This window comes from Antennarius striatus, chromosome 18 (genome assembly GCF_040054535.1).
Source record: "Antennarius striatus isolate MH-2024 chromosome 18, ASM4005453v1, whole genome shotgun sequence".
NCBI classification, from domain to species: Eukaryota; Metazoa; Chordata; class Actinopteri; order Lophiiformes; family Antennariidae; genus Antennarius; species Antennarius striatus.
Genome location: NC_090793.1, coordinates 9779869 through 9850096, shown reverse-complemented (window position 1 = coordinate 9850096; position 70228 = coordinate 9779869). Strand labels below are relative to the sequence as shown.

At 39.8% G+C, this 70228-nt stretch overlaps 8 protein-coding genes across 12 annotated transcripts in view; 4 read left to right on the top strand and 4 right to left on the bottom strand.

Annotated features, from left to right (window-relative positions):
- samd7 (sterile alpha motif domain containing 7) overlaps positions 1 to 1382 on the bottom strand; it is an 8297-nt gene extending 6915 nt beyond the window's left edge. Inside the window, exon 1 of the mRNA XM_068341263.1 lies at positions 1089 to 1382. The gene's annotated coding sequence lies outside the window, so the exon portion shown is untranslated. The remainder of the gene's footprint in view (positions 1 to 1088) is intronic.
- Positions 1383 to 7133: 5751 nt separating this feature from the next.
- LOC137612469 (apolipoprotein D-like) lies at positions 7134 to 8195 on the bottom strand. Its single transcript, XM_068341008.1, has 4 exons — positions 8076 to 8195; positions 7808 to 7929; positions 7514 to 7602; positions 7134 to 7375 (listed from the first exon to the last, which is right to left on the bottom strand). Exons 1-4 carry the CDS (start codon positions 8193 to 8195, stop codon positions 7134 to 7136), a joined length of 573 nt encoding a protein of 190 aa, XP_068197109.1.
- Positions 8196 to 15384: 7189 nt separating this feature from the next.
- LOC137612598 (apolipoprotein D-like) lies at positions 15385 to 17289 on the bottom strand. Its single transcript, XM_068341209.1, has 5 exons — positions 17184 to 17289; positions 16949 to 17082; positions 16739 to 16860; positions 15875 to 15963; positions 15385 to 15771 (listed from the first exon to the last, which is right to left on the bottom strand). Exons 2-5 carry the CDS (start codon positions 17066 to 17068, stop codon positions 15527 to 15529), a joined length of 576 nt encoding a protein of 191 aa, XP_068197310.1. The 5' UTR covers positions 17069 to 17082; positions 17184 to 17289; the 3' UTR covers positions 15385 to 15526.
- Positions 17290 to 27336: 10047 nt separating this feature from the next.
- On the top strand, positions 27337 to 30198 carry apoda.1 (apolipoprotein Da, duplicate 1). Its single transcript, XM_068340818.1, has 5 exons — positions 27337 to 27427; positions 27592 to 27730; positions 28996 to 29117; positions 29228 to 29313; positions 29456 to 30198. The coding sequence occupies exons 2-5, from the start codon at positions 27614 to 27616 to the stop codon at positions 29689 to 29691; spliced, it is 561 nt and encodes a 186-aa protein (XP_068196919.1). The 5' UTR covers positions 27337 to 27427; positions 27592 to 27613; the 3' UTR covers positions 29692 to 30198.
- A 1755-nt stretch (positions 30199 to 31953) lies between these two features.
- On the top strand, positions 31954 to 40206 carry LOC137612222 (COP9 signalosome complex subunit 9). Its single transcript, XM_068340640.1, has 3 exons — positions 31954 to 32144; positions 32399 to 32471; positions 36102 to 40206. Exons 1-3 carry the CDS (start codon positions 32049 to 32051, stop codon positions 36137 to 36139), a joined length of 207 nt encoding a protein of 68 aa, XP_068196741.1. The 5' UTR covers positions 31954 to 32048; the 3' UTR covers positions 36140 to 40206.
- A 700-nt stretch (positions 40207 to 40906) lies between these two features.
- and2 (actinodin2) lies at positions 40907 to 48668 on the top strand. The gene is made up of 6 exons (XM_068341415.1): positions 40907 to 41026; positions 41529 to 41615; positions 42943 to 42987; positions 46459 to 46622; positions 46848 to 47762; positions 47944 to 48668. Exons 2-6 carry the CDS (start codon positions 41549 to 41551, stop codon positions 48340 to 48342), a joined length of 1590 nt encoding a protein of 529 aa, XP_068197516.1. The 5' UTR covers positions 40907 to 41026; positions 41529 to 41548; the 3' UTR covers positions 48343 to 48668.
- Positions 48669 to 50534: 1866 nt separating this feature from the next.
- On the top strand, positions 50535 to 66185 carry lrrcc1 (leucine rich repeat and coiled-coil centrosomal protein 1). Of its 5 annotated transcripts, none has more exons than XR_011038829.1 (18): positions 50535 to 50917; positions 52358 to 52563; positions 52670 to 52735; positions 52813 to 52980; positions 54205 to 54365; positions 54659 to 54858; positions 55533 to 55701; positions 56769 to 56917; positions 57624 to 57828; positions 58073 to 58212; positions 59194 to 59356; positions 60626 to 60811; positions 62592 to 62766; positions 63221 to 63384; positions 63549 to 63757; positions 64368 to 64425; positions 65303 to 65438; positions 65975 to 66114. XR_011038829.1 is itself a non-coding variant. In XM_068340597.1 (18 exons), the coding sequence occupies exons 1-18, from the start codon at positions 50874 to 50876 to the stop codon at positions 66083 to 66085; spliced, it is 2781 nt and encodes a 926-aa protein (XP_068196698.1). In that variant the 5' UTR covers positions 50535 to 50873; the 3' UTR covers positions 66086 to 66185. The 5 variants fall into 5 exon arrangements, 4 of the variants coding, with proteins under 4 accessions (XP_068196698.1, XP_068196697.1, XP_068196699.1 ...); XM_068340597.1 differs by having other exon boundaries at positions 54659 to 54849; positions 64368 to 64505; positions 65975 to 66185; XM_068340596.1 differs by having other exon boundaries at positions 64368 to 64505; positions 65975 to 66184.
- A 2945-nt stretch (positions 66186 to 69130) lies between these two features.
- dnai4 (dynein axonemal intermediate chain 4) overlaps positions 69131 to 70228 on the bottom strand; it is a 9255-nt gene continuing 8157 nt past the window's right edge. Inside the window, exons 15-17 of the mRNA XM_068341476.1 lie at positions 70069 to 70228; positions 69808 to 69961; positions 69131 to 69274 (exon numbers count right to left, since the gene is read on the bottom strand). The exon at positions 70069 to 70228 is cut by the window's right edge and continues 67 nt beyond it. Of these exons, the coding sequence (XP_068197577.1) occupies positions 69224 to 69274; positions 69808 to 69961; positions 70069 to 70228 (365 nt within the window). The 3' untranslated portion in view covers positions 69131 to 69223. The remainder of the gene's footprint in view (positions 69275 to 69807; positions 69962 to 70068) is intronic.

Genomic DNA, 70228 nt, shown 5'->3' with positions numbered 1-70228 from the left:
CTGAGCTACTTGAAGGAATCCCTTGTAAGGCCTGCTTGGTCACAGATAACTTTGATTATAAGTCTCTTAAGTTAAGTTTTAAGCTGTGTCAACTTCTGCACTACAAGTTCAAGCCTAATATTTTACAAATTTACAGAATCTGAAACTTCAAGTGATTTTGGTATTTTTCAGTGAAACTGTTGTTACAGACGAACCAAAATGTTGTATTTCCTTGGAAAGCAGGGGCAACACTGTAGCTGCCAAATCCGAGGATTGTACTCCCTGGATTTGCAGTTGCCTAGTTAATCTTATTACAAGAATGAATTAAAGAGAAAAATTGCTGACAACTTAGATCGAGCTCTGAGGAGGTCATATCAGACAAGATAGAATTATTGTCTAGTCTGTCCTAATCCTCTTCCACACAACAAACACATGCTAAGGCATGAAGTTCTGTAAGTTACGTGAAGCAGATCAGTCATACATGACACATGAGCTGCAGCATTGATTTAAGAATTAAATTTTGTATGTTAAAAATTAACAAAAATAAAGAAATCTAAGGATCATTTTGAATTCCAAAAAATAAACATGACTTTATACATAGAAATTACAGATACACCTATGTAATCATAGCAGCTGATAAGCAAGAAAACCACATTCATGCATTCCTGCTTTATTTTCATGTCCTTACAGATTCTCTACCAATCAATAGGTTAATTATGTATCTTTCAAGGTTGCTCCTCTAATCACATTTCCCTTTGGATTAATCACTTATTTAGAGATCAGCAGCCTTTTCTATAGCTTGCAGCCTGCAAGACTTACAATTTGAATATTTTGGGTTTTCACCCAAATGTTATGCAAAATTCAGCTGCATGCGATAATTTTAAAGTTCTTTTTTCACAATATAATCCCATAGTGAGGCACCACATAGATCATATGAAAGAATCTATCACAAATTCCTCATGTTTTCCAGTTTTAAAAGAAAAAATGAATTATAAATATGACTTACAATGATTCAAATAAAATTTAAAGAAGAGAAAAGACAAGCAAGGGACATATCTGTATGAGGTGAGAGTGCAGGCTTTAAGAAAGGGAAGTTTGATGGGTCTTACCTTCAATGTCTGTGCAATGAGCAGAGCTCGAAACTGATTTAGTTCCAATTCAGGTGGAAAAAGAAGCCAAAAATGGAAAAAAAATTTTTTATTTTGATCAGCTCACAGAACGTCTCTAACTACCGTTTGTCTCACTCCTAACTAAATGACCTCCCACTAACCAACAAACTGGCTGGTTGCCAGCTAACTGCCTAAACCTAAAAAAGACCTTTTAAATACTGATTCTTTTCATCTCCATTAGATGGCCTTATCTTTTGCGTTAAGCCCTCCCTGTCCTGACAGCCCTGTGATCTCCCATCTAACAGGTTGCTGTACCTTGCAACTGATGTGTAATTACTGAAGCAATGCTGGTCCTAAGCTTGGAGTGCTAAACCTCTTTCAGCGTTTACCTCACTAATCCCTTGTTAGCACTTTAGACCATGGTTAAGACACCTAAATACTTAGCTTCCTTTTAGGCCACCCCACCTAAATTGTCCCCGCCATGTGGCCACATGCAGAGGCGTTACATGATGCCAATTGTAGACTGTAATAATCCAAAAGATCAGTATTGTTGTTTTTCTTCACATGGCAAGTTTGGGTGTCAGGAGTATTGCTCTCTTTTGAGTGCTAACGGTTTGACTCAAACGTACTTTGTAGTAATTTGGCAGAGAATCTGCCTAAATGTTAGTTGGATAATCCTCTCAGACATCTTAATCTGACAGTTTGTATGCACTATCTGCAATCTGCATGGGCCTTAACTTTTTTGATGATATGTTTTAATGCCTCTTGGCTCAACTGCAGGCTAAGTGGCAATGGAGGTAAACAGCAGGCATACAGTAGGTGGGGTGGGGAGAGGGGACAGGATAGCAAAGATCTGGACAGTTGAGTGAACCTGCAAGTCAGTCGAATTAAAGTATGTGCTATTTTGATTAAACTTTTTGATTAGTTTTGATTTGCTGAATATTCATTTGCTTAACAGTTTTGTTTTAACTATTTAAAGTACATATATTTATTGTCTGGTTGGTCCATATGAGGTCCAAATGACTTCATTGTGTTACGAAAGTGTTGCTATCATGATGCTGAACCAGAGTTGACATTTTAACTTATTCATTATAGGTAATAGTATTGTATCTGTGTGTGCTTGTGTTATTTATGGTGCACATTATGTACAGTACAGTATATGAACTGAGGCACACTACTAAATGTTTTAAATATATTATTTTAGAATGATTTATGATATCTTGTTTTAATGATTGCTTTATAAATTTGACAAATTCCTTCAACTGCCTTCAACATGACCACATTGGGCATGTTCTGCTTTGTAGATGGTGTCCATTTATATTTGTATTTGTATGTAAAATTAATTTTGAATTACAGTGCGCCCTCGTTACTCGCACTTAATGCGTTCCAGGAACCACACGTGAATAATTAATTCCGCGGTATAGTAACGAAGTATTTATCTTATTATTTACAGTAAACATTATAAATCCTCCTCATAGTGATATTAAACTACCTTCTATCTGTATAACTGTTTAAAGCACTTTTATGCCTCACGGAAGTCCGTGACTCACAGAACATAGCACACTTCCGGATGCCATCAGCCAATAGAATGCATGTACGGTATCAAGTGACTGCCTACCAAAAATCCACGATGAGGTGAAGTCACAACCTTTGATTTAATTTTTTAAAATAATTTTTAATTTTATACACTTATTATAATCCCCAAAGGGAAATTTAGATGGCATACTCTAGTAACTTTGTTAATTAAATGCATGGACAGTGTAGCTAGACAGCATGGACTGATGGTGTGTATGAAACTGGTGGTGGGGAATAAGATTAATAAAAAGACAGGAGTGGCAGAGATGTTTTATATATATATATATATATATATATATATATATATACACACACACACACACACACACACACACACACACACACACACACACACACACACACACACACACACACACACACACACACACATATATATACTGTGTATGTATGTATGTGTATATATATATATATATACTATATAGACGTCACACAACTATGTCACAGAGCAAAACCGGCAGTGCCATTTACACACTGAAATGACAATCATTTATGACACCACAGCCGCAGAAACAAAACACAGAAATACACTTACACACCAGTAGATGTTGCGTCACCTCAGTCGTGTATAACAAGGGTTATTTTCCTGCAGTGATAGCATTATAATGAAACAAGTTTCTTTGTGTATTTCCACGACAATCACACAGCTGCGCATGTGTGCCACATTATTTACCCACATTGCAGAAGAGCAAGAATTTTTTTCATTTTAAGTACAATTGTCATTTTATTTCGTTATAATTGATTTGATATGAACGAAAAAAATTATACGAATATTAAATATGAAAAATTAAATAAATAAAATGCTTGTACTTAACAATACAGCTGTTCAAATGGCTTATTTAAACACAAAATCAACTGTTCTTCCTTTCCACAAGAAAACTTTGTTAGCTAGAACAGGGTAGCTAGTTCAGGGATCATATGACCTTGTCTCACAAGAGCTAGCTTCTCTTCAAATGAGTGTCAGCATAGCCCCTGCATAACGCCTGCATAGCGTCTGCATAGCGTCCGCATAGTATCTGCATAGCGCTGCCTTCTCAGCAGTGATTATCCAATCAAAGGACACATAAATGTCAGGTCAATTGCAAACTCAGTCGCCAATTGTGATCTGATTGGCTATCACATCTGTATATTAACTACATGTGCCAGTTCACTTAGTGCCCAGACGCAAGCATTGTTTATTTTGAAGGCCTCAGACAGACTTCATACAACCGGCCAAGATAAACCTGACAACACAAGCTAGCTTAATTCTGATTGGATAAAACCTCTCTAACCTAAAAATAGAACATTGACCCAGTGATGACCCATGTCATACTATATCCCATACACACACACACGAACACACACACACACAAGCACACACACACACACACATATGCACACACGCAAGCACGCGAATGCATGCACAAACACACACACACACACACACACACACACACACACACACACACACACACACACACACACACACACACACACACAAACATATCTATAGCAGCTGGACAGTACAGTGGTCAACTGACCAGTCAACCTACATCAGATATGACCGAGCACAAGAATGATAGAGTCATACATGCCGGTCGTCGCCTGGGTCAACAAGGTCCGTGTCTTTGCTAGGGAACCAGGGCAATCTGATGAGAAATGGATTACTGGAACAAGACACACATGGACAAGGGCGGAGAATATGGAGTTGTTGGAATACTACTATACGAGAAATCCCAGAGAGAGGGGATGTATGGGGCGGATGTGGGATGGATGTTTCAAAACCCCCAAGGCTAACAAAGAAACCTCTGTTAGCCCAGTGCTCAAACATCTGTAACTGAAAACTGATATCAAAACTAGAGATCGATGAAATACTAGAACAAAGGTACATCAAGGACTCAATGGAAATGTGGAAAACAACCCTAGAGGCCAAGTCCAAGCCAATTGCCCAAGTTAACATCAAGTGTGGCATATACCAAGGGGATGCACTATCACCACTGGTGTTCTGCAAAGGCCTGAAGCCCCGCAGTCAGATCATCACAAAGAGTGATTACGGGTACCGATTCCAAAGTGAGGCAACAATCAAGCTGGCATCAAGGATGGCATCAAGCTTAATGCCAGGAATGAGCGAGAAGTCAACTCACCGATACACACCACCAGGATCTACAGCGACAACATAGGGATGTCATTCGGATTAGACAAATCAATCAATCGATCGATCAACTTTATTTATATAGCGCTTAATCACATCTGCAATTATTCCAAAGAGCAAGCATAAGCCACGGTGGCGGGGAAAAGCTCCTTCATTGAGGATGGAACTCCAGGCAGGACCCAGGCTCTGGAGGGCGGTCATCCGTCTTGACGTTTTGTGGGGAAAAAGAAATATATTGGGAATAGAGACAAGGAAAATAGAGAGAAAAAATTGAGAGATTGTGGCAGATAGGCCAGATTGAATTTTCATGTCCATATTGAGCTGTTGTTACTTAAGTGGGGGGTGGATTTCCAGGCCTTTTGATTTCCTGTCTTCCATGCGTGTTCCTCACTTGTCTAACAGAAGCACAAAGATAGCACAAAAAGTGTGATTTAACATTAGTAGTAAATTATAAAAGCAGAGAAATATAAAGTAAGACAAGTGATTGAAGCTCCAGAGTATCCCCCTTTAATGGGAGAGACGGAGAAAAATACCCTCAGCAGCCTATGCATATAGCAGCTTATCTAATAGAATCTGTGTCATTTCTAATTGTAGAAATGACATAATGAAATAATTGTAAATAAATAATTATATTAAAAACTCAATGAAAGAGACTGCACTGATGAGATTTATTTTGAAATATAGCGACTTACAATCAGTGCATTCAACATAGGAGAAATACTGATCATTTCCAATAAAAGTGTGAACAAGTCAATCAAATATTAATAATTATAATAATGAGAATTAGTGGTTGGGGACCGCTGATCTAGGGATAATGGGGGAGAATGACAGGTGGTGGGTTTAGCAGAGAAAATTAAGGAATTTAAATCAGATGTGAGCTGGATTTAAATTAGGATGTGAGCTGAAGGAGAAGGAGAAATTCAAAGTAGTAGTAGGCGAGAGTGTTGCCAAACAGCATAGGATGGTGGTGTGTAAGAAGACTGATGGTGGTGAGGAAGATTAAGCGGACAAAGACTGAGAAAAGGACGAAATGATGGAAGCTATACAGGAGTGTACAGGAGTTTCTCTGTATACAGGAGTGTATACAGAGAAAGAGGTTAGCTAAGATGAAGTGGGACCCTGAGAGGACTGTGGAGAGTAGACAGGAGTACAGGGAGATGTAGCGTAAGGCCAAACAAGGCCTAACAACGCAGAACGGAGCTGCATTGTGTTTTTGTAGATCTGGAGAAAGCTTATGACAGGGTGCCCAGAGAAGAACTGTGGTATTGTATGAGGAAGTCTGGAGTGTCAGAGAAGTATGTTAGAACGGTGCAGGACATGTATGAGGACTGTAATACAGTGGTGAGGTGTGCTGTAGGTGTGACAGAGGAGTTCAAGGTGGAGGTGGGACTGCATCAGGGATCAGCTCTGAGCCCCTTCTTGTTCGCTATGGTGATGGACAGGCTGACAGAGGAGGTTAGACAGGAGTCTCCATGGACTGTGATGTTTGCAGATGACATTGTGATCTGCAGTGAGAGCAGGGAACAGGTGGAGGAGAAGCTAGAGAGGTGGAGGTTTGTCCTGGAAAGGAGAGGAATGAAGGTTAGCCACAGTAAGACAGAGTACATGTGTGTGAATGAGAGGGACCCAAGTGGAAGAGTGAGACTGTGGTGAGACCAGCGATGTTGTTTGGTCTAGAAACAGTGTCACTGAGGAAAAGACAGGAGACAGATCTGGAGGTAGAAGACAGTGAATATATTGGTAGAAGGATGCTGAGTTTTGAACTGCCAGGCAGGAGGCCTAGGGGAAGACCAAAGGGGAGGTTTATGGATGTAGTGAAAGACGACATGAAGGTAGTTGGTGTGAGAGAAGAGGATGCAGAAGACAGGGTTAGATGGAGGCAATTGATTCGCTGTGGCGACCCCTGAAGGGAAAAGCCGAAAGGAAAAGAAGAAGAAGAAGAAGCCAATGTTACAGCCAAGTTTAAATGTAATGCTTCATTCATGTCTCATTGTGTGCTGCTCACTGTGCTTCTCATTAAAATTTATATTTTAATCCAGGCTATTAGTCTCATATTTGAAAAGTGGTTGTGATATGAGTAATTTGACCTACACATATATGTGAGAACACTCAACATCTTTAAATTAAATTGCCCAGAAGATGATGTCATTTTGACAACATTTTTAATCAATTATCAATACATTATTACTTCACTCCACCTCAGAAATCCACAGAAAACACAACAAAACCTGCATTGCTGTTTAAATATATGTATTCCATTGACACATACAGCAAGAGTTCACAGACACAAAAAGCAGCCTGTAGGCTAAATCTTGTTCTGCTTAGTGGTTCAGGACACTGCAGTAAGCTGCATCCTGGTTGGTGGTAAGTAGTTTGTCCACATTGACACCAATCGAGGACAGGGTGCTGTGCAACTCTTCAGTGGTCTCCTCAGCCAGGGTGGGCTGCCTGCTCATGATCCAGGCAAACTCTACTCGCAAAACACCAAGGTCCACGCAGCTGTAGACCAGAGAGTAGCTGTCGTAGTCAGTGGACAACACCCAGTAAGGGGCAGGGGGAGAGTCTGGAGGTGTAAAGGGATAGAACAGCTTTCAAAAACTCTGAATCAAAAATAGTACATTATCAATGACAATTTAAGGTGCTGTAATGAAGTATTTCAATTGTTTCAGTAAGAGTTTATAATAAATTTCAAATTTTTTACTCTCAAAGAAGTAGACATCCAGCTTGGCGGGCTCAGAAGGGTCACGAGCCATAGCATAGCCGCTGATGGAATCAATGGTCCCATCAGCACTGGAAGAAAGACATTTTGGAAAAATTGGGGAAAAAAAGATGTTTGTGATTGAAATGTTTTGTATGAATTAGTTTAAAAGGCATTATTAGAACTGCATATAAAATAGTGTTCTCTTATGTATTAATGGTATCTTAAAAAACTTATTTTTATGCTCTAATGAACAATAAATGTATTTTAAATTATTCGTGTTGGTTAAATACTGACAGCAGCTCCCTGTTGAGGACTCCGACAACTCCAGGATTCTTCAGGCTGTAGGTGGCAGAGCTGCACTCACCCTTTTGGAAGGTATGTGGCAGTCTCTGTATTTCATACCATGTTCCCAAATACTGCAGTGGAGGCATAATGACCACAAGAGCATGGACTCTAATTAATATTGATGAACAGAATGTTAAAACAATAAGTAAACTTTGAAATTTTGAAGTAAGTCTTTAATACAGGATATATGTAAGTAAGTGCAGTGTTTGGTTTTCACCCTGGCAGCATCAAAGTTCTTCTGAACAGCAGGTTTCGGGCATCTTCCTGGCACAATGAGCTGAGCGTTGGCTGCCAGAGCAGACAGCAGGGTGAGAGAAATCACCTGAATGGTATTCATCTCTTGTCTTCAACCTGTAGAGAAGTTAATGTTAAAATCCTGATTTGTAAAGATTTCATAAAAAGTGATACTGATGGATGAATTTGCAGTTACTCACCTGTATTACTGGATAGCAGTGAACTTTTAAGTTTTGGTTATGCTTTTATAGATCAGAGATGTTTGTTTAGCAGCCCCTTGCTTATATTTACATGAGAAATGTGTGTGAGAACAGACAGCCGGTCACGATGATATATTGTGTTTAAAGAGGCCTCTGACAGATGATTAACAGAGTTTTGTAAGTTTTGGTTAGCAAATGTTTTGAGGAATGATAATTATTCATATGATGCTATTATAGTGAAATACTGGACGGAGACATCAGGGAACCATAATATGAAATATTGGAATAAAGTATATTGTTAAAGTAATATCTAGATTTGGTTTGGTATCCAGGAGAGGAATGCAGAAGGACAGATGGTAGTTGACTTTGCAAAAAGGATGGAATTGGCTCTAGTGAATAATTTCTTCCAGATGAGACAAGAACAAAGGCTGATCTAAAAGAGTGGCGGTAGGAGCACACAGATAGACTACATCTTGTATAGACAGTGTAACCTGAAAGAGATCCGTGACTGCAAAGTAGTGGTAGGCGAGAGTGTTGCCCAACAGCATAGGATGGTGGTGTAAAAGAGGACTCTGGTGGTGAGGAAGATTAAGAAGACAAAGACAGAGCAGAGGACTAAATGGTGGAAGCTGAAAAAGGAAGAGTGTTGGATGACTTTTAGGAAAGACTTAAGACAGGCTCTGAGTGGTCAGGAGATGCTTCCAGATGACTGGACAACTACAGTAATGTGACCAAGGAGACAAGTAGAAGAGTCCGTGGTGTGTCATCTGGAAGGAAAGTAGATTAGGAGACTTGGTGGTGGAATGAGGAGGTACAGGAGTGTGTACAGAGAAAGAGGTTAGCTAAGAAGAAGTGGGACACTGAGAGGACTGAGGAGAGTAGATGGGAGTACAGGGAGATGCAGCGTAAGGTGAAAGTAGAGGTAGCAAAGGCCAAACAAGGGGCTTATGATGACTTGTATGCTAGGTTGGACAGTAAGGAGGGGGAGACTGATCTATACAAGTTGGCAAGACAGAGAAATAGAGATGGGAAGGACGTGCAGCAGGTTGGGATGATTAAGGATAGGGATGGAAGTCTTTTGACAGGGGCTATTACTGTGATGGGAAGATGGAAAGAGTACTTTGAAGAGTTGATGAACGAGGAAAATTAGAGAGAACAAAGCCTAGAAGAGGTGGCTGCTGTGGACCAGGAAGTAGCAAAGATTGGTCAGAATGAAGTTAGGAGGGCATTAAAGAGGACTAAGAGTGGAAAGGCCGTCGGTCCTGATGATGTACCTGTGGAGGTATGGAAGTGTCTAGGAGAGGTGGCAGCAGAGTTTCTGACTGGGTTGTTCAACAGGCTTTTAGATAGAAGATGAGAAGATGCCTGGGAAATGGAGGAGAAGTGTGCTGGTGTCCATTTTTAAGAACATGGGAGATGCACAGAGTGGTGGCAACTACAGACGAATAAAGCTGATGAGCCAAACAATGAAGTTATGGGACAGAGTAGTTGAAGCTATAGACTAAGGGTAGAAGTGGGCATTTGTGAGCAGCAGTATGGTTTCATGCCAAAAAATCTGTACTACAGATGTAGTATTTGTTGTTGATAGAGAAGACGTTGATAGAGAAGTACTGACAAGGCCAGAGGGAGCTGCATTGTGTTTTTGTTGATCTGGAGAAAGCTTATGACAGGGTGCCCAGAGAGGAACTGTGGTATTGTATGAGGAAGTTTGGAGTGGCAAAGAAGTATGTTAGAGCAGTGCAGGAAATGTATGAGGACTGTAAGACAGTGGTGAGGTGTGCTGTATGACAGAGGAGTTCAAGGTGGAGGTGGGACTGCATCAGGGATCAGCTCTGAGCCCCTTCTTGTTCACTATGGTGATGGACAGGCTGACAGACAAGGTTAGACAGGAATCTCCATGGACTATGATGTTTCCAGATGACATTGTGATCTTTACTAAGAGCAGGGAACAGGTGGAGGAGAAGCCAGAGAGGTGGAGTTTTGTCCTGGAAAGGAGAGGAATGAAGGTTAGCAGCAGTAAGACAGAGTACATGTGTGTGAATGACAGGGACCCAAGTGGTAAAGGTAAAGAGATGAAGATGCTGAGGTTCTCTTTGGGACTGACCAAGATTGATAGGATCAGGAATGAGTACACCAGAGGGACAGCACATGTTAGAGGTTTTGGAGATAAAGCCAGAGAGGCCAGACTGAGATGGTTTGGACATGTCCAGAGGAGAGATAGTGAATATATTGGTAGAAGGATGCTGAGTTTTGAACTGACAGGCAGGAGGCCTGGATGAAGACCAAAGAGAAGGTTTATGGATGTAGTGAAGGAGGTAATTGGTGTGAGAGAAGAAGATGCATAAGACAGGGTCAGATGGAGGAAACCGATTCGCTGTGGCGACCCCTGAAGGAGAAAGTTGAAGGGAGAAGAAGAGTTAAGGTAATATCTGGATGTTGATGTTGGTCATATTATACAATAGATTGCCTTTAAATTTAATGGATTTTGACATTTAAAAAAAAGAAATTGCAGTTTTTTTAATGTGTTACCATGGACACATTAAGTATTGAACTAACTAGGTTTTGAACTAACTAGGTTTTAAACTAACTAACTAGGTTTAAACTAACTAGGTTTTTAGACTAACTAGGTTTTGAACTGACTTTGTTTTGAAATTACTATTTAACATGAAAAGTGGATTTGTCATTATTTATTTTTATTTATGTTTATTGTTTGTGTTTACACTGTTTATGTTTACACTGAATGTTTGCACTTTTACACCATTAATACAACACACATAATGCTGCCACAATGTGAAGGTTCTTGATATCTTTATTTATTACACCATTGCACGTACGTTTTTTTTAAAAATATTGTACAAATCTGCTTATTGTGTATTTTAGTGTTAGTGTTGGTTTTATGTGTATGAAGTATGGTTTTTGCACCTTGCTCTCTGCATTTCTTTTTTGTGCACCAATCCTGCTTTATGTGCCTCCAATTGCCCTTGGGGACAAATAAAGCTTTATGAATTGAATTGAATTGAATTGAATTGAATTGAATTGAATTGAATTGAATTGAAATGCATGGTTCATGCATGAGAGTTATCAATCAATGCTCATAGAAGTACAAGCACAGATGCCTGTGTTAATTTGCCAAATATAATGAATAAATCCAGATATAATTGGCTCCAATTCAAATTTTATTTAATAGCCCATGTTATTATGCAAAAATACCAGAATAACAATTTGAACTTTTTATTGACATTTTCTTTCAAGCATATTCTTAAACATTCTTTCTATTGATCAGCCTACTTGAGACTCAGTCAGTCACATGGAAAACATATTCTTGATTTATTGGGGCAGATATGTGAAGAGAGCAAGGCATATTTTGCAGACTGATCAGTGCATGACTTGAGTTAATTTCCTATATAATTTCTAAGATTGCTCGTCCATCATTAGAGGCAGAACGATGTATTTTTGTGCCATTAGAAGTTATAGAGTTTTCGTTTCTTGGTTTTTTTTTAAAGCAGTCTTTTGGTTCTAGTATGGAGTAAGTCTCCATTAAACAATTTATCTGCATCCATGGGTATTTCTTGAAGGTCATACCACTGGGATAGATGGCTTTCCTAGTTGTGTCAGTATTATTGATCCTGGAGAATCCTATCAGTCATGTGTGGATTTCATGTGATTGCTCTGAGTTTTCCAAGATGATTTACATTAAATGGGAAAGAACACAGGAAATGGTGATCTGGACATCAGATTGTTAATGCAATTAGAAGATGGATGTATCCGTTGTTTCTACTGGGTCAGTGAATTTATAGCCAGGCCCTTTTCTTGAGGATAAACCTGCTCTGATCCCTTCGCCTCACTGTGACTCTATAATACTCAGTGCAAACAAGATGGAGAGAAATCCCTTATAAAAAGCTTAAACCTCAGAGACTCTTAAATTAGTGGGTTAGATACTCTAAATGCTGAAATCCTGAAGTCTGATCTTAGTCTCTATTCAGTAAAAATAAGAAGGTCCACTTGTGCAGAAAGCTACACAGACACAATAAGTTGACATTTGTTCTTCCTTATCCATTTTTTTTTTTTTTTTTAAATATTAGAAATTTGTCAAGTCCTGGTCACAGTGCTTACTTACATTTAAGGGCTCATCAAAATCCTGTTTAAGTAATAGATAATGCCTCTTCAACATTCATAAATCAGAGGATACAATTGCAATAAACACTTAGCAAAAAATATCCGGATATGTTTTGCCCTGTAGGATTGCCAAAGTCGGAAGAGATATTTATATGTACATCCATCACAACGTGTTAAAACCACACCAAGTCCTCCATTCCAAACTCTTTAAATATTGCTCAGTATGTCAGCAAACTCTTTGGTAATCCTATTTCTAACTCATCCAATTGTGTCACCTCATCCCTGATCCACAAAGCCTGCACAATCACACACCATCCACTGCACTAAGACTTTATCCCATAACCGTCTTGGACACAGGTGCAGCTGAGAGCAAAATGATTCCACACCACTGAATATTAGGTTTATTGCCAAATATACTGTTTTTCACATCTTTGAATCCAAATCATTTAAACTGTATGAACCATCCATGAGAGTTTGGACCAATATGCATGCACTTGATTGTGCATGTGTTGGCGCTTTGACACAGTGCTCTGAACCACGCCCTAGACTCGGTAGGTTTATTTTTCCTGAACCAGTGCCTCAAAGCCTACTTCAAACATGGAAAAACCACTTGACTGATGACGTTTGAACTAGTGATGTCCACTTTGATACGAGGCTCCGAACCATGCCTCAGACTCAGCAGGATCTGAGCCACACATGTTTCCTGATAATAAAATGGAAAAACATGTGACTGATGATGTTTGAACCACTCAAGTAGTTGATTTATATCTGAAACACTTGGGTGGTTCATTCATCAGGTGAAAAACTTTTGTTGTTTGGATCAATGGGCAGGGATTCAAAACACTGGCCAGTCTCAGATGTGTTAAAATGGATGAAACAGCGTGGTGCACTGCCTATCGGGAAAATACCTTCTGGATTGATTAAAGTAGCATTTATTGCTGATGGTTTGCTTTTGAATTGCTTTTGCAATGGAACGACCCAGAAAAAAAATCTCAAGTCTGGGAAAATTTAGAACTGGTGCTGCCAAACAAGGTAGATTTTAATTCCTAAGAAACTTATTTTCAAGCCCTGTTGCCCACTCCTCCCCATTGAACTCCTCTGTCTTTTCTCCTCTGACCCATCTTTGCTACTTCCTGGTCCACAACAGCCACCTCTTCTAGTCTTTGTTCTCTCTCATTTTCCTCGTTCATCAATTCTTCAAAGTACTCTTTCCATCTTCTCATCACACTACTGGCACCTGTCAAAAGACTTCCATCCTTATCCTTAATCACCCTAACCTGCTGCACGTCCTTCCCATCTCTGTCTCTCTGTCTTGCCAACCTGTATTGATCAGTCTCTCCCTCCTTACTGTCCAACCTAGCATACAAGTCATCGTAAGCCCCTTGTTTGGCCTTTGCTACCTCTACTTTCATCTTACGCGGCATCTCCCTGTGCTCCTGTCTACTCTCCTCAGTCCTCTCAGTGTCCCACTTCTTCTTAGCTAACGTCTTTCTCTGTATACACTGCTGTACCTCCTAGTCACTGATCTCCTTCAAATTACACCGACTACACAAGATGTAGTCTACCTGTGTGCTCCTACCTCCACTCTTATAGGTAACCCTATGTTCCTGTCTCTTCTTGAAGAAAGTATTCACTACAGCCATTTTCATCCTTTTTGCAAAGTCAACTATCATCTGTCCTTCTACATTCCTCTCCTGGATACCAACCCTGCCCATCAACTCCTCATCACCTGTTTCCTGCACCAACATGTCCATTGAAGTCTGCACCAATGACAACTCTCTCACTTCCAGGTGTGCCCTGCATCAATTTATCAAGATCCAAGCAGAATTTCTCCTTCTCCTCCAGCTCACATCCTACCTGTGGAGCATACCCACTAACAACATTGACCATCACACCTTCTATTTCTAGCTTCAGACTCATCACTCTATCTGACACTCTTTTTACTTCCAGGACATTACTAACAAACTCCTCCCTCAAGATAACTCCTACTCCATTTCTCGTCCTACCTAAACAATGATAGAACAACTTCAACCCTGCTCCTAAATTTCCTTGCTTCCTTTCTACCTGGTCTCTTGGACACACAGTATTTCTATCGTCCTCTTCTGCATCATGTCAACCAACTCTCTACCTTTTCCTGTCATAGTTCCAACATTCAACGTCCCTACTCTCAGTCCTATACTCTTGGCGTCCCTCTCCTCTCTCTTCCTGCGAATACACTTTTTCTTTCTTCGACCAACAGCAGTCCAATTTCCACCAGCACCCAGTAGGTGAACAGCACCGATGGCAGGTGTTGTTAACCTGGGCCTCGACCAATCTGGTATGGAAGTCATAGGTTTGATTATGTTTGATTTGGCAAAAGTTTTACTTCGGATGCCCATCCTGAAACAACCGTTTGTATTTAACCGGGCTTGGGACCGGCACAATAAGAGACAGGCTTGTGTCCTCTTGCGGCTACATTGAAGTATCACGTGACTGCCTACCAAAATTTTGCGATGAGGTGAAATCGCAACCTTTAATGCGCGAATGCCTGAGGGCGCACTGTATACTGTATATAGTTCCACCTAAAAAATTTTTTTGTATGTTCTTGTTTGTAGTTGATATAGTTGTTGTCATTGTCCCTTTTTAGTTTGTGCTTGAAGAATAAAGGCAATAAGAACAATTTCCGGTTTGTAAAATTATGGCTACAGGCTGAAATATCACTTGATTAGGTTTTAGTTTTGAATGAATGAATGAATGAATGAAATTGTTTAGTGTAGAATAAGAATAATGAAATAGACTGCAGATACCTCAGAATTAATCAAGCATAGTTCTTGCATTTTCATCAAAGGTCTCTAACCACAGAAAACCTAGTTGAAGTTTTTTTAGACTCAGAACCCAGACAATAAGGTTGAGTGCATTATATACTAATTATTATTGTGAAATATGTAACTCTTTATCATTGTAGTTCCCAGTAAACCACAAACACAACACATCACATATTTCTTTTTGCTGTTTTATTTAACTGGCTTACATATCAGACTGACAGGAAAACACATGCCATTTTTTATACAGCTGTCACGTGTCATAAATACTAGTCAGCCTTTTTGAATGCAGTGGGCTCAGACAGGAACATCGCTGTTTACTGGTTCACAGCACTGCAGTATGTTTCACTGTGAATAGTGGAGATCAGCTTGTTCACATCAACTCCAGCAGAGGATAGGATGCCACGCAATTGATTCAGAGTCCCTTCAGACAGAGTGGGTTCCCTGCTGAGGATCCAGGATAGCTCAATGTGGAATAAGCCAAAGTCTGTGCAACTGTAGACCAGTGCGTGATTCTCGTAGTTGGTGGACAGAACCCAGTAGGGATTTGGAGGAGATAAAACTGCAGGAGAGACCAGCGTTAGAATTAAGACTGCTGAAATATGTACTACAAGGCTATGATTAAAAATAATTTAAAATGTATTTTTATTATTAGTATTCATTACTTCCATCAAAGGAGACCTGAAGCTTGGCAGGCTCAGCGGGGTCTTTGGCCTGAGCAGAACCAAATATAGTATTAATGGTTCCATCATCACTAAGAAAAGAGAAGAAAACAAGAATATAAATTAACTTACAAAAAGCTTATAAAACATTGAGAAGCATTGAAAAGTACAGTAGTTACAGTGCGCCCAAAAATCCTCATTGCGGATTTTGGGTGGCAGTCACGTGATACCGTGCATGCATTCAATTGGTTGATGGCATCCGGAAGGGCACTATGTTCTGTGAGTGTCGGACTTCCGTGAGACACAAAAGCGCCTTAAACAGTCAATAAGAGTGTGGGAAAAGGTAATATAGATAGAAGGCGGTTTAATAGCTGTATGGGGAGGGTTCATAAATGTTTAAATTACCGTAAATGAGATAAATAGTTTGTTGCTATATCGCGGAATTTGTTAATCGTGTGTGGTTCCTGGAACGTGTTAACTGCGAGGAATGAGGGCGCACTGTATTTTCAAATTTTTGTTGAATGGTAATCATAAATCTGATAGCAGTATGTAAGACCAGTTTTTATTCTGTGACTTCCTGGAGCAAGAAATATAATAAAAGAAATTCAATACACCTGATACGTTAAGGTAATATACATGGTGCTTTAACAGGGCAATGGCCAAAAATCCATCATAAAACTGTTTTTCTATTTTAGAGGATGTGAAGACATTTCATTTGTTTCAGTAAGTTGGTAAATATATATTGTGACCAGGTAATTACTTTCAATACTCGTGTAAAAAAGTAATGCTGGTGACCAAACATGACTTTTTAAAATAATTGCTTTACCTTCCAATGTAAAACTTGATATTTAAGTGAACCATACTCACAGCAGCTCTTTGTTGAAGACCCGAACGACACCAGGACTTATCAGGCTATAGGTGGCAGTGCTGCATTCACCCCTCTGGAAGGCTGTTGGCAACTTCTGGATCTCATACCACTTTCCAATGTACTGCAGATGAAGCACAGAGTTTCATAGAATCATTGAACATAACAGTTATTTGAACTAAAGGAAAGGGGAGTGAATGAGTTGCATTCACCCTGTTGAGATCGAAGTTGGCCTGAACAGTGGGTTGGGGGCATTCACCAAACTTCAAAACCTGAGCGCTGACTGCGAGAGCAGACAGCAGAGTCAAAAAAATCACTTGCACAGCATTCATCTTCCCACCAGAACCTGCAGAACCAAACAGATAACATACTGAAGAAAGTTGCCCTGAAGCAGAGGGACAGAAAAACTAAGCACAGAATCAAATAGGAAGAGTGATAGCTACTCACCAATATGCCACAAACAGTACCTGTGTGCAGGAGATTCATTTTGGATAGTTTTTATAGATGTACAGGTTCACTGTTGATCACATTTTTTAGCCACTCCTCTTGGTTTTCAACAACCAGGAGGAGTGGCTAAAATGCAAGAATGGCACCTGTTCAAATGATAACACTGTTCAAACAGGCCTCGTACCTTATTTACTTGACGATATCTGTTTATTCATTTATCTCTTTTTGTTTATCTCAATAATCCTAATGTCTTTTTTGTCTTTTTCCCAAGAAATCAACTGCAGTATAAATGCAAGCAAAGAAGATACAGTAAATCACAAACATAGACAGCTCCAATGGATGTGTAAACTAGAATCAAAGCAGCACAGTCATTGTGGCCATGCTAATGAAATACTGATAATACATTTTCACTTAAAAATGACACACATCGACTTTTTTAAGTTGGTTAAACTGAACATGCACTTCAGGTGAATTGGCCGGTCACCAATTTTTTTTATTTATGTAGTTTATTTTTTCTTTCCAGACAGACTTATACAGACGTCATCTTCATCACATTTGCAACATCAACAGCAACGTCTGAAAAACAACAATAATTGTTGACCTGTAGCAGCCATTTGGCTTGAAAAATTCCCATCCCCAGAATCAAAAACATCACCCTCATTATAATATGCTGTCAACCAAATTCATATATCAAATTTAACATTTAGATTATTTTGGCACTTCATTGTTTTGATCTGTCCATTCAGTCCCAATAGAACTGTTTACACATGTCTTACATTTCTCCCAGGCATAGCAAGTGTTGTTTACATTATAGATGATGAAGACAGTAGATGACCTACCCCAGGGGTGTCAAACTCATTTTCACCGAGGGACAAATCTATATAATGGCTGTCCTCAAAGGGCCAGATGTAACTTCTAAACTCAATGAACTGTAAAATAAATGTAACTACTCCTTAATGTTAAATACCTCTGAATTTATTACTTATTCAAGTTACAGCCATTACAGTCGTAAAGAAAAAATATGTTTGCTTGTTCCTCTGTGCCCCGTGACCCGCTACGTCGGATAAAGCGGTTCACCACACTCTCCTCTACTGCTTGATGTCCTCTCGGTCCCAGTTCCTATGTTTTTAGTTCCACCTCTGATCAGAACACACATAATACTGGACTTGGACCTTCCGTTGTCACTAATAATTTACCAATTCCTCTCATCATCACGCAGCGCCAGCAAAGCAGATTTCTCAATGTTCACTAGGTGAACTTCAATAACCTCAGACCTCACCCAAAACATCATCAATCCACTTGTAAAGTCCGTAAACCACCTGTCACCATCAACATGGCACTGTTAAATGTTCGTTCCCTTGTGAACAAATCTTTTATTATGAATGACCTGATTTTAGAAAGTAAGCTAGATTGCATTCTTTTAACAGAAACATGGCTTGGCACTGACGCACCAGTTGTTCTCACCGAGGCCTGCCCAGCAGATTTTAACTTTTTATTTTCTACGAGGGGTGGTAAAAGAGGAGGCGGAACTGCTTCGAACTCTAGAAAGACATTGAATTCAAAGGAAGTCTTTTTTTAACAGCTACTCATGGTTTGAGCTCCATCCCTTTGTTTTTAGCAGTCCCCCTATCCTTTGTATTAGTGTTTACAGACCACCCCAGCACTCCACTTCTTTTATCAGTGAATTTTCTGAGCTTTTATCAACAATACACACCACCTATAACAGACTGTTAATAACTGGTGATTTTAATCTGCACATTGATAACATCTCTGACCCATTGTCGAGAGAATTTTTAAACTTTTTAAACTGCATGGATTTTAATCAACATGTAACACAGCCGACTCACAACAGGGGACACACCCTGGACCTGGTCATAACCTATGGCCTGTCCATTGGTGTGTCCTCTGTTGTTGACCTGGCTGTATCTGACCACTACTGTGTGTATTTTAACATCACCAGTTTTAAACATCAGGAGGCCCCGGTGAGAACGGTGAGGAAACGCTACCTTACTTCCGAAGTGGTGGAAAATTTTAAGAGATTTTACAGAGCACTCATACTGAAATTTTACCCGCACCTTGTGATTTTATTGTTGACAATTTTAACAGTAAATTAAAATCAACATTGGACTCTGTGGCTCCACTTTTAACTAAAACCATAAAAGCACACCTAAACCCCCATGGAGATCGGATGAAATAAAAAAAAATCAAAAGGAAAATGCAGGAGGAGCAGATTTTAAATTTATTAAATTGCTCTCTTCAGACAGGCGTTTCCCCCCCCTCCTTTAAAACGGCGGTGGTGACGCCCCTACTGAAGAAGAGCAATTTAGACCTCAACATTTTTAATAACCATTGTCCTGTCTCCAACTTACCATTTTTAAGTAAGATTTGAGAAAAACTGGTTTTTAACCAATTAATTGATTTTTTAGATACAAACAATATTTTAGAGAAATATCAATCTGGTTTTAGAAGGAACCACAGTACCTAGACAGCCCTTTTAAAGATTTTAAACGACTCCAGGTGTAACGCAGACACACAAAAACTCAGTCTTGGTACTACTGGATTAAAGTGCTGCCTTTGATACAGTAGATCACTCCATTTTATTGAATAGACTGACAAACCTGGTCGGCCTCTCTGGTACTGTTTATAACTGGTTTCATTCTTATCTCTTCTTTGTAAGTATGGATACATGTTCCTTCAGAACACATGAAATTTGGTGTGGGGTGCCTCAAGGGTCAATTTTAGGCCCAGTTCTTTTTAATCTTTACATGCTTCCCTTGGGGGATGTCATCAGGAGACATGGCATCAGCTTCCATAGCTATGCCGATGATACACAGCTGTACATCACCGTGTCTCCTGATGACTCAGGGCCAATTGATGCCCTTTTTAACTGTATTTTAGATATCAAGATGGCAGAGAACTTCCTACAGCTCAACCAGGACAAAACAGAGGTTTTAGTTATAGGTCCTGAAGGCCAGAGAGAGAAACTTTTACCAAAACTACAAGATTTTAAACCCACACAATGTGCAAAGAACCTGGACTCTTTTGACTCTGAGCTCACTTTTATTCCACACATAAAAAATATTACAAAGATAGGTTTTTACCATCTTAAGAATATAGCCAGAGTCCGCCCGTTTCTCTCTCAGGCCAGCACGGAGGTGCTGATGCATGCTTTTATCTCCTGTAGATTAGATTATTGTAATGCTCTGCTCTCTGGTCTTCCCAAAAAGAGGATTAATAATCTACAATTTTTACAAAACTCAGCCGCACGCGTGCTGATGAGGACCAGAGGGCGGGAGCACATTACACCAGTTTTAAAATCTCTGCATTGGCTCCCCGTCTGCTTCAGGATCGATTTTAAGTTTCTCTTATTAATTTTTAAATGTCTTAACAGTCTTGGACCGTCTTATCTATCTGACCTGCTTTTATCATATCAACCCTCGCGGACCCTGAGGTCTTCTGGCACCGGCCTTTTAACCACACCATGAGTAATAACAAAAACCCACGGTGAGGCTGCATTCAGCCACTATGGCCCTTATCTGTGGAACAGCCTCCCAGAGAATCTCAGGGCCTCAGAGACTGTTGATATTTTCAAAAGGAAGCTCAAAACCCACCTCTTTAATTTGGCTTTTAACTGATTTATTTTACTCTCTCATTTCCCTCATCTTACTACTTTTATTCTTTTAATCATTTTTATTTTATTTTATTTATTTCTATTTTTATTTATTTCATTTTAAGCCTTGTGTATTTTATTACTTTAAAATTTTCTAAACCCCAACATTTTTATACATTTCATCATTATTGTCTGTTTTTGTTATTGTCTGTTTTTACTCCACTGTCTTAATCTTTTAGTTTTTAGCTCCACTGTTTCCTCTTGGGGGCCCTCCACACCGGGAGTTGTGTCTGGTCTGCCCACGGGGGCGTAGCCCTGGGGACCCCTCGGGCCCGGGGGACTGGGCCGGCTCTGCAGTTGGTGTGGTGTCTGCCCTGGTCTGTCGGGGTTGAGGGGGGGTCTCTGTGGCAGTGCTTCCTGTGGCTGCGGACTGTGGTGCCTCTCAGTGTGGATGGCCCCCCATGTGTAGCTTCTCCTCACCTGGATCCTCAGTGCCAAGCCATGTTAACAGTCTGCTAACAGTCTGCTTACTGTATGTGTGACTGTGGTCGTATGTGCAGATGTGCATACTCAACATTTGAATGTTATACCATAGCTACCACAGCATGTATATACTGTATCTATACCTGCATATGCTTTGAAGACCTCAGGTTTACTCCCAAGTGCTACAGAACACACAAAAGTACATACAAAGATCAAGTAGTCACGGGCACATCTGGTTTTTTTCATGCACCCATCTCACAGCAATCCTCTCCACCTCTGGGTTCACTATGAACCCATGCTCTGCATTACCTGAAAGCTTCAAGGTACAGATAACTGTTCAGAAATGTTCAACACATTTGAATCTAGTGTTTTGGAGGAAAGGTAGAAAAAAATTGATGAATTCACAAAGCTAAACTTTAAAGCTCTGAGATATTCCATTGCATTTACCTGAATGACACAGCGATGTGCTTTCTGGTAATCAAAAGTCTGACACACCACTTTATGTTTGATTACTTTGTTTGATTTCTATTAAGTTTCTCAGTTAACTCAACCAATAGTTAACATCAAATAGCAAAAAATTCAGTTCAGTTTGTTCAGCGGTCAAAAAAATAAGTTACAGGTAATTCTCCCGGGCAGAAAGCTAAACTGGTCAACATTGGTTCCTACATCATTTAGTTCCTACAGGGGGACAACCCCATCAATTTAAAAAAAAAAAAGAATAATAACAAATAACATTCATGTTATGAGCAAATTTTCTTCCAGGTAGTCTACAGTCTTCATTGCTGGCACTAACTTTCAACCTGACATGAATTGTGGACTGTCTCGATGTCCGCAGATGTCCACATGCACATAAATACATTGTGCATTTGTTCTCTGCTCAGACGTTTGCAGAGATGTGGATACAAGAAGGACAAAACACGACAGATGACATGTCAAAAAGAAATCTGAATGACATTAGAGCAAAGTGTTCACTTAGTCTTATATTTACTGAGTTATTTTGACACGACATGTGATATCTTAATCTATGAGGTGTTAATGTTACGCTGCTCGGCGTGGTTTGCAGCAGAAAGGGGAACTACAGTAGTCAGACATAGTGGTGCCCGGCTGTTTGTATCTACGAATGTTCGTAAGTCCGATGTTTGTATCTTGAGGGCTATCTGTAGTATTTAGATATCACTAGGTACAATACAATTTCTCAAAATATTTTCAGCAGTAAACAGCGGTTTCATGTTTACTTACAAAATGTTGATCAAAGCTCAGCATAAATGATTTGGAGGCAGATGTATGCTTTTATTTGAAATTTTGTTTTTTTTTGTCACAAATAAATTTATTCAAAATGTCAAAGGTCAGTCTCATGGTGGTGCAGCGGAGCACCGACTAACAACTGACAATGTTTAAATGATGTAACAACGAAATGACATTAAATTAATTTCTCTTGTAGTTTAACGGTTTCCAACCCCGATTCACAATTCTAATAAGACTATAACTGAAGAGGATTATTTTGGCTGAATGCAAAGAAAAAAATATCATATAGTGCTTGCATCAATGCCCAGTGGATCTGTTGTCATACTTATGCATCATGTCATAGTGGATTTTAACACAAGAAGTGATCTGCGTGCTTCCAACGTGACATGTTCTTAGAAGTGTTTGAAAAACATCTTGCAGATAAAGGCCACAGGATTCTTATCAATGTTCAGCTAAACCAAACATTCAAATACATTCAGAGTAATGATAACACTGACTGAAAGTTCAATCAATCCAAACAACAGGTGTGTCAATTCCAACTAGTTGTTTTTGAAAAGTTATAAACCTTTTCCAGGCAGGTTCCTCGACAGCATTCCAGGAAACTTAAGGCAGTCTTTTCTCCATGAGATACAGTTTTGTTTTAGATTTATTTTAAAAACAAACAAATAAATAAACAAATAAACAAACAAACAAAATGGATTTTTGTGTGAACGGCTGTAACCGGAGTTTTTGGTTTTGAAACTTCTTGCCTGCAACAAAAACCGCTGTGACGTCATATCTGTGTGACCCATGTTTACATATATAAACAGCATAGAGGTTGTTAAAACCATGTTGGTGGCAACAATTTTCCAGGCTTTATTCGCCACCTTAAAACCCAGGTGCTTCTGATTCACATTGAGCACAGATGAAGGTGGGCTATTTTCCAACGAATAAATGTTCGACTTCAAAGACATGTTACATACATGTTTGGCACTTGAATTTTTGTTCTTCTGTTTTTTCTTAATTGGAGTTACAAAGTTTGTATATTGTATATACAGTATTTCTTAATTGCCCCATCTCTATTTTTTTTTCTAAGTGGAGGGCAAAAATAAAAATACCCAGCTACGTGTGGACAAGGCTGTCACAGGTGTTTTTTGTTGTCCACCACCAACAGAAGGAAAGATTCTCATGCGTTGTGATGACACACAGTACATTGTATAGTTCTACATGTTACATGGTTAACCTTGGGTGTGTGTGCGTGTGTGTGTATGTGTGTGTAGACAGATAGATAGACGGGTATGTAGGTAGGTAGATAAACAGACAGATAGCTTTATTGCTATCAGTTAAACAATTATACCATTAACAAACCTGATCATTACAGACTTACAGACTGACATTACTAACTTGATTTAATAATGAATGATGCCACGGTTCTAATTGCAGTTCATGTTGTTGCAAACCTCCATTTCCCAGGCTGAAATAGTGACGGTTGGTGTCACTTTCAGCTCTTTTGGTGTGATTCGATGGCCCAAAATGTAGAGGATGTTTTCTGAAAGGTGGGTGGTCGTGTCCACAGGGAAAGGCGTGTGAAATGGCTTTTTAAGTCGCTAATTTTTCAGTCGCTAACAAGCACTTACCCATACTTCAAATACTTAACACAGACTCACACCTAGAAAGCACAATTGACCAAATGTTTAATTTTCTTCTCAAAAACAGATTTTGTTAAATAAACACTAACTCTTCATTCCAAAATGGAACACATCTCTATATACACGCTTTACCAAAACATTGGATCTTCGACTCAAAATGAAATTACTATGTCAAAGAATAATGGTTGTTTTCACTTCATTAGGTACCTGCAGTCAATCAAAGTACACCAGGTTTCAAAATACTGGGTATTTGTTGACATTATAAAAATTGTACAGACTTTGATCTTACAGTTTCACTGGTATTTGCCAGCGAAATGTACACAAAATGTCTTCTTTGGAACCGTATGTCCACATGCAATGTTCACATTCAAAAGCATTCCAGTAAAGAGCAAATCAGTTTGATTTCCTTTGCAGTTTATTACAGGACGTACAGTACAAATACTGTTTACAATATGATAGAACAGAAAAAGCTTACAGTGAACCAAATATCCATGAAACACACAAGAGCATTCTGAACAAAAACAAAACAACAGCAAAAAGCCCAGAAAAATAAAGGGGCAGGGGATTTACGTAAAAAAACCACAAAATTACTGTCTCTAATCTCTACAATCTCTGATATCATCCAAGGCGATGCACCTGGGGTAGAACCGCTGGGTATGCTGGATCCACCCTTGGTAATGATCAGCTGTGTGTCAATGGGGTTGCAGTGACTCACTGGTAGAGCGGGTCGTCCAATGTTCCAAGATTGGTGGTTCAATTCCCACTCTGCCCAACAATACCCAGAGCGTGAGCTGACAGTGGGAGGTGTCAGCTCACGTCCGGAGCACTGCCGAGGCGCCTTTGAGCAAGGCGCCATCACCCTTACGAGTTGCTCATTTGGGTGCACCATAAAGGAGCTACCCGCCAATCTACCTCCCCCTGCATGCGTACAGGCCCCCCGTGTGTGTGCTTGTGTGTTCATGGCCTGTACACACTAACATATACATGTAATTTGATTTGACTCACTAGAGTGTGCCTCTAATTTCCCTTTGGGGATTAATACAGTCAGTCAGTCATTTCTTTACCCGTTTAATCCGCTTAAACAGTTCGCAGGGGAGCCGGTGCCTATCCAGGCAGTCTCTGGGCGTGAGGCGGGGGTCACTCCGGGCACGACGCCAGTGTACTGTGGGATTAATACACTATATACAATAAAAAAAATATGAAAAAAAATTCAATTTCATGTTTATCAGCTGTGATATATTGTTTTTGAACGGATATCATTGCAGAAGCAGAGGTTTTTATACTGTAAGGTTTGGAATATTGTTTTTGCTATTGTGAGGTGTTGTGTGTTAACATTCGTAAGTAATAAAAAAAAAAACCATAATTTTGTTGGGAGGTATAGCTTGTCTGTTAAGAAAATGAAAGCATTGTGCTAATATGTTCACTGACTGTATATTGTGTGAAAGCAACATGAAATGTGTGAATGGTAAGGCCACAAAAGACCGATGCTGTGCTAATTGTGTTTAGAGTTTTGAAAATGTGACTACTGTTGGGACAAAAGCTTGTAAGGGACTGAAAGAAACTGTAATGGCAGGTTAAATCTATGAATGGTGAATCAGAATAGTGATGCCAGCCATGAATGATAAAGCAGTGGAATGAGCGCCATCTACAGCATCATAAGTGCTGATCACACTGTTGAGGTTGGACATAAAAACAGTCTGCTGGATGACCAGAGGAATCAACATTCTATGATTGTAAATATACACATAAAATAAACCTCCCTTTTGAAAATGTCTGTATTCTTATATGGTTCTTTAAAACTCCTTCCACATTTAGTATGTTGTTTCAATCTGTTTTCTCAAGCTCATTTGACTTAATTCAGAACCCAGATACAGGATAACAGGTTCTGTGTTAACCCAGACAGGATAACACAGAACCTGCATAAATAACACAAAAAACCCCAAGGCAGGAAACCTTCCACACTCAGAGAAGAAACTTGACTTGATCCGAGCCTGTTTTCAAAGATATTTTAGTCAAATAACTGACCAGATGAGAGTCACCAGTCAGACTGGCTGAAAACCAACACATTTGCAACAGAGAGAATGTTCCGCTTGGACCACGTGAAAATTATTGCAGACAGGCAATGAAATACAGTAGACTGCTGTAGGAAATAATCTGATGTATTTTAACAAGGGTAACTTCACTGAGAGAAAATGCTTTGTTTTATTGATACATTGTGATCGACTAAATGAAGTCACAATTTTGAACCATCCTCACATTAACCAGTGACAATGTGGAATAAAAAAGTGGATCATTTAAAAAATTAAAAAAAAACAGTATCTAAAGCAACGCTCATGTTTTTGTTAAAGAACTGAAAAATCCTTATAAGACAAAAGCATGGCAGCAACCTTGTTTATTCCCTCAGTTATTACTGTTTCAACACCTTGATTTGTTTTCGTAAGGGAAACAAGCGGGCTTTACAGAAGTTCAGTAGCAACAGCTAGAAAGACTCTTGGTTGTACAAACATTTCTTAACTGAGCTGTGTAAATATCTATGGTGAGTTTTGAATTTTGAAATATATTTTCCAAGCATAGCCAAAGCAGTACTTCTCATTTGCTTTGTCACTTTTTTGTTTGTTTGTTTGTTTTTTACCTTAATTCAAGTTTCATTATTGATAAAAGTATATGAGCATTGTCCTTTTTAATGATAGGTGGAATAAATAAATAAATGCAATAGAATTTACCTTTTAAATTTGCAAACCTTCATGGAACATGTATGTCTGTTATTTTGCTGGCTTTGGCTTTGGCTCATGAAATGTGGAAGATTGCCGCTTTGATATGATCAAGACAGATCACAGGCCTAATTCAATCTGAACAAATGTCATTAAAATCAGTTTGGGTCAAAGTGGGATATCATTTTTTTCTGGTTTGAAAATAGCATTAAATAGCCACAATTTGCAGTTTTGTGTGTTAGGATATTATGGGAAGGACATTTTGTGTCTTTGCAACTCAAGGAGTGAAGAAATCCTCAGTAATAAAAACTAACATTACCACCCATCTAATGCACTACATCATTCAGGTTGAGGTTATTGTAAAGCATTTCTGCTGGTATGTCCCCCGTGATTCCACTTTGCTAATTGTTTACTTCATGTCTGAAATAAAGCTGGCTCCACACAAAGACACCATTGACCACACAGAGTCACGTTATAATGAAATCTGCAAAAGAGCAACGCCTCTAATTCAAATACTAGGACTGGTTGGAGAGTGAGGCCATATATCTGAACCATCAGGCCACAGAGGTAAGAAAATCTATAATGATAAACAGTCTGTTTAGATCTTATTTTCTATTATTGTATTTCTGTTGGTGTTTCCTTATGTACACATATGGCAGGTTTCATGTACACAGCATTATGTGTCTCATATAGAGACTCATTACCACATGCTAATTTACAATATTTTGCAGGTAACAAAGGCCCATATTGACCATGAAGTCATCTTTTGTTATGGTTTTTGCATTCATCCTCCCGATCATCAGGGCTCAGGTACCACACTGGGGACCCTGTCCAGAGCCATCAGTTCAGCTGGCCTTCAACCTTAAACAGGTACAAACTTCTCCTTACAAAATACGATAATGAAAGTTGGATTCCAATGATAACATGATGATTTGAAAGTAAAATGGTTATCCTTTTTCCTCTACACTATTCTGGAAAAAATACACCAAAAACATGTTTCAGCAGTCAATCATTCATCCAGATTTTTTTTATATATATGTGCCATAAGTGGTCAAAATATAATGGTATGTCATTTAAAGCCACTAATAGGCTTTTTTTATAGTATCGTGATCATGTAATATGTAAAAATCGACCTCTGAGCTATGGGGCGGCAGCAATTCAGTCTACAAGCACTTAGCTTGGGGACCAGTGGGTGAATGGTTCATCCTTAGACCTCTGTATCCTGAATTCATTCTCACTCAGTCCACTCATTCCTGTCATCTGTGTTCCATCTCCAATAAGGCTGCACCCTACTTTAACTATGCTCAGACCTGTTTGCTGCCAGACTGTCATTGACTTATTCTACTCTTTAGGTTTCTTGGGCTTCCATGTGATTTTGCTTGTTTCATGGATTTTGCCTGTTTGTCCATTCCTTGCCTGGACTTCTGACAACCGGTTGTAGGACTTTGTTTGAATTAGAACTATGAATATGGACTTCCCCCCTCATGTACTGCATTTGGGTCTAACCACAACTGTGACACGTGAACTGGTAGCTGGAGAGGCATCAGCTCACCTCCTGAGCACTGCCAGGTGCCCTTGAGCCAGAGTCCCACAAGCTGCTTCTTGGGTGCTGCCATGTGTTTGCCCTTCACTCCACCATCTCTCCATTATTTGTGTGTGTGTGTGTGTGTGTGTGTGTGCGTGCGTGCGTACGTGCGTGCGTGCGTGCGTGTGTGTGCGCGCGTGTGAGTGTGTGCTCTTTTGGACGTTTTTGTGTATATTTAAATCGAGTGCAAAAATTACAATTATTAATGTAACATCTTATGTGTCTACATGATAGTATTTTAAGCCCTTTTATAGATGTATAATCTGAAATAACTACCAAAAGTCAGAGGCTGATGTTAACCTTTAGTAAATTATTATGAGTGACACATTAAGCTTTGAATAGCATTTTACTAATGGTCACAGTGGACCTAATTAAAATAGTCTAGTAAGTCAAAATTGAATTTGGTTAATTTTTTCCTCGTGGTGAAAAATATTTGACACAAAACCCACTGTATATTTTACTGAATCCACTTTAGTATGTAGATTTATTCATTCACTGTCGTGACAGTGTCCTGAATTTTCTTTGAAGTTGCATGTTTTTGCTGTCACAGTTCATGGGGAGATGGTTTGAAATCGCCAAATTGCCAGCCCAGTTTGAGAAGGGACGGTGCATTGAAGACAATTTCACTTTGACAACAGAAAATTCCTTTCGAGTGTCCAGCTCTGAAGTGCTGTGAGTTATTTTTGCAATTTTTTGCACTAATATTAAATCAGAAGGGCACATCTGCATATTATGTATTCAGTGCAGTAAAACATGAAATATAACTGTTTGGAATGAAACAGGAAAGGTGAGATAAGAAAAATTGACGGGACTGGAGTTGTACAGGATCCAAAGCATCCAGCCAAGTTGGGAATGAGTTATTCCTATGGTGAGTGAAGCAATGGGATTGTAAAGCTTTCCTTCAGGCAGCTTCTTTCATATAGCTACGGCTCTCTTACTGTGACAGCTTTGTACAAAAACCTTTTGAGGCAATTTTCAACAGCTTTTCTTTTTGTCCCCTAACATTACAGTGCTGCCCTACTCCCCTTACTGGATTTTGTCCACTGACTATGTGAACTATGCACTGGTGTACTCCTGCACAGACATCCTGAGGATCTTTCACGTTGACTTTGCTTGGATCATGGGACGAACACGAACTCTGCCAGAAGCTACTGTCTGGAAGGCAAAGGAAACCTTTATGAACAACAACATTGATGTGAGCAGGATGACTGCCACAAAACAGCAGGGCTGTGATAAAACTCTTTGAGAATCATACATTTAATAAAAGGTTACATGATGGCTGACAGGAAGAAAAAAAATATTCATCATCTTAAATTTATTACTATTTTATACCGATTATTATTAGATTTGGTTTAAGCCTGGAATAGAAAAAAAAAAGATGTGTCTGCTTACAGTTTTTTTCCGTCACTGACAAGCTTTTGTCCAAACAGTAGTCACATTTTCAAAACTCTAAACACAATTAGCACAGCATCGGTCTTTTGTGGCCTTACCATTCACACATTTCATGTTGCTTTCACACAATATGCAGTTAATATGCAGGAAACATATTAGCACAATGCTTTCATTTTCTTAACAGACAAGCTATACCTCCCAGCAAAATTATGGATTGGTTTTATATTATGTACGATGTTAACACTCAACACCCCACAATAGCAAAAACAATATTCCAAACCTTAGATACATTATAAAAACCTCTGCTTCTGCAATGATATCCATTCAAAAACAATGTGTGTGTGTGTGTGTGTGTATATATATATATATATATATATATATATATATATATATATATATATATATATATATATATATATATATATATATATATATATATATATATATATATATATATATATATATTGATAATGCCAAGGATGGATCCGGGAAAACTAAGCAGTTCTATGCCAGGTGCATCGCCTTTGGATGATATCAGAGATCGTACAGAATATTGTGTTTTTTACGTAAGCCCCTCACCCACACACCCCTTTTTTTCCTGGGCTTTTTGCTGCTGTTTTTTTTTTTGTTCAGAATGCTCTTGTGTGTTTCATGGATATTTTGTTCACTGTAAGCATTTCCTGTCCTATCATATTGTAACCACAATTTCTACTGTACCCCCTGTAATAAACTGTAAAGGAAAAAAATTGATTTGCTCTTTACTGGACAGCTTTTGAATGTGAACATTGCATATGGACATACTGTACAATTCCCAACCAAGAAATTTTGTGTACATTTTACATGCCAATACCAGTGAAACTGAAACATAAAAGTCTATGCAATTTTTATGTCAACAATACCCAGTATTTTGAAACCTGGTGTACTCTGATTGACTGCATGTATCTTATGAAGTGAAAACAAGCACTACTCTTTGACATAATAATTTCATTTTGAGTCAAATTTCCAGTGTTTTGGTAAAGTTAGTGTGTGCAGAGAAAGATGTATTCTATTTTGAAATGAAGAATTGGTATTTATTTCACAACAAAATGTGTTTTTGAGAAGAAAATTATCCATTTGGTCAATTGTGTTTTGTAGGTGTGAGTCTCTGTTAAGAGTTTAGAAAAAATAATTGAAGTATGTGTAAGCGCTTGTTAGCGACTGAAAAAAACGAATCAAAGTTTATCCACTGTTTATCATCACTGACTTGGACATTTGTGAGTCTAGAACCGGAATGGGCAAACTACAGCCCGTTGGACTACCAAACTTACTAAATTATACAGGTAGTCCTCAACCTATGAACACAGTTGATTCCGAGAGGATGTTCGTAACATGAATTGTTCACAAGTCACTATTTATTAAATTTCAATTGAAAATTGTAATTTGAGGTCATTTAAATGCCATTACTACTCAAAAAACAAAAGCATGATTTCCTTGCCAGAAACAATTACAGTACATTAAACAACACATTAATGAAAAAACACACTATAGTACCGTAATGTAACTTTTACACTTCTATCTTTTGAAATGTCCTCACTGGAGGCAGGAAGATGTGTCTTGTAAAGAACACAACAACAGATACTAGAGGAACAACATTTGAACTGCAAAGCCCACCATTATTGGACGACCTGCTCTAAAAATCGAGCCACTGCACTGCACTGCACTGCACTGCACTTATGTCAATGATACCCTAATGTACTTATTTGTAACCAAAAGTCTGACACGCCACTTTATGCTTGATTGCACTGTTTTATTTACATTATATTTCTCAGCTGACTCAACCAATAGTTAACATCAAAAAGAAAACACTCAGATTTCAGCGGTCAGAAGTTAATGCTTCTTTGCAGAAACGTAACCAATCATTTGTAAACCTCATAAGAATATGTGGACCTGCCTTTTTCCAATTCTCTACAGAAGTAAGAAAAAATACAATACTTGCAAATTAAAAATGAATAGACATTTTCTGACCTCATAACATAGACATTTGACATGCAGCATACATTTACTATGATTAAAAACTGATTGCGGAACCTTGGAGCACCACTACTTTTCTTTCAAGTCGGATTTATTTTCACCCGGGACCACAAAAGCTTGGCTGTGCAGCTAATGGGATAGCATCTCTGGCTAACTATTTGATGATAAACTGACGTTACGACGTCGTGATTTTGTTCATCCATGCCACTAAAGGATCGGTTAAATTCGACCATTATGAAACCAGCAGTGGATGAGATGTTTCCAGAGGGCGCCGGACCGTACGTCGATCTGGATGAGGTATGAAAACGAGTTACGCATTAGCTTAATTACAGCCAGTAAATGATACTCAGGTCAGGTACATGTTTGTGATTCAAAACCACATTTTGCAAGTCTCTGCTGTCTTTTCAGATTCATGTCTGATCACAACGAAATTTTAATGTTGAATCAATCTACAGACCGACTGTATTTATGAAGGGTTGTCCAGCAGCAATACTGAACGCCATTCATGAATTAAATGTTTGTTTTTGGGCTGCATGTCTATTTTCTGACAGGCTGGGGGAAGCACAGGACTTCTGATGGACCTGGCTGCGAATGAAAAGGCTGTTCATTCTGACTTCTTCAATGGTAAAAACACAAAACCTCATTCAACTTCCCAAAGTCTAGGTCACTGACAAACGCTAAGATTCTCAAAAGCGGAACTATTTTAATCCCAATTAAAATTTGGAGTGGATAGTAATTTACTGCTAATTTATAATCCATGATTTGTGGAAACATTGCACATACCACCATGTATTATATGTACACACGCACACACACACACACACACACACACACATATATATATATTATATTGGCCATTCTACCGAATTTGTGCAAAGTTCAGTGTTGGAGAGACATTTTCAAAGTTGTTTTGTTTCCAAAAACCTTGTCCATACATATATTGTGCCATGTTTCTATGGTACAAATCTAGAAAAGGTGCAGGTAAATTTCATATATTAATACCTGGCCTGTTCTTGAAATATTTTCCCGCACCTGAAATGTGTCACTACAGTAACACAGCAACACACTTCAATAAAAGCTATTATATTCTTCTTCTTCTTCTTTTCCTTTCGGCTTTTCCGTTCAGGGGTCGCCACAGCGAATCAATTTCCTCCATCTAGCCCTGTCCTTTGAATCCTCTTCTCTCACATTATATTAATTTGTTAAAATTAATGTAGCCGCAAGAGGGCACAAGCCAGTGTCTTATTGTGCCGGTCCAAAGCCCTGATAAATACAGAGAGTTGTTTCAAGAAGGGCATTCGATGTAAACGTTTTGCCAAATCAAACATGCAATCAAATCTATGACTTCCATACTGTATGGATTCTATTTTGATGCAAATTTATTTTGCTATTTAGATAATCTGAAGTGAAGTGAGGAGGAGTCAGTCACCTCCACATTTGTTAATATCTATAAGAGCAGATTGAATCTATTAGTGTATCATTTATTTCACCTCCAGGCGCCAGAGTGCTGTTAGTTCCACAGCAGGAGATCTTTTTACTGGCTCCCAAAACATTCCTTGTGCCTTGCCCGCTTACAAATGGTGTTTTATTATGTAGTGTGATCTCTGCCCTGAGGCACAACTACATCAAACAGCCATGGCTTTTTGTCTTATGCCACATAGACTTCATGCAGGCTTCCTAACACGACCTCTGTAGATGTACAATATATGATGCTCATTTAGAATGTCATGACTTGTTGTTGCGGATACAAGTGGCAGAAATGGGCTTTCTCAGGTGGATAGCTGGTGTCTCCCTTAGAGATAAGGTGAGAAACACAGCTATTAGTGAGGGGCTCAGAGTAAAGCCGCTGCTCTTTCACGTGGAAAGGAGTCCGCTGAGGTGGTTTGGGCATCAGGTGTGAATGCCACCATTCGCCTCCCTAGGGAGGTGTTCTTGGCACGCCCAGCTGGGAGGAGACCTCGTGGACTAAGTGGAGGGATTATATGTCAACACTGGCCTGGTAACGCCCAGTCAGGATCCCCCAGTCAGAGCTGGTGGATGTGGCCGGGGAAAGGGAAGTTTGGAGCTACGTGTTGAAGCTGCTGCCCCCGCGACCCGACTCCAGATACGCGGTGGAAGATGGATGGATGGCTGGATGGCAGTCAAATGGATGGCTGGATGGCAGTCAAAAGTACAATTGGTCTGCTTATTTGTGTTATTCACAACGTTCATGCTTCAGTATGTGTGTGTGTGTGTGTGTGTGTGTGTGTGTGTGTGTGTGTGTGTGTGTGTGTGTGTTTAAAAAAGCATTTTACAAGGCTAAAAGAAAACCCTTTTTTCAGTTGTTAATATTAAAATAAAAATATATAAATTTTTTTGAAGATTTTTAATTGACAATTCATAAATCCATAATCAGTAGAACTAATGCTGTCAAAGCATCATTACAAACTTAACCTACAATTTTTTTGAGCAACCTGCATATAATGTACTGCATTTAGATTGAATGCAGAGTTCTTCAGTACGCACTAAACACGTTTAGTGGTTAAACTTGTTTACTTTTTATGGGGGAAGTTGAAACTGTGCCACGTCACCTTACATTATGAAAATGCAGCAAAAATTTACGTATATAGGAAAGGTCTTTCTATGTTTGAGTATATGGATCTAAATCGTCTTCACGTTTCCAAGACTGGGGGCTTGTCATGAACCATTTGCTCCTTAATATTTAATACTTGAGAGCAAGAAGAAGACACTTGAAGGGACTCGACCATCTTTTTGAACCCGTTCCAACAATGACAGCCAGAGTCAGCTGTTGATGATGATCCACAGCCATCTACATCTGTGATGTAAACCACCAAAGTGAAAGTACATATTGGTAAATTTCAAATATACTGTACTAAAGATAAACTTTACTACTGTATTGCAAAATAAGAATTTCTGTGTTTTATAACCTTAAAAAAGGACTTTTATCATTCGTTCATAAGTAGCACATCTGCAGTGCATGGTAAACATGTTAAGGCAAGGTGCAATTTGAACCCAAAGCAGACAGACAGGCGACAGCAGATGAGGTGCAGAAGGTTTAATTCACAGGTGGAGGTTGCAGGCTGATGGATTGAGTTAGAATCCAGAGCAGACGGTCAGGAACTGGAAACACAGGGGAAAGAACAGGATTTTCAAAAAGCCTATACTATTGGATATATTAGGTTAGTGTTATGTTAGAGTTGTGCAAAGAACTGACTGCATGGCAGCAACAATCTGGAAAAGTGGTATGACTGACTTCAAATAGATTGCTGGATGAGAAGCAGCTGGTAGAAGCTCTGCTTCGTCACCAGCGAACTTTAAATCTTTCAGCACATTACATCGACACACACTCAGTCAATATAACAAAACATCACTAAATTTCAGAGTGTATTTGCAAATTTAGATTTTGTTTACTTCACTATACTGTTATGTTTTTTTATTTGTAAGCTTAAAATTGATTTATATTAACCAAATATTATTGAAAGTACATTCATGAATACAGTACAGAACTGGTAATTGGTATTTTCAATTTAACCCAGAGACAAGTTAATTTGACTTGTACTGTTTTTGACTTGCGTTCCTTCTGGAACCAATTACATAATTATTGCCTTTAGGATTATTTTTTCAAACAATCTATTATAACAGGATGATTGATGTTGAAAATTATCCAGCCTAAACCAGTCCTGGTTTTTATTTTGCACAGACTACAGCCTCAATAGTGCAATATAATCATAAGGGATTAATGTGATTAATTATTTCACCAATCACTAAATCAGTAATCTGATTACAAAAACGGCCCTGTATTTAATAGTCAGTGACCATGAAGAAATGTGCATGCAGGAAACACAGTTCAAACTTAAATATATCTGTTGAGCAGATATATCTTCTGTGGAGAGTTTTGAACAGAAGAATTCTGTTCTGAAGGTTGACTTTCATTTAAGCTGCTGAGACATATTAAATATAAACTGCCTGCAGAAACCAGCAATGTGGCACAAAACCCAATACATGTTCATACAAATCCCATGCTGACCTCTAACCTCACAAACCATCAGACCCACAGGAGAGGCATTTGGCAGACTCCTCAGATACTGCATTCCCATATCCTTTTACTTTTATCACCCTGCACCCCTCTAACCCTCCAGCCAATAATGTTGCTTTACTGGAGAATGCCTATCTCAAAGAAACATCTGAAACAGTGCTTCATTGTCTCTTGTGTAACCTTAGTTTAATGATTATGTTTTTGTTTTCCATTTGCAGATTTTGAAGACCTTTTTGATGATGATGACGTCCAGTGACGGAGACACTAACTTCTGTCTCCAGAGGGAAGATGGATGATATTCACACCACCCTACTTTTTTTCACACTTTTTTTTTTGGTGGAGAGCAAAACAACCATTTACTGTGTAATGATATACAATTTCCTTTCATAGTTGTCCTAGTTTCAGGATTCTTAAAGCATCCTTAAAAAGTTGTCACTGGCTCCAGATGTGAAATTCTTAAGATCCTACGGATTCCTTCATATACGGCATGTGAAAATTACGAGCTTGTATTGTGCTCATGTCTTAGGTTGCTTCTGAACTGGATTGCAGGTTTCTGTGCATCAGAGAACACCTGTTAGAAGGATAATTATACATTTGACAGGCAGAGGCTCCATATGTTGTCACCATTAAACAAGCTGCAGAATGCATATAATAGATGATGACTTTCCAGAATGGCTTACATGGTTTGTAAGAAAGTGTGTTGTAGTCGCATCCATTCTGCGTGATTACTTTTATACCTGCAGTATGTCATTGCGCATAATGAATTTGTTCTGTAATTATGCATTCAAAGTTGTAATATGTATGAATTTAATATGCAACACTGGTCAGATATCACTAAAGAGCATTTTGTATATATGAAATTTTAAGTGCATGGAAGTGTGTTTGTTTATGGGTATTTTGCCTACCCTTTAATGCTTTGTAAGCAAATTGTACAAAGTGAAAACAGAGTGACAGCTCCTACTTTCACTATGAGTGCTATGTATCCTAATCTTGGATATTTGAACAGAGATGATCTGCTTGATACTGCATGGATGCAATTTTATGAATAACCAGGTTCAAAAGCTAGATGCATGTAATTGCGCACAATAATTTCAAGTAGATTTTTGCAAGAAACTAACAAAATTAACATAAACACAACAAATTAGACTTATGTTTATTCAAGCATTAAAAATGCCAAACATTAACAAGAGTAGTGTTTATCACTGACATAACTTCTGAAAAACCATCAGCAATATAAAAATGACTGAAAGCTCCAGATAAACCACCTACAAATCCAAATTCAATAATTACATTTAAACTTGAAACTTGATTGATAATTATTTCATCTGTGCTGCCAAGCCTTTATTAGAACCTACAGTTTCATATCATTGAATTACCCTGTAATATCCAAATCTTTAGGTAACACTTTTTTCAAGTAATGTAAACTGTAAAATGTAAGAGCAGGATCAACAGGCAGTTAGACAGAGTTCAAACTCTAGCAATCAACAAATTGCAACAAAGTAACCTTTGAAGGAATGCTGCCTCAACTAAAACCAATAAAATGAAGGAACCAGGACAGTTTTTGAAATAAATGTCCTGCTCTTGGCGTCATTCACTGTTGGTCTCACACAAACCTGTGTGCTTACGTGTGTTGTACACACGGTATTTCTTGAAATACTGTGTGTACTAAGCATGAGATCAGTTTGTTTTTTGCATTGCAAATGACGAAATGGACTTGGCAGATTATTAAAAACATAATATTAGATGTGTAGGATGATGAAAAAAATAGACAAGATTAGATTATGAACTGAAATATGTGAGGTGAACTTTCCTCCATGGTAGAATCAGAATCCTTAATTAATCCCCCAAAGGAAAAATAGCTTAGGCGTGCGAACCGGGGCTTTAAACCGGTTCATGGAACGAAAACGATAACCAGAAACATTTGCTATTTTGCCAGGAACGAAAACGAAACCAAAAGCTCAATATTTTTTAATGTTCCTGAACAGAATAGGAACAGAAAATAATTGTAAACCGGTTCATACCTTTTTTTTGTTGTTCTTGAATACAATATCTGACCTCATGTTTTCCTTCCTGTCATTCACTCAATGTGTGATGATAGTGGACAGAAGTGGAGACATATCACCAGCAGTCAAGGAAAAGACAGTCTCCCAACCTCGATTATATTCATAACAGGTAAACACTGCAGTCTGTTGATCTTCAAAAATGTTTGATTTAGACATTCACTCATTGGCTGCCACTCATTTTCAGTGCAGTGTGTCCACGTACTGCCAGCACTTTGTAACAATTAATGTTCACCGGTGGACTTCCTCCAACGCTCTGAACATTTATCGGTGTTTTCTTTCTGTTCTTGATTGATCACCAGATGCTTCGTTCAGATCTTCACGTTCTCGCTCCCCGGTGAGCTTGGACATGCATCATAAGCTGCAACTTCTCCGTCTCTCTCTGTTCTCCATCCTCTGTTCCTTAACTAGATCAGCGCTGTTTTTGACCCCAGTAATCTGAAATGTACTGTAGCCGCAAGAGGGCACAAGCCAGTGACTTATTGTGCCAGTCCCAAGCCCGGATAAGTGCAGAAGGTTGTGTCAGGAAGGACATCCGACGTAAAACTTTGGCCAAATCAAACATGCGAATCAAATCTATGACTTCCATACCAGATAGGTCGAGACCCGGGTTGACAACGACCACCATCGGCGCTGTTCACCTACAGGGTGCCGGACTACTGTTGGTCAAAGGAAAGGAGGAAAGTGCGTTCATAGGAAGACAAGAAGAGGGAGAAGAAGGAAGAGGAACGCCAAGAGTAAAGGACTGAGAGTAGGGACGTTGAATGTTGGAGTTGGTTGAAATGATGCAGAGGAGGAAGACAGACATACTGTGTGTCCAGGAGACCAGGTGGAAGGTAGCAAGGTTAGAAGTTTAGGAGCAGGGTTCAAGTTGTTCTATCATGGTGTAGATAGGAAAAGAAATGGAGTAGGAGTTATCTTGAAGGAGGAGTTTGTTTTGAATGTCCTGGAGGTAAAAAGAGTATCAGATAGAGTGATGAGTCTGAAGCTAGAAATTGAAAGTGTGATGTACAGTGTTGTTAGTGGGTAGGCTCCACAGGTAGGACGTGAGCTGGAGGGGAAGGAGAAATTCTGGTTGGACTTTGATGAAGTGATGCAGAGCATACCTAGAAGTGAGAGAGTTGTCATTGGTGCAGACTTCAATGGACATGTTGGTGCAGGAAACAGAGGTGATGAGGTGATGGGCAGGTTTGGTATCCAGGAGAGGAATGCAGAAGGACAGATGGTGGTTGACTTTGCAAAAAAGATGAAAATGGCTATATTGAATACTTTCTTCCAGGAGAGGCAGGAACATAGGGTGACCTATAAGAGTGGAGGTAGGAGCACACAGGTAGACTGCATTTTGTGTAAAGAAAGAGATCCGTGACTGCAAAGTAGTGGTAGGCGGGGGTGTAGCCAAACAGCATAGGATGGTGGTGTGTAGGATGACTCTGGTGGTGAGGAAGATGAAGAGGGCAAAGGCAGAGGACGAAATGGTGGAAGCTGAAAAGGGAAGAGTGTTGCAGGACTTTTAGGAAGGAGTTAAGACAGGCTCTGGATGGTCTGGAGTTGCTTACAGATGACTGTATAACTAAAGCTAATGTGATCAGGGAGACAGGTAGGAGAGTACTTAGTGTGTCATCTGGAAGGAAAGTAGATAAGGAGACTTGATGGTGGAATGAGGAGGTACAGGAGTGTATACAGAGAAAGAGGTTAGCTAAGACGAAGTGGGACACTGAGGTGAGTAGACAGGAGTACAGGGAAATGCAGCGTAAGTAGAGAAGTAACAGATTATGGATTAAAAGTTTTGGAAATAGCTAAACGGGATAAAGAAGTTTTCACGATACTGACGTGCGCATTCGCGCATTGACACTCGCAACTCCACCTTATCGCGGATTTTTGGTAGGCAGTCACGTTATACCTTACACGCACTCTATTGTCTGACGGCATCCGGAAGTGCGCCCCCTTCCGTCAGTCTTGGACTTTTGTGAGACACAAAAGTGCTTTAAACTGTCGATTAGAGTGTGGGAAAAGGTAATACAGATAGAAGGTGGTTTAATATCAGTTTGGGGAGGGTCATAAACTTTTAAATTACCGTAAATAATAAGATAAATAGATAGCGATCTCAATCACGGATTCCTTAATCGTTTGTGGTTCCTGGAACTCATTGACCGCAAAGACCGAGGGCGCACTGTAAAAACAAAACTAATCTGATAAAGCCTCAAAAAATATTTGTAGTGATTTTCCCCTACAACATATAACTAAGTAATCTCCAATATTTACACCCCCCCCCCCCCCAAAAAAAATGGCTGCAGCCTTGTACCATTGAGACTGGAAATAGTTGGTCCAACCGCTGCTTGTGTACAACATTGAATTGGTGACATTCATGACAATTCTGGCCAATCCTATTCCTCTCACACTACGGAGGGATTTTTATATGGAAATAATGCACCAAAATGAAGTCATTAGGTGTGCTGATTTTTCTTTATTAGTTTCTTCCCAGTGACAGGATTCTGTTTTATGTAGGTTTTTCTCTATGCATTGTAATAAACAAGAACATCAAAGCTATCTCATGCTGTACAGTTTGTACTGAAAGTTTTATGAGAGTCATTTCTGTGACAGCTGCAGGCATTTCTTTGGTAATCTTGTCTCCTATGACGGAAGTTTCAGCTTATAGGTGACACCAAATGAACTGTTTAAATATCAAATTTCCAAATCATTGCCATCTTGTATGTGAATAACAAATTCCCAACTTTTGAGAGAAGAAGCCCAGCAGTAGCAGCGCCCTGCTACTGTTACTACACTGAGAGCAGTCATTCTTTAAACCCCCTCCTAATTACAGGACGCCTTATTGGTTGAATGGATGGATGGAAGTGCTGGAGCCAATCCTGGAGCACCTACCAGCACGCTGGAGCCGCATGACATGCTTTATGTTTTTAATGATCAAGTGGGCTCCTTAAAATGTTTCCCTTCCTTTCCATCCCATACAAAACAGAAGAGACCTAAAGGGTTCCTATAAGCCATACAACACAGTGCAGCGAGCCCACCCCCCTGAAGAGACTGCTACCAGATTAAAGGAAGCCCCAACTTCAGCAATTCAGCAGGTAAGTGCTGATATGGATGATGCATGTGCCAAAGTTGATTAGTTTTAGGTCGGTCAGAGCAACTGCCTGCAAAATCAATTCTTATTCATTGTCAAACCGAGTCTTTCCTTTTGATCACAACAATTTTAATTCAACAGTCGTTTGTGAAACAATAGAGCTTCACAACTCAGGCCTTCATCTATTTGACCGTTTCATTTAATTTTATATCATGATAGTTTCATTTTTACCAGTAATCTCTTAAATAGTCGATTACAACATGTCCCCAATCTTTCCCATTATCTTGGCATGATCCAGTGAAATAGAAGCTCTTCATTTGTTCAAGGGAAATTGTCCTCAGTTTAGTATATCTTGCAGCTCGCTGAAAAGCTTTACACAAAAACAAGGCACATCAGTCATTAACCCAAGCCTAGTTTCATGGCAATGCATTATTGTCACTGCCAGATGTTTTAATTTTCCTCAAATATTCAACACCATGAGTGAATATTTTTCTATTTTACCTCAGGTAGTGCATTCAACAAAAAGATGGCACGTGTTGGAAAACCATTCCTGATCCACACAGGGTTTCTGTTCGCTGTTGTATTATTACCAGGTGAGGTTTGACTTTTTTTTAAAAATGTTCACATCTTTAAAAGATAGCCATCTAGTTGTTAGAAATCCACTGCTAAATAAAGTGATGTTCCTCTTTCACTTGTTTGATAAATGCTCATGCAGAGATGCAGCTCTCCCACGCAGGATATGTTTTCATACTTATTTACCAGAGAAGGACTTTGTACTTCACAAATATTCTGAAATAACACTTGAAGGGTTTATAACGCTGAATTTTAATAATGTGCTTTATAATACAGTAATTAAAAAAAGTCAGAAAAAAGTGCTCTTAGTATTTATCTACAATGGTGATATTTAGGGCAGTGAGATGAAGAAACATTTCATTGAGCAGTGGCTTCAAACATTTCTTACTTTCTTCCCCTTAAAAAAACACTGTCTGCTTCATTCCTTCTTCCAGATCGTGCCTTTCATTTCAAAAGTCCAAAGAATTGCACAATGTCTAATCAATAACAGGAACCTGTTGAAAAGGACAGCAATATTTAAAAAAGGTTTTAGGCAGAAATATATGTTTTATTTTATTTCTGGTAAATTTACCGTAATAACTTTCCTTCCATGCTTGCCAGAGGCATGAAGAACTGGCAAGCATGGAAGGAAAGAGGTATGAAGAACTGTATGAAGGTATATTCAGTCAAGTACTGCACTAAAGCACAGTATACAGTTCACTTAATGAGGTTCTTAATACACCATATATATATACACACACACACACACACACACACACACACACACACACACACACACACACACACACACACACACACACACACACACACACACACACAATTACCCATATACCTCCAACACTGGCAAATGACATGTTGATGAGCATTAATACCTTCAGCTGACTTGGCTGTTTTCTCATAGTTGTATACAGCTGAAGAAAACCCCTGATGGAGCAGAAGACACCTCACATGTGGTGAAATGAATGTAGACAGCCATCCCCCACTCTTACCTTATCCCCCTTCAGTTCACTTATACTGTGTTTTGGTAATTGGTTTTTGTGAGGGGCCATACTTTGTAGTTTTACAGGTTAAAGAGGCCTCCAAGAGTTGTACAAACTCCACCATTCAGGTTCAAAGTCAAACTGAAAGTATATGGGGCTGTGTCAGGTTCTACGGGAGGAAAAGGAGTGTTTAATCAGCAGGATAATGCCTATACCAGGGCGCCAGAGCTCTAGTGCCTGCAGTGTTTCACCCAGGGGATTATTAGTACACCAGCATTTTCCCTGATGTTGAGGGAAAGCTCAACATCTGGTCCTGATCATCTGATGTTTCTCCTGCTACTAATGTGGCTGCTGCTTGTTTTTACAGAGTTTCTGGAGACGGTTCCAGTGGAGCAGCTCAGGCAGGAGTACGGTGAGGACGGGAGACGTGGCATGGGGGACATATTGGCTTACAATTCACCGAGGTTTTAATTAATTGGGGAACAAACTTTTAAAACTTAAATCACAGCCATTTATAAAGGACCACTCAACTACCTGCCTTTTCTCTTATATAATATTAAACATAAAATTATTTTTGGAAATTTTTATATTGCGCAGATATTTAATTAAATCTGGGAAACATTGTTTGAAATATACACTTTCTTTTACATTTATTTTATAGTAGCATTTATTAAAATAAACTATTACTATTAAAGTAATTCAAGCAAAATAATTGATGGTGAAATTTATTGCCAATATTATTATGGATGGTTTAGGTTGGTGTCCCAGACACTTATTGTTGTCAAAATGGCATAATGGCATAGATTATGTAATTGCATAACTTTACATCATGTGAAGTTGTTTTTGTGGAGCTCTAGTATTAACAGCACCAAAGAATATCATGGACATAATCACATACAAAGGAATGGTTTGATGTTTTTGGCTTTATTTACTTTCTTAACATAAGTAGCATTTTAAAAAATCAATACCAATCACATACATATCTGTATGGCCAGTTTTGAAGAAGTCATTTTGTTAGCAATGTACCCAGAATGCTCCTGACAATCTCATTAGCATAGAAAACACTTGAGCAGACGTCTTGTTTAGTTGAGTATGCTATTCCAGTCTGCCTGACTCAGTGATTAATTGTGTGATGGAAATTTGAGCATAAAATACTTTTTGATAAATCCAAGGAACTGTTCATGGCAGTGAAATAGGAGTAGACAGATTTTTAAACATATCTTTCTCTCATCTCTATTATTTTTTACAATTTCATCGGATCTGTGATATGCTCCAAATTATCTACGTTATGTAATAGTTGTAATCCACATTGTAGCCTTTAGGCTAGCAATGCAGTCATGTATGCAGTGACAATGTCTCAAGGTGAAGTGAGAGGATACCAGTGACACACTTGCTGCTTGAAGTAATAATCTGATATTTGTATGATCATTCAGTTGAGTCTGTATTACTGACAATACACCCCCAGACCAATAAATATTTTAGAAAAGCCATAATCTCAGATGTCATTTTAACGCTACCCCTACCTTTCTGTCTGTACATCTACCTGTCCATACAGATTTGATAGAAGTTATGGTCTATCAACATCTCCTCAAAAACCAAAGGAGAAAAGAAATTTCACAGATATTCCTATTTAGTTGGGGCTCTAAACATGTATATCTCATAAATTTTTCCTCAGTTTGCTTATCTTCACATAATTAGGAACATTTGAACTTAGATGCTTGCTAATAATGCCCTGTCAGTTCAATTGTGAATGTGCGGTACCGAAGTCTAAATACCAGAGCACTTCAACCAGTGTTATTTTGGTGCTTGGTAAAAGCAGGAATCATCAATATCATTCACTTCAAACTGCAAAACCGCAGCATAAAAAAATGCTTCTACAAGCATGGATATATATTTTCCCGAGCAAATATAGCTGCTAAAGTTACAGCCATCCTTTTACTGGAAAATCCCATAATGTGGATACTAATTATGAAGCTAGAGCAAGTAGCCATTCAAGGTAAGTTAGTATGAAGACGACAATAAGATAGCAAATTACTTCTACTGACATGAAATTAAAGGGGTCCTATTATGGACATTTTTTCAGCTCTGTACATATGCATAGTGGTCTTCACTAACCTTACAACTCCTAGAATCTGTGAAACAAATGGCCCTACATCAACTGCAACAGAAAATTGTCCAAGTGTCGAAAAAAACAATTTGTTTCAGAGCAGCACTCATTGTGACGTACAACAAGAGTGATTGAGAGAGTAGAGTATAGTAGGACTTTATTCATCCCTTTAGGAGGTTCCATCAGGGAAATTAGTTAACAGGAGTGATTGACATATCCCAAGCGTGAGAACACCCCACTCTCCCCGAACAAGAGTGTGTTGATCCCCGAGGTGTAGTTCATGTTCAGGCTAAGGTAGCAGTGTGTGGTAATGTCCTGGCTGAGAGCTACACGATGAAATTTTCACAGTTGTTGTTGAAGTCAGCTTGTATTTGGTTAGCTTTGATTTGGTCTGTGTATGTGTAGAGTGCCTGTGTTGTTTGTGTATCTGCATACGTCTATCCTCAGAGTCATAGAAAACACACGCACACACACACACACACACACACACACACACACACACACACACACACACACACACACACACACACACACACTCACACACATTTTTATATTATTTACAGTTGCCTATGACCAGCTTGTATTTGGCTAAAGAGTTAGCTCCGCTTCAGTCCATGTTTGCGTAACCTGTCTATATTTGTTTGAGTGTCAGCGTGCGGCATATCCTCATCGTCATAGCAAACACACACACACACACAAGCACTTGTGGTTTTTCTCCACAAATCCTCCACGATGTTTACCAGTCATTCATCAAATCAAAAGACCACTGTCTGATATTCGGCTGACTGAGAAAGTAGCTCCGTGATTACTGCAGAACAATTAACATTTACATAATGAGAAGTAAGAGTGAAAAAAAAGGGGAAAATAAGACAGAAATACATAGTAACAAAGTTACTACAAGTATAAGCAGTGAAGCTAATGCATATAAGTGCACATGCATGACATCAAGGGGGTGCGTGTAGAGGGCTTTGACAGAGGGAGCTCATTAACATGTAATGGCCAGTACAGACAGAGTATTTTGACAGAGAACTCATTTCTTCAATTTTCACTAGAAGATATAAAGAACGGGGAGGCACGGTGGCTCAGTGGGTAGCGTTGTCGCCTCACAACACGGCAGTTCCGGGTTCAAGTCCCGCTCTGTGCGGAGTCTGCAATGCTCTCCCCGTGTCTGAGTGGGTTCTCTCCCGGTTCTCCGGCTTCCTCCTACCTCCAAAAGCATGCGCTTCAGGTTGATCGGCCGGTCCCAAATTGCCCGTAGGAGTGAGTGTGTGTGTGCATGGTTGTCCGTCTTTGTGTGTGGCTCAGCGGTGCACTGGCGTCGTGTCCGGAGTGTCCCCCGCCTCACGCCCTATGCCAGCTGGGATAGGCTCCAGCTCCCCGTGACCCGCCACGGCGGATACAGCGGCAGAAAATGAATGGATATAAAGGACCACAGACCAGTTTCGGGCAAAAAATGTCAAATACAGTGTAGTTGGATATCTGACAGCTGTGTGAAATTAATTGAAAAGAGTATAATATGGGACCTTTAAATCGAAGAAAACATATTTCTAGAAATGGAGAATTTGTCATGTAATAACAATGGAAATATTTAATGATTGAAAGATGTTATATGTTTTTTTTGTAAAATATCACAATAGTAACATAAAATAAATAAAACATCTCAAGCACAGAAGTCATAATTTATACTCTACAACCTAAAATCCATTCAGATCAACAGATTTTATGCAGATTTTGGCTCCACGACCCATCATTTAACCTTGTCTCATCCCATTTCAGTGCCTGCAGAGTCTGATGATGTGAAAGCTGAGGCCATGTTGGGCTTGACAAAGCTAATTCGCAACAGAAGAAACGCCCCCTTTGTTGCAGTGCCCCAGTTCAAACGCCTGCCAGACTTCTGGGGATGGTACAAGTACTTCATGGACACTCACAACCAGGAAGGAGTACGTTTGTTTCACATCAATTATACATGTTCTCAAGTCAGGATTGTAAAACAAGATAATCAGCTGAAAACAGACACAGTGTCATAGAGGATTTGTGTGAAACTGACAACCCTACTAAGAGCTTTGTTTAAATTTGAATAGTTTTATGTTTAGCTTGTCTGTTGCATGCCATTTTGCCGGAATTGAAACAATTTCATTTTTTCCCCTTCTCTATTCATTTATTAGGTTGAGGATCTAGATCGTTTGTACATGGCCTACCTGCAAAACAAGCACAGGTCGGAAGAGGGTCCAACTTTCAACCACTACCTGAAGCACCTCAGTGAAATCTACAAGGCCTGTGCCAATTCGGATGATCCAGAGTGCATCGCTGAATCCACTAGCAAACCACAGGCTGCAGTAGTGATGCCCGCCTCTATTAAGTCTGCTGCCGTCAGGCTGTGCAACCCTTACCTTGACCCCTACTGTATCTTCCCTCTGGCACCCAATGCTGCTGCCCCAGAGCCAGCTTCAGCTCCAGTTCCTGCTCCAGCTCCAGCGAAGGTACCAGCACCTATTCTCACCCCCATCTTACCCTTACCAATGAAGAGCCCCACTGGCTTCTACCACTTTGCCCCTGTCCTTGAGCCCTTCCTGAGTGCTGAGCAGCGGACCGAACTGATGAGGATCTGCAACCCTGAAGATGTGGAATGCCTGCAGTATCACCTGAGGGCAGCATATGGCTACCGCCCAGCTCCTGGCCCTGCCCCATCCTATGCTGCTCTCAACTGTGACCCCAAGAACCCCTACTGCATGCCTCCCCTGGTCCACAAGGCTCCCACTGGTTTCTACCACCTGCTTTACCCCACCTGTGACACAGCAGTTGATCCTTTGTGTGTGGCCAAAGATGCTGCTCCTAGTCCTCTCTCTGCACAGGAGGCGCCAAAAGAGCAACGCTGTAATCCTCTTTTTGATGCTGGCTGCAACCCCCTTACAGCCACTAAGTTGTCCGGCCTCACCAAGCCTGTGATGCATTATGCACCCAAAGATGAGCCTCTACCTCCTGCTGCTCCTCTGTCCTGCGACCCTCGGTATGACCCATACTGCATACTGGCAGCTGCTGCTGCCCTGCGCAAGCCTGCTCCACAGATCCCAGAGCACCAGGTCTGAATCTGAAGTCCTGATACTAGGAATAAGTAATTCAATGTTTTGACTAATCTAATGTAATCTTGCTTTTTACATTAACCTTTTACTCCTTTTCATATAGTTTATTAAAATCAAATGCCTTTGCATAATGTTTTCAATTTGCATCTGTTTTGAAAAAACAAATCAATCAATGAAGCAGGTCCGCTACAAAATTGGTGTCCCCGGCAAGACCAAGGAGGGCTACGACTGCTATGTGCACTATGACAAAGACTGCATCCCTGTGAAGGCTGGCCATGAAGTCAGGGCTATCAAGGCTCCAGCCAAGCCCTTCTGCCATCCATATGACCCCGACTGTGGCAAGTTTGCTTCGCCCTCTGGTATTGAGGCCCCAAAGCACATCAAGGATGGCATAATCCTGCCCAATCCAGATTGTGATCCTGAATATGACTACAACTGCCGCCTGCGTCGTGCTGAGTCCACCATAGTGTCTGATGAGCCAGCTGCTGCTGAAGAGAAGGCTGCTGATGAGCCCGCTAAAGACGCCACTGTCCCACGCTTTGAAGACTTCCTCAGGGGCATCATGACCCAGCAGAAGTAGGAAAAACAACAACTTTACGGACTTCATGGAAATCAGCTTCCACAAAATCCATGAAGTCTTTAACAAACTATAAATTTAAAAGCATATAGCGCTTAAATTCTGTGATAATCTGAAGTAAGCAACAAAGACATTATGTGAAACATGTGGGCTAAACATTTCATGTATGTCTGTTTGTAGAAAAAACTCTAGGTATAGATCTGCGATAGAGTAAGGGTAGTTTGAATTTGTCAGTGGGCAAGAATTTCTCTCTTTTGTACATTCTGTGTTTCCATTCGAGTAACCTTAAGTGTATTTAATATTGTTTTCTTCTTGGTTTTCACTCTAAATCTTTGTGTGGTTTTTATATAGTTCTAAATAAAACAGATTTGAAAAACATATTTTGATATTTCACAATTAGACATGTATGGCAGGGAACATAATCAGAAAACCTCACAAAGTCGCCCAAGCATGTTTTGTCTGCAACAATTTAACTTCCAAAATTATTGAAGTAACTTTTCATCTGGAAGTACTGTATGTAGCATGCATCTAAGAATATCTTATACACTAAATCAGTGGTTCTTAACCTGGGTTCGATCGAACCCTAGGGGTTCGGTGAGTCGGTCTCAGGGGTTCGGTGGAGATGGAGGTCAAGACAAAACACCCGATATGTCGGGTGTTTTTGCCGAACATAAACGAATCACTGTGTACAATTCATTAAATACACCAGTAAAACATACACAATATTTTCCGCACTATAAGGCGCACCTAAAGTTCTTTAATTTTCTCAATTTCTTATAATCCAATGTGCTTTATAAATGAAAAAAGTTTTAAAATAGACCATTCATTGAAGATGAGTTCTCGGGTATGTTTTATAATCCAGTGTGCCCTGTGTATGAAATTTTTTAAAAAAAATAGGCCATCCATTGAAGGTGCGCCACCTTATAGTGTGGAAAATACTGTACTTATGTCTTAAATTTGAAAAAAAAAAATTAAAAAATTTACTGAAGGAGGGTTCGGTGAGTGAGCATATGAAACCGGCAGGGTTCGGTACCTCCAACAAGGTTAAGAACCACTGCTCTAAATGAAGGTCCCAAACTTGAACACAAAAAGTCATAGAAACTGCAGTGATAACTTATGTTCTGTCCCCACACGGCTGTCATCACACCAATGATCACTAATTAAACATTCATAGAATTCTGTGTATTTTAAAGGGTCAGCACACAAATCAAAAAACAAAAAAAACACAAACAAAACCCTGCTGCCAACTAGACTAATTCACGAAAGAGGATTCCAACTCCTGCCAATAAATATTGGGAGAACTGACTTTGTGGTAGTCTAAGATTATGTTGTGCAAGCTGCACAATATAAACAGGACACACAATGTTGGTTCAGTGTGTTAGCCGGCATTATATATAGAGTAGAGTAGAACTTTATTGATTCCTTAAGGAGGTTCCGTCAGGGAAATTAACTTCTCCGTCGCACTACACACAGCACAGTGAGTACAGTGAGTATCATATAGCTTTTACTGAGATTGGTAGCAAATTCATTTTCTGGCTGTGAAGTACAGTGTATTTACTAGGGTTGAACCGGATAATCTTTTCAGACTAGTATCCGGTACAGATAAAGCATTTTTACAATTTCGAGAACAAGAGAAAAACTCGTGTATACCCCTGCTAGTGCTGAAGAATCATCAGAACCAGCGGTCCCCAACCTTTTTTGCGCCACGGACCGGTTTCATCTAAGACCATATTTTCACAGACCAGCCTTCATTTGCTCAATAATCGTTAATGATGCCAGGACAGCTGTAGTGTGATAATACATCATCTGCAGTGGTTTTATGTAAAATGCAGACATCAACAGAAAATAAACAGCCTTTTTTTTTCATAAATTGATCATCAACATGTCTGGAATGTGACATGTGATCTGTGGCTTCGCATTGCCCTCCCAGCGCAGTCCATGATTTGCCAACACATCGTTACGTCATCACGTTGATTTTTGACTACGTTGGGTGTGCTTGGTTTAGAATACCAATACATTTGTTTTCATATGTTTGGTATGAACGCTGATATAGTTTTATCGTGGAATTTCCACGGGTTCACGCTAGTTTATATTTTAGCGTTTAAGCGTGAAGAGCACGTTTCGGGATTGGATGGTCGACGACGTCACCCGGATGTTATTTGAACGACTCATGTAAACCGGAACAAATACATCACGGAGCGGCCAGTTCAATTCGATCGAGGAGCAGCAAGTTTTAGTGAACCCACAAATGTTAAAAACCTGTCGGAGAAGATAACGCTACATTTATTTGCAGTTCCAGCTTTTGTAACCGTGCTTTGTTACGCTGTTCGGAAAGAGTTTTGCCTCGGGGCTCAGTCGCTATCGAACTTTTGACAGGATGTTAGGTGGCTAACTCCTAGCAAATCCTCTGCACACTGAAAGCAGTGCCTGGTTGCTTTGTTTTATTACGTCGTAGGATTCCTGCACACAGGATAACCTACAATAACCTACACTATAAGTATTTCGAGAACCTTTAACGTCAGGTGCATGTCGCAATGGGAGATAAAGACTTGACCCTTATTGGCAGGAATATTAAATGGTAAGTTCTAGTTCAGCTCATCATTTATAGTTTTATAGCGGTTTTCAGTGTACTTGGGTAGAAGCAAAACTCACTAGAAATATTAGCTACGTCTCAGCACATCAACATTATTTGCGAAATGTACTCTAAATGTCAAAAGTAGTCATAAGAACAGAGTGGCTCTTGTCGGTGTTACGCATTGTCACAGTTGCATTAGTTGTACGCTGATTTGTAATGGCGTGGCAAAGAAAAGTAAAGTAAGTGCGTGTGTAGTTCATATACAGTATTTCATAAAACCTGATGAGGCCACCACATGTTTTTTTTAAATATAAATAATACATTATTGTCATAAATGATCAGATTACAGCTTTTAAATAGAAATTGTATGTGTGTGTATGTGTGGCTCCATCGTACGCTGGCGTTGCAGCCGGAGTGTACCCTGTGTCATGCCTCCTGTCGGCTGTGATAGGCTCAAGCACACTGCGACTGTAGAAGAAGCAGGTATAGAAAATGAATGAATATCTGCGTGAGTTCTCTTCAGGTTCTCAGGCTTCCTCCCACCTCCAAAAACACGCACTCTGGTGAATTGGCCAGTCTCAAATTTCTCATAGCTGTGAGTGTGTGCATGCTTCTTTATCTGTTTTCATGTGGCTCCACGGTGATACCTCGGGGAACACTCTGTTGCACGCGGAGTGTACCCTGCCTCACGCCCCACGTCCGCTGGAATAGGTGGTATAGGCTTCAGCAACGCCACAATAGCAAAAGAAGTGGGTGTTGAAGATGAATGAATGAATACTATATGCATATATAAAGTTCAATACTTGTTGCTAAATTTACTTGTGGTGAACAGTCATGAGTAAGTAGATCTTGCTTCATATGAAGGACACACAACCCTATAACTTTGTGAGACATCACTCTGTGCCATTAAGTGCATGGTTTAAGACTTGAAACAGTTACTTAAGACCTGATAATTTTGATAATCATATTGGATTTTAAATCCAGTGTTCATTTTTTTTTTTTAAATGTGAGATTTCTCATTCTTTGATGTTTTCACAATCTTCATGAATTCTCATAAAGATTGCCACTGCCGACCCCTCAGGGGCGGCAGTGGCTCAGTGGTAGAGCGGGCGGTAGAGTGGGTCATCCAATTATCCAAGATCGGCAGTTTGATTCCTGCTCCCTCCCAAAAACACCCAGAGTGTGAGCTGACAGTGGGTGGTGTCAGCTTACCTCCAGAGCACTGCCAAGGTGCCCTTGAGCAAGGCGCCGTCCCCCTCACAAGCTGCTTATTTGGGGCACACCAACAAAAGAGCTGCCCGCCAGTCTACCCTTTATTTTTACTTTATATAAAATAAAATACTACTTCTTATCCTACAACAATTTTCCTGCAGGGTAAATGGGTCTGACAATGACACTCTTTAAATCTGCTGTCTGTTGTTTCACATTGTTTCTTTCTCTCAGTTTATTAGATGTCCTCCTGAGTCCTGCTATAACATCACTTAATCTGCACTGCAATCACATTCAAAGGATAGAGGGCCTGACCTCAGCTTGGAACCTTCAGCACTTGGACCTTTCTTCCAACTACATATCAAATATTGAGGGTTTAAGTTCCCTCACTTACCTTAGGACTTTAAATTTATCCTGTAATTTAATTACCAAGGTTGAAGGTGAGTTTTATGACAATAAAGGCTCTTCATGTAATAATTGTACACTCTACAACCTGTTCACACTGAAACTTTTATCATTTTTAAAATCACCCCATTGTCACCATAGGTCTGACTGGCCTTGTCAACCTAACAAGGTTAAACTTGGCCTACAATCAGATAAACAACGTCACTGGTGAGTTAATATCAATTTAACAGTTTTTCTACAAAACTGAAAACAAAAGTGACTGACTTGTCAATGTTGTTCAATAGGTTTATTATGTCTTCATGGCATGGGCTACAGGTTGAAGTACATTTTTTTACAAGGCAATCACATTGATGGTATTGATCACCTCCTGAAGTGCCTTCTGGGATTGCAAGATTTAAGAGAGGTCACTCTGAGCAAGGATGATACCGACAACCCTGTGTGTAGACTGACAGGTATGAAAACATCACTTGAACAAATAATTTGACCTTTAAATGTAGGTTTTTAGAATTGAACTGTATCACCGCCTGTAAGATGAAATGAAAGAATGAAGAAGAAATGTATTTTTTAATCCCTCTTGGCAAAAACAAATTTTCCACTCATGTTTTCCTATATATTTTTGAAATGCATATATGTGTGTGTACAGATCCCTGAAATAAACACACACGGCCTGTAGGCATGCAATATATACTTTTAGGCGGTAGGGCAGCGGGCAACTCTGAGCTGGTGCGCCTCAGTCAGCAGTTTGGAGGGAAAACGATGCCTTGATCAAGGGCACCTCGGCACTGCTCCCGGGGTCAGCTGACACTTCTCCACTGCCAGCTCATACTCCAAATGTTTTTGGTCCACACAGGCCTTTAGCCGGCCCCCCTCCGGTCCTTAGCCCAAGACCTAATGGACTGAGCTGCTGCCTGCTGCCGGAGGAAAAAAAAACCCGTTCAGTCACAAGGGTTTGGCATATTTTAATTGCACACAAGATTGTTAATCTGAATCCAGTCTAATTTTTCAAAGACAAAAATGTTTTGGAAGAAAAGCGCAGTGTTTTTCCAGTACAGTACTGAACATTTCTGGCATTTCTAATTTTTGAAAATACCTGGGTCTGAATACACATTTTGTAAGATGACATAGACAATAAGTTAATATATAATATGTTATACAACCGCCCTATATGAAAACTTTTTTGGTCCAAGCTTGTCCTAACACTGTTTATGTTGACATATTTACTTCATGTGGTTTGGATAAATTTGGTTGGATAAATTTACTTTCGTTTATTCACATAGAGTGGATCTCCTAGTCACTGAGGATGTGGGGTGTTTGAATGTAGAATGTAAACATCTTGAAAATCAATTGAAGTCTAAAATGTTAGACCTCCCACTGTTCACAAAGTATAAGGAGCTTTCTTTTCTTTATTTTACATCAGCAGCTGTGACCAAGATGTGTTTAAATCATTGAATGCAAACTTGAGGACAAGTCCTTCTTACAACCCTTTTTGCCAACATGTACACATGCACTCTGATTTGTGGTGTAAAGTTCTCATAATGAAAGGTCCATGAATAGTGCATATGAGAATAACATAAATAATCATTCAGAAATAGAGTAATACTGTGCAAAACAACCCCTGTGTTTATCCAGATCACAAATTTAGGTGTCTATTAATAGGCGCTTCTGTCTTGCTGCAGGTTACAGGGAGATTGTTATGCAGTCTTTGCCTCAGGTCTCTGTTCTGGATGGGCTGGATAAGCTGGGAAATCCATCACATGGTGGAGAAGGGAATCCCTGTGATATCCCTGGGCTGGAGGACTATGTGGACTTTCTGTTATCCTCGGATATGAGTCATGAGGTGGTAATTTCTGATCAATGAAATATCACAGATAGTGGTGTTTCTTACTTTCCTTTGAATTCAGACATAACTTGTGGTATCTAGACTGTCAAAATTTTTATAAAACATCTCTTTTTTAACCTATGTTTCATATTCTTAACATTAAAATTACATACAAGTGTTACATATTTTCCAAAATAAGTGGTCAAATATACCAATATTTGACTCACTGAGTTTGTATTTATCCAAACATGTCATCATTTATAGTTCTTTTGGATCATATTTTTATTAATATTTCTGTGAAATTTACTCAGGCTCCTACAGGTTATAAATCCAGCAGCTCTATCCATTCTGTCGTGACATTACGGAAAGCTAAAAGGGACACAGACCGTACATCAGAAAGTGAGTGTGATAGCGGGAAGGAAAACAGGAGGCAGTCGAGGATCCCAAAACTTCGAAACAGTGTGCCTTCACGGATGTCACACAAGAAGAACAAGGATCATAGGTCAGACAGGTATACTACCAAAAATCTCTGCTATAAAAGCATGCTTACATTCTAAAATAAACAGATGATTTGTTTTACGATCAGGGTTATATTTAGGTACCATTCCGGATTTTGTTATGTAACTCCCACCACCTCTTGTGCAATGAAAGTCACATTCATACAATCAGCCGTTTGTCACAAGAATGTAGTAATTTACTAAATTTGCTGTCTGAAAATCAAAAATATGGAGGAATGATATTTTAATTTTATTCCTTTTGCATCAGCTTGACATCTTCAGGTCCCTTGATCATGAAGTATATACTTTTATTTCTCAGGTGGAAGTGGGTGGGAATTTCTTTCCTTCAAGTCACATTTTTAACTTTCCTCGTCTGTTAGAAATCATGACTGTCATCTCACTGCTGTGATAGATGACCGTGCTATTGTCTATACCCATTCATTTTATTTCATCAGCCACTGATGGCATGTGGTATTCACTAATTTGACTTACTAAGTTCCCCACTGCCCTCATCAAAATCAAGGGGATATTTAAATACTAATTTTAACTCAAAGGTTATTCAAACTTTTCCTGCCATTTAAAAGACATCCAGTTCATTCACTGTGATCTTCATCGAGCCAGACATTAAAGAGGTACTTGCAATGAATTCTCCAAATGGATGCATACCTGCGATTTGTTTTTTCTGTAGTGATCAGGAAACTCAAAAGAGTTCCCTGTCAGCTGTGGGAGCCAAAAGGAAGGCTTGTGGTGCCAGAAGTAAAAATGCAACAGAGAAAACAAGAATGGCACCTTCGAGAGCTGTGAAGACCTCAGGCGTTATGAAACCTAAATCCACAGAAGAGGAGGAAACTTACAGGGTATAATTCACCGCTGACTGAATGGCAGCTTCTATTTGTATAAAATAACATGTGAAATGTTTATGTTCTTATACTAGAGTGGAATAGTCATGTTCTGTGAGTTTACACCAAATTTTCCATGAAGTTACATCTTTATTATGTTGTCTAATTCTCTACACAATAGTTCAAGATTTGTACTTAACCGTCAGAGATCATTCGGGATAAGAAATTACATTTTTGTTGTTATTTTTGTTTGTTTCGCAATATGTGACATACACAGGGCTCGAAATTGTGACCATTTTGGTCGCATATACGCCCAAATTTTTATCAGTGCGAATATTAAATATGTTTGAGAGCACTGGTGCGACTAGGGAAAAAAATCTGGTGCACCTTTTTTTGTGAGACCTCGCTCCTGCGTGCCTGCCAGAAAACAATGAGAGCGCAGCTGTGGCTGCTCTCCTGGGCGAGGGAGAGAGGCGCGCAGAACGGGAGATGGACGGAGCGGTCTCTCGCTTCGTCTCTGCTTTGCTTTTGGGTAGGTGCTCCTAAAGTCTTTGCTGGTGCTACTAACTTCTAAATTTGGGAGCACCAGTGCTACCAAGAAAAAAAGTTAATTTCGAGCCCTGGACATACAGTTTGCGTACAAACTCAGACCTGGTGAATGTTAATTTTAAAATTCTCCTTGTACCAAAAAAACGAATAAGGCATTAAAATTAATATTGTTCTAAATTATTTCACATGATTACAGTAGTTGAAAAGATCCGAATCATTGAAAGAAAGAAATACTTTTTTATTACACTTTTATGACACGTCCAGTTTGTGTTTTGTTTCTGGTATAAGGATACCAGGTGTATGTAAATTTAAAAATTTGTACCAAAAATAAATGATGCAATAAAATTAACATACTCAATTCTTGACAGGGTTAAAGCTGTAATAACTTTATCAGAAGTATTTAACTCTGCACCTCATTTATGTAAATATTGCATATTATATAAAGCCTGTTTTGTTTTGTTTTTTACAATAAACTGGCTTTATTTCTGAACAAGAAAAAATCATTTGGCATGTAATTTTGTATGTGTATGGCACAGGCTATTGTGGAAGAACGCGACCAGGAAAGGGAGAGGCGCTGGAAGGCAGAGCAGGCTGTGAGGAAATTAACAGAGGATCTGAAAAGCCTGCAGACAAAAGTCCGTAAGGAAAAAGACCAGCAGAGCATGGCCCTGCACACCACTGACAGGTAGGAGGGAAAAATAGGTGGACACATTCACACAAGCTTCCATAAGAATTGGTGTAAAAGCTCCAAAGCATATATAATGATGTAAAGCATATATAATGATGTAAAGATAATTGAACTCAATAGATTTTTGTTGTTCACTTTGTAATTCTACCACCTTAATCTTTTGCCTCCTGCTACCTGTCTCATTTTCAAACAATTATTATCCAGCCCACCATTAAAATTCTTCATTATAATTTCCCGAGTAGCCTCTGGGGATAAAATCAAGCAAGCTCTTTGCTCTAGTAATATAAATCCTAAAGTATGCCTGCAGTTTTCTGTTATAATAAGCTATGAAGAATAAATATTACTAGCCTTCACAAGTCATATGCCTAATTTTCTAATTCCAGTAGCTATAATTATCCATGATTAAATATTTCTATCAGTTTCCCTTGTCCTTATGAGATTATGTGGCCTCTGCAGTCCACATGTAGCTGGTTACAACTGATTTAAACAACTTTGGACAACCATGACCTGGTTGAATTAGAACCTACACATTCGTAATGAAATTACAGGAAAAGTGATGAGCATATTTCAGTAGCATTACATGAATCAGCTATAGCTGTCACTTTCGAATGACAGCTGCTATGGTTGATTCTTTTGATCCTTACAAACTTGTAAACAGTGGTATATTTAACTGATAACAGCGTTATCCCTTTTCCCAATCCAGACTAAAAGAGTTGCTGCTAAAGGAGCGATCAGGGTGCGCTGAGCTACAGACTTGTATTGATGAGCTGCAATTGAGGTGTCAATCCCTAAACCAGCAGCTAGAGCATGCCCGAAGCAATGAAAAACAGCACATGGCTGCTCTGCACAGACTGGAGGAGAACATCTCTCAGGGAGAAGCACTCAGGGCTCATCAGAAGAATGAGGAGGTTCAGTAGATGGAAAATAAGAACACATACTAATGAGAAAAATCACTTTTCTCAGGAGCTACTGCCTTGACACGTATATGTGCTCACACCTAACATACAGCTAGAATGAATGATGTTTAAAGTTAACATTTAGCTGTTCTGACAAACATCTTGTGAAATAAGCTCTTTAGTACTTAGCTACTGTTAACTAATACCGGATGTCATTTGTTCAGAATTGTTTAAATTGTTTGTCGCCCATCCTCAGATTAAGCGTCACCAAGAGCTTGAGAATAAAGCTACATCTCTTAAGAGAGAGCTAGACATCCAAAGAGCCTTGGTGCGTCGGCACCAAGACAAAGTCCAGCAGTTGCATGAACTACTGGCAACCAAGGACCAAGAGCACAGGTACATCTGAACTTCATCCTGTGAGTGATGTGCTCCTTCATAAATGCCTATTTTCTGACAATTTCCAGCTTTTTTAGCCTGTGTTCCTACAGAGCATCTCAAGTGATTTATATAATTTGAGCAAAAACAGAAAATATCACACTAACAATGCTGTGATTTGAGAGGATGTCCACTGGATGATTAACCTTCACAGCTGAAGCCTCGTATTATTTTACATAAATGTTTGAAAACATGTTTGCATAAAGAATGTGGATTTTATCATTGAAAAGACTAGTTCTAGTTGAATGATCAGCATAAATACTACAGGGAGACTTTTTTTTAAAGCTCTGAAGCACACGATCTGAAGTTCAAGACACGTGTTCCCTCTCATGATAGTTTGTAATAAAGTGCAAGATGCAAAGGGTTTGTATGTAGTATGTAGTGTTTTTTGTGTATAGATATGTATGTTTTTGTGTGCGTGTCTTATGTGTGTGTATACATATATATTTATATATGTGTGTTCGCATTCACACGTCAGCGCTCGCGACTTGACTTCATTGCTGATTTTTGGTAGGCAGTCAGGTGATACTATACGCCCGTTCTATTGGCTGATGGCATCCGGAAGTGTGCTTCGTTCCGGAAGTCTCAGACTTCCGTGAGACACAAAAGTGCTTTAAACAGTCGATAAGAGTGGGAAAAGGTAATACAGATAGAAGGTGGTTTAATATCAGTATGGGGGGGTCATAAACGTTTACATTACCGTAAATAATAAGATACTTTGTCGCTCCATCGCGGAATTCATTAATCACGTGTGGTTCCTGGAACGCATTAACTGCAAAGAACGAGGGCACACTTTATACACACACATATATTTACACACAGTATACACACACATTTTTTCATATAAAGGCATGAAAGAATGTTTTTCATAGCAGGACCCTTTAAAAGCTCTTGTAGCTTTGTGTGCTGGTCAGTTCATCATACTTTTTCTTCATTTTGCAGAAAGCAACTTGAAAATGGAACAGAAACAGCCTCAATGGAACAGAAACACGCCATGAGGGAGGCGGCACTGCAGGAAAAGCTAGAAGAGAGAGGGAAACAGTATGCTGCACTTGAAGACGAGTTTCGCATGGCGCTAACAATTGAGGCTGCCCGTTTTTCTGAGGTCTGCTTAACATGAACAACTACTAACTGATGGCCTTGAATTACTGCATTGTTCTAAATTGTATGAAGTATTATATGAACAGTAAAAAAGGGAATGATTGATCTGTAATTGAAGTCAGTGTTGATGGACTGAATCACTTGTGTGGACAAGTATCTCATCACCACTGGAAGAAAGTTATAAAAGAGGATTGGATTTGAATCCATTTCGTGTAATGTTAGAGATTTTATTCAGCCTTTGTACAAAAGGGATGGTGGGGGGCTGTGTCAGACGGGCAGGAGCTGTGGGGGGAGGTGGGATGGGAGGGTGGAGAGGGGCCACTTTGCTGCTGTGGAGGGGGTAGGGAGGGGTGATACCAAGGTCGGGGGGGGGGGGGCTGGTTGAACCTATTGAAGAAGTCGTTCAGGTTGTTGGCTCTGTGCTGGTCCTGGCTTTGTGTCCAGTGACGTTTCTCACACCGTCCCAGACGTCCCTCATGCTGTTGGTGCTCAGCTGCTGTTCCACATTCTTCCTGTAAATCTTTGGCCTCCTTTAGGCAGCGTGTGGCCGCCGTCTGTGCTTCTTTCATCTCCTCTTTACCCTTTGTCCTGAAGGCCTACTTCTTTCTGTTGAGGACATCCTTGACGTCCTGTGTTATCCACGGATTGTTATTTGGATAGCACCGAACTGTCTTGGGGGCGACAACATCTGCACAGAAGTTGAGATAGTCCATGAGACAATCGGTCATCCCATCGATGTCCTCATGTTCACCCAGCAGTACGTCCCAGTCCGTGGTGTTCTAGCAGTCTCTGAGAGCCTCCTCTGCTTCAGGAGTCCATCTCCTGATGGTGCGTGTAGAGACTGCCTGCCTTTGGACCAGGGGGTGTACTTGGGCTGGACGCACATCAGGTTGTGGTCTGACTTGCCCAGTGGAGGTAGGGCGGTGACTGTATGCTACTTTAACATTGGTGTACAGTAGGTCTACCGTCATGTTCTTCCTTGTGTGGCAGTTAACAACCTGTTGGAAAGCAGCCAGGCTAGTGTCCAAGGTGACATGAATAAATGATTGATGATCAAAAGGATCGATTTAAAAAATGATCTTGAGTTCTACCATTTCCTTAATTTTCTATTCAAAGTAGGGAATTATATTTGCTATTCATTTTTTCTATAGTTTTTTTATATACATATTTGTCACACCCTCATGCTATGTTAGCTGATGAACATATCTCAAACTTCAGTGTGTTCAGCTCCTGAGTGTCTTATTTACATTCCCGGTCCTTTCTATTTCTCTAGGTTAAGGATGCTTGTGATCACATGACTTCAGAACTGTTGGGGCTTAAGGCGACCCTTGCCCAGTCTCAGCAGAGGGAGAAGAAATCGGGCTCTCTGGTGCGGGAACTCACAGCCATGGTCAAAGAACAGAAAACTCGCATCTCTGAACTCATCAAAGCCAAGAGAGATGCTGTCACAGATCTGAAGGTACATGGCCAAAGGATCTTGTGTGTGGGTGTGCATGGGTGAATATGTGTGTGTATGTATGTATGTACAGTATGTATGTCTTTGTCTTCTTCTCCTTTTGGCTTTTCCCTTCAGGAGTCTCCACAGTGAATCAGTTGCCTCCATCTAACCCTGTCTTCTGCATCCTCTTCTCTCACACCAACTACCTTCATGTCCTCTTTCACTACATCCATAAACCTCCTCTTTGGTCTTCCTCTAGGCCTCCTGCCTGGCAGTTCAAAACTCAGCATCCTCCTACCAATATATTCACTATCTCTCCTCTGGACATGTCCAAACCATCTCAGTCTGGACTCTCTGACTTTATCTCCAAAACCTCTAACATGCGCTGTCCCTCTGATTTACTCATTCCTGATCCTATCCTTCCTGGTCACTCCCAGAGAAAACCAGGATGGATTCTGGTTCTATTCTATCAGTGTCACTGAGGAAAAGACAGGAGGCAGAGCTGCTACCTCCAGCTCTGTCTCCAAACAACATCGCTGGTCTCACCACAGTTTTGTACACATTTCCTTTCATTTTAGCTGAAACTCTTTTATCACACAACACACCTGACACTTTTCTCCACCCGTTCCATCCTGCCTGTACACGCTTCTTCACCTCTTTTCCACACTCTCCATTGCTCTGGACTGTTGACCCTAAGTACTTAAAATCCTCCACCTTCTTGATCTCATCTCCCAGTAACTCACTCTTCCACTTGGGTCCCTCTCATTCACACACATGTACTCTGTCTTACTGCGGCTAACCTTCATTCCTCTCCTTTCCAGGACAAACCTCCACCTCTAGCTTCTCCTCCACCTGTTCCCTGCTCTCACTACAGATCACAATGTCTCGGATGAGTCTCAGAAAATAAACTTTGAAATTTGTTTCAAAAATTATTTGAAGTGATTTAATTGTAAAGCCCCCTAGCTTAGCGCCTCAGCTAGTAGGCCCGGCTAGCACCAGCCCTAGTGTAGCTTTGCAGCTAGTAGTCCTAGCTGGCGCTAGTCCAAGCTGACCCCCTTGCTGACCCCCACCCTCAGCGGCCCCCGAGCAGCCAGGGAAACAGCATTTTTGGATAACTGTGAGAGGGAAACGTAGACAGAAGAAGTCTACCGGACTCCACCAACCTCATACTATTCCAGCATCCTCCGTCTGTGTCTCAAACAAGTTTGCCCCACTCAGTTGCACATCGACTGAGAAGCACACTCATTGGCTTTTCTATTGTGAGACACGTTAATTTAAGACAGCCAGCGACCACAGTTAGCTGCATGCCTGGGGCCAGAGCAGGCGACATCGAGTGAGAATTAAGATTAATAAGTAAAACTAAACGGAGGTTTAAACAAATTGTAATTCATTGTGGAATAAATTATGCTCGCCTAAGAAAGTCAGAGATCGTAGAAGCTAACATAGAGTCAGTGTGCACATTTGCAAAGACTCTGGCTGATGAAGTAGTTTTCTCTGGTCCTCTCCCAAATTTAACTAGCAATGAGATGTTAAGCCGCATGTCATCTTTTAATCGCTGGCTGACTAGGTGGTGCCCCAATAACTCAGTAGGCTTCGTTGATAATTGGAAAGCTTTCTGGGGCAAGCCTGGTCTCATTAGGAGGGATGGCTGTGGTTGTGATCATGCCCCTCCTATGTCATTGTCAATGAAAAATCACATTTTTGAGATGTTACGAATACTGCGAGCTTCTTGCTGCTTTTTCACATGTTAGCACGACAGATGGCTGTTCATCAACATCGTCTCTCCCTGTGTCTTTGCCAGGGCCGTCTGCTCTCTTTGGAAGCACAGGTCCAGAAGGATCGGCATGTTGGTCTGCAGCTTGAGTTGCTCAAAAAAGAAAAGGCACAACTGTTTTCTCAGCTCACAGCTCAGGAGTCTTTGGTAGATGGTCTTAAGGCAGAAAGAAGGATCTGGGGCCAAGAGCTTGCTCAGCAAGGTGGGATTTCAGGAAGCTGTTGAGTCATCCCTTTGGTGCAAAACAAACATTAACCTCTCAGCATATAATGCACCTTATCTCACACAAGTCTTTTCTGTAGATCATCTCACTCCAGTGTGAGGACAAGCAAAGTGACTCAGTCATACTGTTTTAGAGATTTTCTTGTACTGTACATTTAGTATGAATGAGATGTTAACTCTTAGGTTCATACTTTGATGTAAATTCTGTTGTCTATATTCTATATCAGGTAAAGTCTGCCATCTTCTGGTTATATGGGGAAACCCATATCAGACACACAGACGACTTCCAACTTTTTAAATGCTTTGTAAAAAGCATTAAAAAATGATAAATTGATAATACTATTTAACAGTAGACATTAAAATAGTTAAGGTTATTAATGACTGCTAACCTGCGTAACAAAAAATGTATAATTTGATATGTTTCTCCATTTAAGGAGTGTCCCTGGCTCAGGATCGTGGGCGATTGGAAGCCAGAATTGAGGTGTTGGGCACTGAGCTGGAAACTCAAAAGAAACAAAACGAGAGGGACAGCGATGCCTTAAAAATCAAAGCCAAAATCATTGATGACCAAACAGAGACAATCCGCAAACTCAAAGAGGTTGTAGAATACTTTCATTATCATGATCAGCGTGTTGTTCTAAAAGCCATACTAGACCCAAAGTAGTCAATTTCACCATAAGCATTTTTGGAAGTTGTGCATGTATATTGACATGTGTAGGTCTTCTCTTTATCTCTCTTTTCTCCACTCTCCTGTTGTTGAAGGCCTTGCAGGAACGTGACGCTCAGATCCACAGGCTGCGTGAGGAGGGTGCTCAGGCCCAGAAGAGGCTCCAACAGCAGCAGGAGGAGAAAACAGCTCAGCAGGTGGAGCTGAGAGAGCAGCTGGAGCATCTAAGTCTACGCAAGGAGGAGCTGAAACAGCAGCTGGAGGACAAGGATGCAGAGCTTGAGGAGGTGAAACAAGTTTACAGGTAAGTGCCCTTCACAAATACATGAACACACAGTAAATATTTTCTGCATTATTATGATTGCAATTTACAACAGCAATTTCATGTGACGGTGCGCCCTCGCGCATCAACGCTCGTGACTTCACCTCATCTCGGATTTTTGGTAGGCAGTCACGTGATACCGTACGCTCATTCTATTGGCTGACGGTATCCGGAAGTGCGCTCCGTTCCGTGAGTCTCGGATTTATGTGAGACACAAAAGTGCTTTCAGTGGTCGATAAGAGTGTGGGAAAATATAACACAGATAGAAGGTGGTTTAATATCAGCATGAGGAGGGTTCATAAACGTTTAAATTACTGTAAATAATAAGATAAATAGTTTGTCGCTCTATCAAGGAATTCGTTAATCGCGTGTGGTTCCTTGAATGCATTAACCGTGAGGAACGAGGGCACATTGTATTACTGAATAGTAGTAATAAGTGTAAAGAAGGGAAAGTGTAATTTTGTGTAGATTTACTGTTTATGGTTTAACCAAAAATATTTAACTGGGTATTTGACAAATCTGACTTGGGGTAGTAATTTTTCCATTATATGTTAATGTTTTTCTGTTTCTCTATATCTATTGCTTTTATCAGTGCTTCAAGTAAGAAGTGGCAGGAGAAGACAGACCTACTCTCCCGGCTGGAGAGCCAGGTGAAACGAATGAAAGAGAACTTTGATGTTAAGGAACGTTTGCTGCTTCAAGAAAGAGATAAAGCAACGGAAGCACACAAGTATGATGAATATCAAATTAGGCAAAATCTGTCCTTACTCTTCTATTTTTGGGGGGCTAAAATATTCAAATATCCTGCTTATACAAACCCAAATAAATAAAGTGATGATGGAATATTTCGTACATGGAGTTTTTACCCTTGAAATCCATATGTCACAAGTCCCACATTCTGTTTGTTAAATTGTGATACTGAAGCGGATTTTTTTCGAAATGCAGTGTGTTCGTTTAATAATCAGGGCAGGCAGATGACTCGTGAGATGATGTTTGGACTTCAATTGTCAGAGCTCTGGGCCGTTTTTCAATACAACAATCATCAATGCATGTGTGTGTGTGTAGGGTAAATGTTGCGCAAGGGGTTCACCTAAAGTTCTTCTAAACCTAAACGTTAAAAGGTCCAGACAATTTTTACTTCAAGTATCCTGAGCAATAAACCTATGCAATAAACTTGAACAACAAACTTAAAGTTCAGCTAATGGTTAAAGGGTAAAATGCTTACAAAGACTTATAAAGACCTGGACAATGAAAGTGATATTCCTTCAATACCTATGTCCTCGGTCAATAAAAGGTGATATATGTTATTTTCCTTCAAATCAAAGACTATCAAGACCCAGGAACAAAAGCAGATGAGTGATGTGTATCATTAAATCTTAGTAAAGCTATGATGGTGCTTAATTTTAGAAACACCCTTTTCAGAAAATGCACATGTCAATTGTATCTAAGGCAGTAACTTTTTGACCGCATCCTCTGAATGCTTTCCTGTATAATGTGCAATATTGTGGTTCATCTGTTGTCTTGCAGAGCCGCAGTAAATAAGCTCCACTGTGTGAATGATGCATTTCACAGACAGCTAGAGTCTGTTCAGACTGCACATCAAGCTGACATGCTTCGACTGACAAATGAAAAGCAGGAACAGATTCAACAAGCCAATCAGAAGGTAAAATTTTGACGAGTAAAAGGTGCTCTCTGTGTGTCTATGAAAAATTTGCCAAAAGCCAAAGCTTTTTTTCCAAGAGTGGTAAGAGTGCATGGAAGGTAAAAGAGAAGAAGATTAATAGTCCCCAAGTTTGTTTGTTTTTTGAGTAGATGCTTTTGTTTATTTCATTGCCCTTAAAAATGATAATGGACTTCTGTTGCTCACCCTAATTCTGACACTTGAGTGTTTAAGTATATGTAATGTGCAATGAGAAACATTTGTCACTGAAATTGTTACACATTACATTCTTATCTTCTTGCTGTCCTTTCTAATTGCTAGAATCCAAGGCATTTGGAAATGATAATGTCAAGGGAGTGGGACAAATCTAGTGATGTACATAAGCAATTTAATACTATGACGAGTAAAACTGACATGGTGGTTTCAACTCTTTTCTTGACTTGATAGTATGATTATTTGTATTTTATCAAAGTTCTGTATCTCCCTTAAAAGGTTTGAATATGCAGTTGAGGATTCTGTGTTTCTGTGTGTGACTTCAGGTATTTGACGTGGAAGAGGAGATGCGTCAACTCCTTAAAGAGACAGAAACTATCAAGATAAACATGAAAGAGAAGATGAACCATCTAACTAGTTTCCTAAGTGACTTTTGACACATGTCACATTTTTAGTTATTATGGCGATGTAATAATTTGATGGTAGGGTATAGTTTATAAATATATTAAGTATGTTCTGTTTTTATGATTTTAATATATGACTATTTAACCAATAAATTCTCCTTTGAGCATATTTTTGTCTTTTTATATCATGTGTGAGAAAAATGCGTTACCAAAAATTCAAATGTGAATGCATGTTTGGGTGAGAAAGAACAGAAGATAATTATGTCACACATTTCATACTGAGCAGTACAAGGTCAACCAAACAAAAACATTTCAAAAATTAATTTAGATGTTAAGAATAGTTTTCATTGAGTTGATAATCTTGGTATAAAGATCTCAATAGCACAGAATGTGCTGTTTTAAAAATCAGACAGCATAATCTGACCTCAAGATTAGCAGCCACATCTGATTTTTAGTTGGTTACGGACGTTGCATAGCCAATACAAGTATTACATTTATATTACATTTACACTGCACATTTCATTCTCTCGTCTTCCTTGTGTCCTTTGGAGAAAACTCCAGTCGTCAAACTCGGGAGATGAAAAGAACAGGAGCAGTTGAAGGTTCTGAAGGCCCAAATCTCTGAGCTGGAGTCCCAAGATGAGACAAGCGTGGCTACATGAGAACAATGGGCCCATTTCACAAAGGCAGGCTTAACATACCCTGAGGTAAACCTGTGGTTCTGGTTTTGCTTCGTTGGGTTGACAGGAATCTCCATGGACTATGATTTTTTGCAGATGACATTGTGATCTGTAGTGAGAGCAGGGAACAGGTGGAGGAGAAGCTAGAGAGGTGGAGGTTTGTCCTGGAAAGGAGAGGAATGAAGGTTAGCCGCAGTAAGACAGAGTACATGTGTGTGAATAAGACGGACCCAAGTGGTGGGGTGAGGATACAGGGAGAAGAGATCAAGAAGGTATGCTTGGACTCTCAATGGGCTTAACAGTCACAAATTCACACTGACACTGATCTTCCCATACACGTATGGTTGGATCTTATCAAACACTAACTTTGGGTGACCTTATTTCAGCCAGGTGGCTTGTATGACACTGCATTCCGAGCAGCTCACAGGATGCATACCAGACATTGAAATAATCACCATGAAGTTTGTATCAATTACTTAAATAGTTTATACATTCATTATTTTATTTTCATTATACATTATTTGAGTGAGATATGTGTACTAATTATTTTTCTTGTTTTGTCTTTTTGCCTTGCACTTCTTCTTTGGTTTTGTGTATTTTTCCATTTTTACTAGTTTTTCCATTTTGTTGTAGCTACTTTTTTTTCATCACAACTCAGGAATTATGCAACAAACATGAACTTAAACAGTCACTAAGAACTGAATGTAAGAACACTCAACTTTATATGTTGGTTTCAAACAACAGGCCTGGCAACACAACTGAAGTCAAAAGTCAACATGTCTCTAGCCACCCCCACCCCCCATCAGCCACACACACATCCAGACAGACATGAATACACCCATTCAAATTTATTGTTGGATAAACATAAGTAGAGAGTGAGAGATCAGGTGGGGGAGGGGGAGAGAGATGAATCGAGAAATGGACAGATATAGATGATGATGCAGACAAAACAATGTCAACAGATACTTTTATAATGAGATCTCTGGTAACCACATCCCGGGAGTCGAACTGGCACTCAACTGAAGTCTCTGTTGAATTCTCATAGCTCTGCCATGTGTGTGTGTGTGTGTGTGTGTGTGTGTGTGTGTGTGTGTGTGTGTTTGTGTGTGTGTGTACGTGGTGAGCGGCCACTAGATTCAACGGCAACTGACCACACGTCAAACCAACCCCATGTCGAACCGACATCAATACATCATCTTTGCAAAACATGTTATGCAAGTATGGTGATAAGTCTACAAACACTCAAGGTCGAATAACATCAAGGTCGAATAGTCCCTATGACTCGTGTCAACTTCTCAAACACATTTGTATTTGTGGTGTGTGTATTTTATTATTTTATTTTAAACATTCCACCACTCTACCCCGTCTTTTAGGCGTTGGAGCAGCACACGGCAGAATACCTTGCCAGGGATAGACAGCAACGTGATGCTCGGCCAGTTGGCATGTCTCGTGTAGAGCCTTGCTGTCATGGTGCGTTTGTTCACCGGTTTCCATCCCATTAGTGCTTGCGCTACACAGCTGGAAAGTATGATCCTGACTCCATGGATATGGTGGTCTTGCTTCCCAGAGAAAAGAACGGTTGCTCCATCAATCACGAGACACCCCTACCCAGTCCATCTCATTTCACTAACGGCTAAGACATCCAGGCAATAGTCCCTCATAGTCTTCAGCACCTGGTCCATGCGCCCACATCGAAACTGTGCGCACATGTTCCATGTGCCTACTCTGGTGTGGGCTTTGGCATCAAACATCAAGGTCATCAAGGGTCGGGCTTCCTTCCGGATTTCACCCAGCCCCATCATTGATGCATCCAAGGATGTGCCCTCTCTTCTCCGCCGCAGTATATCGGAATAGCTTCTTCTCGTCGTTTCAGTAACATGCTGTTTTTTTATGGGGTGAGGTTGTTAACCTCACACCCAACCCCAACCTGGAAGACCAGGTGCTGACTTTCATCTGGCCTATATCCCGAAACCATGGTTAAACATGCCTAGGGGGTGATTCCCCTGCCGATATAGCTTTCAAAGGTCATTGAAGCACACAAGCCTCTCCACCAACGACAAGTTACCAGCACAGGTAACTGGTCAGTCCCACATTGCTCGTAGGTGTGTGCATTCGTGTTTGTCTGTGTATATACTGTATGTATGGATCCACACATGGCAAAAAGTCAACATTTTTGTAAAAATAAACAACATTTATTCAACCTTACAATTATTTTAAAGCAGTTTTCAGAACATGTTATATTTGTTTTTTGTCCACACTATTTCCTGTTTGAATGTGATTAAATAGAGAATAAAAAATCTGAGCTGGCCTTTAGTTTTTCTCACTTGACAAACTCACCACTATGATGAATCAACAGTATTAGTCAACACAAAGCAAAACCTGCTGCCAAAATACTCTTTTCTTATCTACGAATATTAACATGCATAGTATTTGTATTGTCTTCATTCTGATACATCTTTGCAGAGAGTAGACCAGATGGGTTGTGTGTTTATTACAGCTCGCTGGAGGCTGCAGCATGAACGATGCCCTCCAGAATGTTCACCTGAAACAAAGATTCAGACATTTTATTTTATTTTTCATGTGAACTGATCATCAAGTATCTGTGTTTTCTCACTGAAGACGAATGACTCTAAACCATCATGTTTAAACTTGTTTGACAGAAAATTTTTGAAGTTGGCACAGAGAACAGAAAAAAAACAGGTTGAAAATGAAATCTGTGTTTTTTCTTTAACTATTCTTCCATAGATCTGAAGTACAGGTGTGGGTTTTCTAATGAGGTATCCATCACTGTTTAGTTCTTGTAGAAATCTTTGCCTTTACTTTGCCTTTTGGCTTTATTTTGATGTGTTGGACTGCCTTCTCAATCTACCCAGGTGTGCCTCACCTACAACACAGGAGTAGGTGAGGTTTGTTGTTATTACATGTTTCATCCATATACTGTATATTAAACTGAAATGACACCCAGTTGTGTGGGTGTCACACAACTGGGCCTAAACTGAAAAAACTGTGAAAGTACATATTTCACTTTACTTTGAAATGACTGTCATTGCTGCAGGAGGTAAAAATTGCCTGTACCTGACCGCACTGTGCCACACCCAGTTCCTTGAGATGGTAGAACGTGACTTGTCCATTGCTGTCTCCTACCAAGACACAGTCTGTCTGTGTGGCAAACAGCAACGACGTCAGCTTCACGTCAGTGGCAGCAGGCTGCACAATGATCGGATCCAAGCTGAAAAAGACAAATGTGTGTATTGAACATGCAGCCTTAGTTTGGCTGTCACATCAGAGGGCAAAGTACAATAAGGAGCTGATCCTCTACCCCTCAGCCTGACTCACAGGCTGTAATTCAGGTCCCAGATCTCAAGACGTTCCTCATTTATAGCTCCGAATACTGTAGCCCACTTTGGAGACCACTTGATGTCATAGACTGATGTCTTGGTTGAGGTGAGCCCTAGAATGGGCTTCGGGTGGTCGCACTTCCACAGTTGGATGGTTG

Bases quoted from the DNA above. Each gene is read 5' to 3' on its own strand.
- LOC137612469 (XM_068341008.1), bottom strand. From the start codon at position 8,195: ATGAATACCATTCAGGTGATTTCTCTCACCCTGCTGTCTGCTCTGGCA. The intron at 7,930-8,075 runs GTGAAAACCAAA...CCTCCACTGCAG, and splicing joins AGAACTTTGATGCTGCCAGG to TATTTGGGAACATGGTATGA. The intron at 7,376-7,513 runs GTAAAAAATTTG...TTACACCTCCAG, and splicing joins GGATGTCTACTTCTTTGAGA to ACTCTCCCCCTGCCCCTTAC.
- LOC137612598 (XM_068341209.1), bottom strand. From the start codon at position 17,068: ATGAATGCTGTGCAAGTGATTTTTTTGACTCTGCTGTCTGCTCTCGCA. The intron at 16,861-16,948 runs GTGAATGCAACT...CTTCATCTGCAG, and splicing joins CCAACTTCGATCTCAACAGG to TACATTGGAAAGTGGTATGA. The intron at 15,964-16,738 runs GTGAGTATGGTT...CTCTTTTCTTAG, and splicing joins GTCTTCAACAAAGAGCTGCT to TGATGATGGAACCATTAATA.
- apoda.1 (XM_068340818.1), top strand. From the start codon at position 27,614: ATGAAGTCATCTTTTGTTATGGTTTTTGCATTCATCCTCCCGATCATC. The intron at 27,731-28,995 runs GTACAAACTTCT...TTGCTGTCACAG, and splicing joins TGGCCTTCAACCTTAAACAG to TTCATGGGGAGATGGTTTGA. The intron at 29,314-29,455 runs GTGAGTGAAGCA...CTAACATTACAG, and splicing joins GGGAATGAGTTATTCCTATG to TGCTGCCCTACTCCCCTTAC.
- LOC137612222 (XM_068340640.1), top strand. From the start codon at position 32,049: ATGCCACTAAAGGATCGGTTAAATTCGACCATTATGAAACCAGCAGTG. The intron at 32,145-32,398 runs GTATGAAAACGA...ATTTTCTGACAG, and splicing joins CGTACGTCGATCTGGATGAG to GCTGGGGGAAGCACAGGACT. The intron at 32,472-36,101 runs GTAAAAACACAA...TTCCATTTGCAG, and splicing joins TCATTCTGACTTCTTCAATG to ATTTTGAAGACCTTTTTGAT.
- and2 (XM_068341415.1), top strand. From the start codon at position 41,549: ATGGCACGTGTTGGAAAACCATTCCTGATCCACACAGGGTTTCTGTTC. The intron at 42,988-46,458 runs GTGAGGACGGGA...ATCCCATTTCAG, and splicing joins GCAGCTCAGGCAGGAGTACG to TGCCTGCAGAGTCTGATGAT. The intron at 47,763-47,943 runs GTCTGAATCTGA...TCAATGAAGCAG, and splicing joins CACAGATCCCAGAGCACCAG to GTCCGCTACAAAATTGGTGT.
- lrrcc1 (XM_068340596.1), top strand. From the start codon at position 50,874: ATGGGAGATAAAGACTTGACCCTTATTGGCAGGAATATTAAATG. The intron at 60,812-62,591 runs GTACATGGCCAA...TGTCTTTGCCAG, and splicing joins ATGCTGTCACAGATCTGAAG to GGCCGTCTGCTCTCTTTGGA. The intron at 65,439-65,974 runs GTAAAATTTTGA...GTGTGACTTCAG, and splicing joins TTCAACAAGCCAATCAGAAG to GTATTTGACGTGGAAGAGGA.